This window comes from Aythya fuligula, chromosome 1, assembly GCF_009819795.1.
Source record: "Aythya fuligula isolate bAytFul2 chromosome 1, bAytFul2.pri, whole genome shotgun sequence".
In the NCBI taxonomy this organism is placed as follows: Eukaryota; Metazoa; Chordata; class Aves; order Anseriformes; family Anatidae; genus Aythya; species Aythya fuligula.
This window is the reverse complement of record NC_045559.1, coordinates 37,895,032-37,965,699: the sequence shown is the minus strand read 5'-3', so window position 1 is coordinate 37,965,699 and position 70,668 is coordinate 37,895,032. Positions and strand designations below refer to the sequence as shown.

Here is a 70,668-nt window from a genome sequence, read left to right as displayed (position 1 = left end):
TGTTTACCTGAGCCTGTGAGAGGTCAAGGAAGCTTCTGTTGCTCTCTCCAAGCAATCTGCTTCCAGCATGTACTGGAAAATTACCACATTTCCAGCAGGCTAATCCAGCTCTGCCTCCCTATTGCTAAAGACAATCTGTTCCGAAAGAGACAAAATGTCGCAGCATTGTACAAAAATTGTAGACTGGAAAACAAGATTTATTTTTTTTTTCCTGCACAGTGGAAAACATTCTACTATACACTACACAACTAAGAATTGGCAGGCAGCTCCGTGGGTTTCAGTACAGATTGTGTAGGTCCTTATGCACATTGTGCCACAGAATTTTTGTTGATGCAGTATTGAGCACTTGAGGGTATATTTTGCCACTACGAGCATCCAGTGATTAAGACAGCACTCTGCAATTATCCCCTCCCTAATTCCCTGAGGCATTATATAACAGGCTGCATGGGAGGGCAACATTTAATATGAACGTGAGTGGCAGAATCTGATACTTACAGAGCAGGCATCACTGAAACAACTTGTGCCGATTTTGCATTTTGCTCTCAAACTGAGAACTGCCATAGTGTAACTACTGCTACACATCTCCCTTTTCAATAAATGAACTGCTTAAATTTGTAGATTTTAAATCTGAGAGCAGGACAATGATAATCTAGTCTGACTCATCCACAACACACGGCAGAAAAGCTTACTTACAGCCTCCTTTATCAAGCTGCAATTTCTGACTGAACTGTAATACCTTCTAGGAATCTAAGCAGCCCTGATTTAAAATTCAGCTGACTACAATGGAGAATACACCGCAGAGCTGGCATTCACAACACTGAACTCACTGTTGAAAAGTGGAATTTCATTCAGAGCCTGAACTTGCATACAGTCATTTTCTGTTCACTGGATTTTTAAATGGTTTTGGTTGTTCTTTCTTTTTTTAGTTAGGTGAAAATACCATTTTCTCTCAATAACTACCTATTAGCAGAGGGCATAGAGGCTTGAAAAAAAATATGAGCTTCATCTTCCTTAGTCTCTTCCTGCAAGGTATGGTTTTCAGCTCTGGATCTTCCTCATAACTATTTTCTAAGCTTTTCATTTCATTTTTACCATTCTTTATGGAACTGTAGGCAGGCATTTCACACAGACTCATGACATCATGATGCTGAGTACTGCAGCACGTACACCATAAGGATCAAATGCCTGGCAGTCCTTAACTTTCAAATCCTGTTTGTTGCAAGTTGTGAGAGGAAAGGTGGATGCTCAAGAACGTGAATCTTGAAAAACATGAGTCAACTGGTAGGCAGCAAGCCACCCAAACCAAACAGGAGGTGCTGAAGAGAAACGTGAGGTTTGAACCCAGTGACATGGCTACCTACTGTTGACTGAAGTGCACAGTCCCAGACCCACCACTGGGATGAAGTACCTAACTAATCCTTTCTCAGATGAGAATAGAGAAACATATATATTTGATTGTTGTTAGCACACTGTGGAGATGTGGGAGATGCCCACCGACCAGTTCCTTCTTCTAACCTCTAGCCATTACAGTATTTGACATGGGCACCCTGAACCAGTCTTGCCTCAATCCATCCCATTTTGATGGGAGCCCTGAATACCCTGTGAATCATTTCAGGGAGAGCACTACTGACTTTTTCCAGCCAGACTTGTGTTCTCGTTAATACTTTTTCTATAAGATCACTTTGGCTAATACTCTTCACATTATTGTCTTTTCATTCTTTATTGATTGTATCCCGTGTCAAGCTTTTCACATTTTTACAAGTATTCAGTGCCCTATCATTCCTTAGATCACCCGTTCCAAGATCTTGGCAGAGTATTTGCCAAATATTTTCAATTTTCTGGAACTGCTCCAGTCTTCCAGTTCCAATGTTCTTGTTCAGAGAGTTTGTCAGTTAATTCTTTAAATTCTCTTAAATAAAAATAAGATGAACATATTTAGAAGCTGTTTAAGTTTAATAATAGAGGTTTAATATCCTCTCCTGTAATTCATGGCATATAAGGTGCTTTCTTACCCCTGCAATTACAACAAGCAATTCTGTATTGTGTATTGCTTGTGTTGCTGTAACATTTACCAGAAGGAAATATTTTTCTGTGATAAGTATTCTAGGTATTATTAATGTCCATCAAAGACAATATTTAATTAATATAAACATGAATGCCTTAATATTAGAAATAATGTCAACTTGAATGTTACTTTGAAAAGAACAGTGATGTTTATTTTTTTCTCAACAAAAAGGTACCCAGTTTAAGTGCAGAGCTCCATTGATTCTTGGAGCTTTGCTTTTCTTCATGAACCCCTCAGGCTCTGCCCTTCTCGATAATGACTTCCCAGAACCTCTCCAGGGAATTGCATACTCCAGACTATCATTTGTTTTTATATTCCTTCTGTTTCAGCATGAGAGAAACACCTTTTCCTGCCCTATAATAAGAAATATGTCTAGCCAAAAATCAAAAGCAGCCTTAAAGACTGACTTTCAGGAGTCAGGAGGATTTGTGGCTAGCAGGTCAATAATCAGTTTCCCAATTATTTCTGTGCAACTTATTATGAGAGCTGGTTGCAAACCACACAGGCACCTTTTAAAACTTGTGTATTACTCTGATCTTAAATTCCAGGATTCTGCAAGAATACTATATCTTGCTGCTGACCTGCTTTTCTTCTAGACCAACAGCAATGTGTACCATCCTTGTGCTCCTTCCAAGTACGTGCAGTGTTCACACCTCCTGTGCTGTACTATTGCAACTGTACAGCAGTGGCATTAGTGTCAATAACAGAGTGTTTACAGAGGTCACCTTGGTTAACAAAATTTTGCTCTTAGCTTATTCACATTAAAAAAAAAAAAAAAAAAAAAGTTGTGGAAGTTTGTACATATTTCTTTTTCACACCTTCATGTATCATCACCATAGTTAGTAAGAGAAGATCAACTCTTAGCTACTAGCTAAAGGACTAGAAGAAAATCACTTCCATTCTCAGTTCCCCAAAATTGAATTTACAGCACTCCATCTGTTATTAAACTTGTAGTTAATGGATGAGCCACTTATTTTGGAGCTGCTTTGTTACTATCTTTGTCCTGTTTCAATTCTAATATCAACACAGCAAAAGAAGCCTTATACCCACCTGAGCAAAAACTGAAATCCTCAAACCTAAAGATTGCTCTTATACTAGAAAATTTAAGATTCATTAAAAAGAAAATGTGAGGTTCCCTGTCATTAGATTTCTGAGGTTGTTTTTCTCAAAGCCACAGGTGGAAGGAGGACAGCAGAGCAGAGCTGAACTTTCCTACCCACAAAGCCCAAGGGGGTTGAGGTGTTGCTCAAAAAAGCCAGCTGCCCCCATGCCAGTCCCAGGCAGCACAGATTTTGTCAAACACAGCCCTGGCTGCCCTTGGAGTTTCTCACCATGGAGGGAAGCAGGACTTCACAAGGCCAGGCTATCCCTGCAGGAAACATAATGCCTTCCCAGCGCCAGGGCCAGGCAGGCTGCCAAGCAGAGTGCAGCACGCCTTCAGGCTGCAGCCCCAGAGCATGGCCCAGTGAACCACGAGCAGCAGGATTTCTCTGCATGGCTCCTCTTCCTTCTCCTCACTCACCTGCATAACCCCAAAGATGAAACACAGGCTGGCAGAGAAGCATTTCGCTGGCAGAAGGCGTGCTCTCTGCTGTGCTATGTTTCATGCACATGCCTGCGTCCTCCCTGGCTTGCTCACTTCATTGCAGATTTACCAAAAAATTATCAGGATCAGAAGGTCGCCGGGCTGCCTTGCAATGTATAATGACATCTTGCTAAAAGCCATCACTGCTGAAAAGTGATAGTTTATTGACTGATGTTATCCAGTTCCTTATTTTTCTAAAAGTAGGATATGAAACTAGAGAGCAATCTGTACAATACTTAGTATTATCTGCATCTATAGTATGTCAGCAGTCGCATAGAAAAACAGAGCTATAGCAAATTGCTGCATATATTGATCAAGATGGATTATTTTTCAGATACTTTGTGCAGAAAGAAGTTGCTTTTAAGCAAGAGTTATGCTGGAATATTTTTTTTAAAGGAGACTACTATTTAGAATTATAATTAGTGATTTGCATAGTTCTATGGAAATATCATATGAACATAATCATATTCAAAATACATTACATAAATTGCACTGTCTGCACAGAATAAATCAACTCTTTTTTTGTTGTTGTTGCTGCTGTTGTTTGTATACAGGTTTTATGACAAGATATGAAAGAAAAATATTTGATGACCTCAAGTCTCCCCACCTAAAATACTGGGTTCCCTTTGTCTGGTTTGGAAATTTGGCATCGAAGGCACGGAAAGAGGGTAGAATTCGAGACAGTGTGGATCTGCAGACACTAATGAATGTAAGTAGAAAAAGTAAATCTACAGAAAACTAGTATTAAATTGCTATGCAGTAGCTTTTCACTTACACAACTTGATTTAGTGCACATGACTCTCCAGTCATCTAAATGATCTTACTCAAAGTCTGTACCACTTTTCTCTGTGCACCACTGTACACTCAGGCACACACAGCAGCAGTGCACTGGGATTGTATTTGTATGACTAAGGAGGTATTTATTACCTGAAACAACAATTTGATGAGTAAAGATTTCTTCTAGCCTCACTGTAAATTTATACTTGGTCCATTGCTGGAGGAAAAAAAAATATATAAGAATTATTTGGCATTTTGAAAATGTTAATATCAGTTTCAGGAAAAATAATCTCCCTGAATATTTTATTACGTGGCCAAACATCCTTTATGTGATAGAACACATTCTCGTTCATATATAACTAAATTGTAGATAAATATAAACAAAATACAATTTGTGAAGAAATAGATATCATACTTAAACCATTTAAACTCCATAAATTAAGTGAATATTCAAGCATGGCAATGGGTTGCTGGATATAATAATTTAATCAATTTATACTACACTTTCTTGTCTCCCTGTCCTTTTGCATGTATAAAAATGAACTGTAACAAAATGTTTATCATTCAGAATTGATGCCATTTAAGTTCATTGGGGTTTGTTTCTATTTTTTCCTTTTTTTTTTTTTTTTGTTTGTTTCCCTTCCCATTCAGGAGATGAATAAGTACCGGTCTTGGTGTAGCCTTTTGTTTGGCTATGACTGGGTTGGAATTCCACTGGTCTATACCCAGGTACTGAGATTTTGTCTTTCACAAAATTTGAAACACGGTTTCCATAAAAGGGGAGATTTGTGCCAAATGTCCATAGACTTGACTGGCAGCTCCAGGCTGTTGGGCACTCCCTGAGTCCCACTGGATTATGGACGCTTGGCTAAATATTTAAGTTGTGTTTAATGTAGAGATGTTTTGAAGTCCTTGCATAATTTGGAGAGCGGGGAAGCACCAAAATTTTTGTTTCCTGGGTCTACTTCCTAGCCATAATTACTCATGTGGCCTCTTTATTTGTAACATTTTCTACAGATTTGTAAATAGTATTACAAAAGGCAGTCAGAGGCCTTTGGATATGTGATGCCTTATGCATAAGACTGTATTATGACATGTTTCCAATTAAGTTTTGTTCTTTGCAGGTTGTTACTCTTGCAGTCTATACTTTTTTCTTTGCCTGCCTGATAGGGCGCCAATTTTTGGATACTGACCAAGGGTATCAGGGACATGACTTAGATCTTTACATTCCAATCTTCACACTGTTACAGTTCTTCTTCTACGCAGGATGGCTCAAGGTAAACTAGTTTTCTGGGAAGGTGATGGGGGAACCCTCCCTGGGTGAGCTGGTGAAGGTGTCAGAGCCAAAGTCAAGGTGTCAGATTCACGGCACACTATAAAATCACCAAGGATTAATGGAGTTATACCAAAGCAGGATTCAGCCCAGAGTGTCCTGTGGTCATAAAGAAAAAGTCATCCAATACATTATTAATTCCACTCAACAGATCTTACTGTAAGAAATTGTTGGGAACCTGAAAGAGCCCATTTTATTAATAGAGCAGTGACAGCTCCCCATTAATCCAGCAAAATCCAGTCCCAGGACTTGGACTATAAAATAAAGAAAAAAAAAAAAAGTTTTCTCCCCCTCTGCTGTGCAGTGGGGAAATACTGTTGTTGCAGACCTGGCATGAGCTGAACGGGACTAAATCATACTTGCTTCTTAGGATCAAAGCCTGCCTTTAGTGTCTACTGTTAACTAATCAGATGCAGGCAATTAAAGGTCTCCAGTTTCAGATGGCTATCAAACATGGCAGCTAATATTGGCTACAATCCCACTGCATAAAAACATTCATTAAAAAAGAGTTATGGAAGGACTTGGATGCTACCCATCGTCCCATTGATGCCTCATCAGTTAACATCTCGTCATCGATCTGATAGATGAGTAATTAAGGCACACACCTCACACTGGTTGATACTCCTCTGCAGTGAGTATCAAGGTGGACTAACAAAAAAAAAAAAAAAAAAAAAAAAAAAAAAAGGTTTGAATGAAAAGCAAATTTGTACATTAGGTTTCCTTTTGGGATTAATAATCATAGCTGGAAACTTTGAGCTCACTTTTTTTTTAGGAAATAAATGGAATAACACTGGCCATTTAGAGCCCTCTTCCCATTACAACCTCCATTTTGAGAGCCCTCATCCCACAGCCACCTCACAATGGCAGGGCAAAAGAAGGCAGCATACCAAGCTGGTGTGTTGCAAGGGTTTTGCAAGGATTGCAGACATTTAATAGCAGGGTAGATGCCTACAGACCTTAAATTCCTATCTTTTTAAAGTGTATTCATCACAGACTTTCTTTGAAGTTGCAGATGAGAGGCTTTATCTCTAGGCACTGCCTTTCAGGGGTTTACTAGTGAGTAACAAAACTGGATGCTGTTCTTCCTGCCTCCCCTGCCCAATGCCTTCCCCTCCATCAACACCCAAGGCTGTCAGTAGCATCTTTTCCAGTTAGGCTGGAGGCTCCCAGCCAACTCCAGGCAACAGCCAGTGTGGGATGCCATAATAACTGAGAAATTTTCTGCATAAGACAATGAAAGGGAGGAGAAGCAGCTTTTAAAAAGCAGATTTAAAATCGGCAATGCTCCCTCAGACCTGCAGAGCCACAGAGTCGGGATATTTCTGTTCTGAAGGTTAAAGCCCATTTCCTGCTGAGTGCGTTGGGCTTCAGCTGCCAGATTGTGTAAAGGGCTCAGCACTATTGACTTCCAGTAACTTGGCAGTTCCTCAGAAATGATGGCGAAACTGAGCTCATTGCTTGGCTTCAGGCCTGATCTGTTATACCTGCAATACAGGGACAAAGTTTCCCGTCACGTGAGACATTGCTAAATCCCCATTTTCGTTACTGTAATAGACAGGCCGTCCAAATACAGGCCCCATCTGTCTAGCATTACATTCCTTTCCAGACAACAAAGGCCAGTGGCCAGGGAAAGGCCATTGCTGCTGTTCCCTCTGTCATGCTCACTGTGGTTTTTTAGCTCATGTGATAGGTTTTGCAGTGGGTTTTGGGGCAGTGATTCCTGAGTTCACACCAACTGTCTTCCCTGGAGAGCCACAGCACCATTTGTGCTCTGGCACACTCCGATTCCAGCAGCTACATGGCTGTACCTGAAATCCAGTGCCCCAGGGCACACCAACGGGTGTGAGCAGACGTGTTCCCTGTCTGCTTTTCATTCCTCCTGCCTTCAGTGAGGTTTTCATAATGTTGGTCTTCTCAGCACCTCATTCTTCACCTTCCACTGCTGGCCTAGGAGAGTCAGCAAGTGATTAGCTAATGTTGCAGCTGAGAGGTCTTTAATCATGAGGCACATGTGAATAAATAACCACAGAGTGACTGCCTTGCTATTATAAGTCATTTAGATCACAGCAGCCCATAGCAAGTTGCACAAGGGAGGCTGTTTAACCCTGCAGTCTCTTTGCTCAATGCTGTGTTGAAGCTGGGACCTCACCACTGCTCCCTGGCCATCTTCAGGATCTTGGCTCTGGCTAGCGTGACACACGGCTTTCATTATATTTGAGGATTTTTGTGGACTGCTTTTCCTCAAAACCACTCAGAGGGATGCAGTTAGCATTACCTTAGGAAAATAGGGAGCAGCTAGGGGCTAGCATCCAGGCCTGGGCTCAAAAGGCAGCTGTATGCCTTCCAGAAGTCTTCAGCTGCATTGCTGGGAAATATTAACTGAATGGGCTGGTGAAGTATCGTAGACCATAATGCAATAACAGAGCCTTCAGCAGCTAAATCATTAATTTAAATCAGCCCAAGACAGCAGTGAGGGAAGGTAAGGAATATCTTATATGACAATCACAGTGCCCCGGACATTTCTCCAATCCTGTAGGCCAGTGCCGACAATGATGACTGACAGCACGAACGAGACACCAGGGGCTGCATCCATGGGGAAAGCAAGCTGTTCCTTCTCTCGACTGGCAAAAACATCACACTGGAGCCCGTGTTATGATTGCAAGTGACAGGCAGGGAGGGAGAGAAAAATCAGATCAAATTTTCTCTGAAGCCGCAGTCCTGACATTGCCTGCCAACCTCTATTCACACTGTCTCCTTTCCCTTTCAGGTCGCAGAACAACTTATTAATCCATTTGGAGAAGATGATGATGATTTTGAAACTAATTGGTGCATCGATCGAAACTTGCAGGTTGCTGTTGTTATTTCTACTTCCAGCTTTACCGTATTATAGATCATCATCACATTTAATCCCATTTCTTACATCGAGGTACAAATTAAGGGCAACAAGCGTCATCAAAACAAACTCTTTCCCTGAAGGTGTACCTATAGCTATAATCCCCAGGTTTTATTTTCATAATCTAGTGCACCCCAATTTTGGCATTTGGCATTGCTTGCTGTCTGACTAAACACACGGACAGACTACCTCCAGCTTTAAGCTCACTTTACGCCAGGAAAAGCAAATAATGTCATTTAATCCTGCAAAATACAAAAGCCATTTATTCCCGTCTAGACAAAAACATGTTCTGCTAATCTGAATGTCTAATTATTATAATAATATATATTAATCTTCCTTAAAAATAAATATATATATGTATTTATATATAATATCAGTGCTAGGTACTGCAGAGACTGTATTTAGGGGCAGCAAGGGCAGGAAAAGCAAACCTGAATATGAAGCAAATCAAGCAAGTGGGAAAGGCCTTCACACCTGCCAGAGATGGTCTCTGGCTTAACACTACCTCAGGCTTCGTGTGCAAGGGTGACAGAGAGCCCTTTTCATGAAATATATCACAAGGCCCTAAATCAGGACAGTCACACTCTTGATTGTACAGGTGTTAAAATGTGGACAAGGCCTATCAAAAAGCTCCTCAACTTGTGGAACATTTTAAGGAGCATGGTTAACGCCCTGCACAGACTGCCCATAGCACGTGTAGGACTCCAAACCCATTTAACCACATGGTTTGTAAGGAAAGGACTTCTATCGCAAAGAAATATCTTCACAGCACAGAAGACTCAATTTACAATAAAATGTAGAATTTTGTGGGTGTAGGAGGGTATTTGGGATGTATTTTAATAACACTGAGTCTCTTCACAATGCCCAGGGCACCATAGATGGCTCACTTTAAAGGGTTTTGAAAGAAATATTGAGTCCGTGAGTTCAAAACAGATTATTTTGTATACTGTCATATATTGAACGTGACATAATTTATACAAAAAAAATATCTAAGGTCTCGCTTCTGGCGGTGGATGAGATGCACATGAACTTACCAAGGATGGAGAAAGATATTTACTGGAATGACTCTTCTGCCCGGCCGCCCTACACAAAAGCAGCTGCTGATTACTGCATTCCATCATTCCTTGGATCAACTATTGAAATGGGGTGAGTGGCACTGAAGTCCTTAATGCCGTAAGAAATGTTACCACCAGGGCAGCCCAGTACCTCTGTTGGCTGACGGACACTCTGCGCAGGGCTGCGGGCTGGCACCAGTGGCTTGCACACTTTGGGGACCTTCATCAGTCCCCAAAGGCTGGTCCTCCATGCTGACGCTCATTTGGAGCAGCTGTCTTGGGAGTTCCAGGTTGTAACACCTGATTAAGACCATTTCCTTTGTGGGAATGTGATAAAGAGGCATGGGACTTAAGGATGTGATGATATTGTGAATGAGGAAGACTGCGATGGGAAATTATGTTACTGGGAGGGGGTGGGCAGGCTGGTGTTGACAGGATGATGTCCTCAGCAATCCACATGCTCATACAAATTGTGCATCCATGGCACACGTTGTCTAATTAATGAACAGATTACATTTGAGGGGGCTTGCTGATAGTCTCTGAGTACAGGACAGCACCTGAAGACAGTGAAAAGCTATATTAATAATTTTTTATTTACTACAGCTTAATCATACACCCCAAATAGCTATTCCTTTGCCTGTGCAATTAGCAGATGACGCCTTTTACCTTGCTGGATGAAATTAGTCCAAATTTTTGTGAAGGTAAACAAGAAGTCATCTTAAATGTTATACGGCTTTTCATTGACTAATAATCTAGGCAAATAAGCTGGGATGGTCAGATTTTATGAAGGGATAAAGAAGAGGAGATATTTGCCAAGACCAACAGAATAACCCTTGTTATAAAGAAGTGTTGGGAGTCTATAGGACTGCCGGGTGTTGTCAGGATCTATATTACACAGTAGTGATAGGCCAGTCAGCTTAGAAGGTGTTAAGTTTAAACACTTGTGACATGCTCTAATATAAAACAAGGCAGTAGGTGTAAATACCATCCTGCCTAAGCAAATACCAGGACAAGTAGACATTTTTATCTGAAAATCTTTTTTAAAACTTCGGTCTTTTTTTGTAGCCTAAAAATATATCTCAAAAAGTTTTCAACTTTTTCAAAAATTTCCATCCCTCATCAAAACAAAACAAAACAAAGCAAAAAAGTGGGTTTGTTTTGCTTTAGCTTGTTTTGCTTCATTTGGTCTTGGAAAGGAAATTGATGTTTTCTCATTTTTATTCCTCTTATTTTTCCATTTTTGATTGCCTTGTAATACAAAGAACAAAGCTTTATATCAGTTCATTTTATCACACACAGCCTTTTCAGAGGTTCTTTCATTCTGGAAAAACTATTTTATAGCCAAAAGAGAAGAAGAAAAATCCATAGAATATAATTTATTTTACTGTAATTACCACAAGAAAAATAATGAAGAATATAAGAAACATTATTAAGTCTGAGAACATTTTTTTTTAATAAGAAGCACTCCACAAAAATGAGGGATAGTAGATGAAGAATAGTTTTGTGTTAGCCCCAATGAAATGCAAACAGCTTTTCTTATTAACAGTTTTCCCCTCTGAAATATTTCTGCATTCACCTCTCTAAAGAAGAGCTAGTTAGTTTTTGCAGACTCCAAAACCAAGGTGTGATGGGTCATCTAAGTCGAAAGCAAATATATATAAATCTTGAGCCCAAATCCAAGTTCTTCTCCAGTCCCCTAAACTAGCATCTTCACAAATGCAGAAAGAAACTTCCTCTGTCCTTCTGGGTTAGTGTTTCCTTCCTGAGCTCCTTGCCTCGAGTTTGGCCTGAGTCCTTTTGCAATCCTTGCCCTTAGGACAGATAACCAGGCTAATTTGACTTGTCTTCTGGGATGGACGAGGTCTCTAATGTGTAGTGAATGGCCTGGCAGATGAAACAATAGTTGAACTCATTAACCAGAAGTTATCCTCATTAACCTGAAGTTCTCATTTGCCTGAAGGCCTACAGCACTGTGCAGGGTTTCTTTACTCCCTTACCCTAATCCCAAAAGCAAACCAACCATGTGGAGGTGTTGCAGGGAGCTGCTGCCAAGTATTGAGTGGAGCAGCCTTGCTGGGCTGCCCTGGCTCCTGACCCAAATTTTCCCTTCCATGCCCTTGCTGAGGGACACATGAGGGATTTGGTTCCTAACTCCTCCCTCATTGCTTTCTTCCTGCCAAGACAGTGGGATACATGCAGAAGTGTTGCAGTGTATGCAGACTGCAACACTTCCTCCGTGTAAATAACACCTACCACCTGGTTTATTTGGCAGGCTGGCTGATACCGAATTCCTCTATGGGGAAGAGTGGCCCTGGGAAGAGGAGAAACACCGAAGACAACATTCAGTGCTGAGAAGAGTCAAGAGGTTTCTCAGCGTCCATGAGAGTCCTTCATCCCCTGCTCACCGGCGCTACAATCGGCAGACGAGTGAGAATTCGGTGTTTTTCCCAGCGGATGAAAAGGGGCACATCAGAAGGCTGCAAGAAATGCACACAAGGGGGAGACATTCTACCTCAAGCTTCAAGAAGAAACATGAAGGAGTTGAAAGAAGTAACAGACTTCACAGCAGCAGAGATCTAGGACCTATAACTGAAACCTCGAGGAATGAGACGCAGTACAATGACAGTGATACCTCATCTGAGACGAGCAAGCCGGTTCCCGAGGTCATCATCTCTGAAGTTGAGGAGAAAGCACCTGATGTGTTGGGGAAACCAGCTCTGCTAACAGAGAGCACCACAGGCATGCCAGAAGAGAAGCTCCAAAGGAGCCTAACTGAGGCAGACGTGACTCTTCTGGACCTCCCTTTCTTCCCCCCAGAAATGACTACATACCTCCCAGACTCTGACATGCATCAGTCACTTCCTAGCATGATAGGGGAGTCCAAACATGAGCCCCATAGTAGTAACATAGCCGGTTTTGTAACAGATCATGAGGGAAACCTCCAGCGATGGAGTTTACCGAGCTTCCATAGTCCCAGTACAATGTCAAATGCTGACGGTCCACCTCCTGTGACAGATCCTGGGACAACTTCACAACAAAGGACCTTAAGTGATGGAAAAAATGTTACTTCTGCTGCTGCTGCTCCAGAGACATTTGAAATGCAGCACTTATTGGGTAACCTGGACACTAAAGAAACAGCCATAGTAGAATTTTCTAATGAGAAAAGTGAAAGAAAACTTTGACAGTGCTTCTTCTGGTTCTGGTTGAACTTCTTGTCTTTTCTTGAAAATGGTTCTCACACAGATTTGTTGGAAAGTGCAGAAAGGCAGGCATGCTGCTCAGACAAGTCCTGAGCAAGATCCAACAGAGGATTTGGGCACCTAAACAGGAGGCACTGTGGTGACATGCTTTAAGCCATTTGGTCACTTGCTTCAAATCTGTGACCCTGTGGGGAAAACACTTATGGAGAGAACTGGGAGCCTCAGAAGTGGATGCAAACCAGGCAGCACACACAGCAGTGAGATGTATAGGCTCACCTAGAGGAAACACTAAGGTAAAGAAGAGCAGAGGTGGCTTTGTTCAGGGATCCACCCTGAACACTGCCATCTAATCTGATGGCCATTCTTTCAGATTTAAGCCTGTAACATCCTTGCAAGATCACCAACAGCTTTGGTTTCTAGTCAAGCAGCTAGAAGGGGAGTTGTGGGCTCAATTCCCTCCTCAACTTGGAGGGATTCAGTCTGGTATCTCCCACTGCCTGGAGGGATGCTTGAAAAATCAGGCTCCTTGCTTGTGGCCTGTGGGGGCAAGAGCCTGATCTGCTCCTGCTGAAGCTATGCCACTAGGATTAATCCAAAAGGATTAAAATTTTAATTTAATTAAGAAAAAGAGAAGATGAAGAAGATGTAAATCTTCTGGTGGCTGGGCATTGGAGCTTTGAGCCTTGGTTTCTGCTCCTAGGAGGATGTATGTAGCTTGCCCAGGGGCTGTGGCACTCTCTCAAGATTTAGGGAGCTGCAGAGGCAACTGATCTCATTCCTCCACTCTTGTAGAGATTTTCAGTTGGCATATATAGGAAGGATTTTCAGCAGCTGTGGAGAAAATCTGACTTTTTATATAACTCTGTCCTCACAGACCATGAGCTTGAGGTACTGTGTTTCCCTCTGAAAGATGATTTCAGCCAGAGATTAGAGATGACTCTCCTACAAATCCTCACTGAGGGTCTGGTCCCACCACACCTACTCAATCTCCTTCACACAGCTTCCACCAGGGTTAAAGGTGTGGGAGCAGAGTGCTTATCCTCCCCAACCCAGACATCAGTGGGTTTTATCTCAGCACATCTAGGCCTGCAAAAGCCTTCCCAGCTTCTCATTGTCCAGCTCTGCTCAGCTTCCATCATTTTCCTCTTGGCCTGGCTGCTACCTAGGCCACACACTCATGCTTTCTGCCAGGCCATTAAGCATGACATGAGCAATGATTTTTCTGCTTCTCCCACTCACTCTGCCAGCACTCCCTGGCCCAGCAACAGTGTCCATTCTTCAGTGGAGGCCAAAGGAAGCCATCCAGTAACCACTGAGTGGATAAGCTTCAGTTAAGTCCCACAGAGGTGTCTATTACACGCAGATGTATGTTAAAGTAGGAATGACAGATCTGAAGTCCCACAGTATATTCTGCAATAAGCAAATAACATTTCACACACAGCAGGCCAGCTCCAGGTTAGCCATAATATAAATATAATAATAAAGAACTACTGCTAGGCTGAGTTATCAGAAAAATTTCCTCTCATTTAATCTGCTATCTCACTTTTGCAAACATCTGCAGGTTCTGACTTGTATTAAATTATCTTTTGGAATTACATGCTCTTTTAGGCACTTCTTTTGGTGAACTATTTGCCTTAGCATGGTAAATTGACTATTTCAGCTACCCCAAACAATTTACAATTCACGTTCACTGGCAATGTGAACAATGTAGAATTGTTGCATGAATAAAGTTATTTTGAGAAACGCAGTTGTCTTGACTGTACTGAACTGTCAAGAAACATTTCTGGCAAAGGTTTGACCCACCACGCAAATCAGCTCGATGTCTACTAGGACCAGAGAGGAAAACCTACAGAAGTGGGCAAAGCTGGAAAAGACTGAGGAGATAATAGGGCCAGGAAAGATAAATATGTCAGAACAACAGCTTGTGCCCAGCAAGTGGTGTTAATCTTAAAAGAGATAAGATACATCAGAATAAAGAGAGGGATGGTCCCTGCACACTCGGCCTGACTTTCCACGTATTTCTAGGATGTGTTTGTGCTCTATGCCAGGATTCACAGAGCCAAGCTGTCAGTGTTCACACTGCAGGGACACATCCTACCACCCTGAAAATCCTCAGTCGTAAATAACAGATCTCTAACTCTTCCTGCAGTTTCCTGTTTGAGGAATACATACGTATTTTGGAAATAATGGAAATGTACCAGAACGGTAAGTCAACTGCGTAACAGGAAAACAGAAATACCCAGCTGCTGTTAAATGAGTGATACATGTTCATAGATGTTTGGTATATCACTCACACACACATACATATGAAAAATAAGTTGTTTAGACAAAGGAGTTTGCTTATGGTCACTCTGTTCTTTAAGAATGATCTGGATAAAGAGAGGATAAGACAAGATAATCCTGAAATAAATGATAACTTCATACAGTTTAATCTTTTCTGTAAAAGGAAACACATGGCAGATGAGTTATTGTTGCCGCAGGTTGATAGCTGTGATACCAGATGTCTAACACGATGTAGTTGCAAATACAGAGCTGTGAAAACATGCACCAGAGAGAGAAAGCATTCCACACCTGAAGGCAGGATCAATATTTCAGAGATACCTACACACAAACCGCCTATCCTTATTTATATTTACTGAGTCTTACAACTGAAGCCTTAAATCCTAAGACCCCGTGATGGTAACCCTGCAATGGGCACAGCGGTGGCTCTGTGTTGAGCACATCCACACACATGGCAGCTGAGGCCATCGGTCCCTGCCCCAGGGATGCTGAAGCAGGGCCTGTCCCCAGTGCCCCACAGCCCTGCCCAGTCATGGCATCTACCCAGCTGGCCCCAAAACATGGGACCATGTCCCCAGGGAGGTGTCCGATGCTTGGGGCTAGGGTTGCCCAAGTGCCACCACAGATGCAGCCCAGGGACACTGGCCATGTCTGCCACCACTGCTGCCTCCTGGCAGCCCTCACTTCACATCAGGCCTGGCTGTGAGGGGAGGTGGAAGATAAGGCGCCATTTGGGCCTGACAGAGAGGACTTGACTCTTCGTATCCAGGCCTTCAAGTCATAGCCTCTTCCACCAGCCGAGTAAACGTGCTCAGAGCTTGCCACACACAGATATTTTTCAGCTTTAGGGACAGAAGAGCAGCCCCAACACATCCCATCTCCCCGCTCCAGGGCACGAAGCAAGCTGGAAATGTAATCTCTGTTGACCCTCACGTCCCCCTCAGCACGGGCAGCCCTGGCAGTGCAGAAACCACAGCAAGAAAATGCAAAACAAGGCAGTGTTGAGCAGAAAGATTTTGCTGGGTGAAATTTTATTCACATGAACAGGGGCAGCATCAGTTTTAACAACCAAAACATATATTTCAGTGGGTATCATTCAGGTGGATCTTCTTTGGCTCAATCATCTGTAGAAAGCTCAACAGCTCCCCTTGCAAGGACTGCAATCTGGTTTTTGCAATTCAGATAGATGCTGCTCCCAGCTGCCTGAACAGCCAAAGGGCAGAGGTGTCAGGCAACACTGAACACCGAGACCCCAAAGAGAAGAAGATTCAAGAAAGAACAAACACAGGGGAAGAGCAGGTTTGAGAGGAAGTTGTCTGCAAGGGTAGGGGAAAGCATGGTGATCACACAGGGATAAGTCCAACTCTTCATACAAATTGGTTGGAGCAAGCCTGTGTAAAGAGAATTTATGTGGCATGAAGAAAACAAGGTTGCCAAAACATGGAACATAATGAGGAAAAGAAAGTCAGTGGGAAATAAGATGGAAACAGCACACAAGAAGAAGAAACAGTACCCAGAACAGATCAGACCAGGATTAGTTTCACCCATTCTTAACTGCCATCTCATCAGTCCTGCGCTGTTAAACATTTCTATCCTCTGTGCCCTCTTGCAGATCTGTGAGATGAGGTGTGATGAGCTCTCTTCATTTAGAGAGCTGTGGTGTCCATCAGTTATTCAGGAAGAAAATATGTCTTGGTTGTGACTATATAGCGATTGAACCAAACTATGTAATCTGGGACAAGGATCATCCCAAACCCTGAAATCTTTGGGGAGGGGTGGCTACATTCTGGTTCAGAGTTTCAGTTATAGTCCTTTTTCACAGGTCTGCTGAAGATCATTACAGCAGCATTCAGGTTGAGGCAGAATAAATGCAGTTGTAACTCAGTAATAATCATTCCTATGAGCGGCTTTTGCAAATCCCACTCTGTCATTCCCGCGGTCAAAAATGCAGTAAAAGGCAGACATAAAGACATCTCCTAAAATCCAGAGCGGGCCAGAGCGAGTGGTGATGTCAAGAGACTGAAAGCCGCTCATGCAGAAGGTTTGGTCATCAATGGACTCCTGGAAGGGAAAGCACATTTCCTTGCAGTGTCTCTTCCAGCCCCGGCTCGGGAGCTGGGAGCCAGGAGCTGGGAGGATACGCACCTTCACGACGTATTGCTCTGCTGTCAGCTTGTACTCGTGGTGCCCAATGGTGAAGCTGATGTGGGGCAAGCTGGACAGTCTTCTGCAGTCTACAAGATACTGTGAGGAATGCACTGGTTGACATGCGATTGGTTTGGCTTTTATGAAACACTGTCTTTTGCATTCGAGCTTTTTGCTGCTGCTGATAGTGAATTTACCATAGAGAAAGATCAGTCTGACTTACAGCCCAACACTGCCCTCCAGCTTTGCAGGTCTCACACTGGGTCAAACCAGTCTATCAGCCTAGATCACCTGCCCCAGTACCCTAGGGACTTAGGGAAGATGAAAATCATTGCAAGCTCCAGAGGGGTAAAGGGATACTCTGATGTTCTCCCTTACAATTTGGAAGCAAAACCAAGCTGGTGAGCCCCAGTGAAGAAGAAATAAGCAAGGTCTGCTGAGCAAAACTCCTCCAATGCCCTGGCTGGGACTGGGTCCCATGTACTCTCTCCAGTAACATCATAGTTTTAGGGAAAAAAAAAAAAAGACCTATCCAAAAAGCCTATGAGGAACACAGGACTTTATACTTTACTGTGCCCTGGAGTGAGATTTAAAGAACAGAATAAGAAGAATTAAACTCTGACATGTCCATTAATTTCTATAAATAATACATTCACTTACAGTAACACAGCAGATTGTTTCCTGGCCTCTCTAGCTATTTTATGAAACAACTGGCACTGCAGAATGCTCCAAGCCCCAGAGGGATCTTTGCTGCAAACTGTATAGTTTAAAGTCCTTGTTTTAGGGGCTTCCTATAAGGAAGAGTCTACTTTTATTTTTGTTGTTAAGTCTGCTTAATGAAAACTGAGACCAAAATCTTTTGTATACCTAGCAGGTGTCATACCATTAGAACAAAACCATGGGATACACAGGATAAGGGTAACAGAGCCAATATAATGGTTTGAAGGATATGAAAAGCAAGACATAATTCATTTACATAGCTAGTACATCCAGAGCAAATTAATCCTTGCTGGAAAGAGATAAAAGTTCTGGTAAAATCATTGACAGATGCACCCACTTACACCAGGATACATTTGAGCCAGTATACTTAGCCTGTCTGTCGTTGCCACAAAAACAGTCACATAAAGTATTGCTTTCGGGTTCCTTTTTGCAGAATCTGAGATGCCAGCTGAGTGCTATTACTTCAGCATTGGAGTAGATAACTGTATACAGAAAGGACCTGTTTCTTTTTTATATTATATTAATATAACTACTTTGGAAATACGTGTTTTATCTATATCCATGAGTATGTACCATTATAACTTGTTATCAAAACAAACTGTTCAACATGCATCTGAAAATTTGAATGGAAACAAAATTTAACATTTAATTGAAAAAGGAGTCAGAAGCCTCATAAGTTACACTGAAGTAATTCCAGGTCTTCCTCTTTCAAAGGGAGGCAGATTAAAAGCTTACTTTCTCTCTGATCTTTGCCTGGATCACTGGGCAAAAGTAACACTCTTAATTTTCTCCAAAGTGCAATTTTGAGTCAGCAAAGTTAACAAGAACTGCACATCCTGGAGGACGGTAAGGTAGTATTCGCTGTGGGAGTCAGCAAAAGACCAGCAATAATGCACTGCAAAAATAAGCTGTCCCCTCCCTGGAGATGGGTCAGTTTAGTCATCTCAGGCTCATTATCTCAGTGCTTCAGCTATTGCCAGGGATCGGAAAATTAACACCAAGAGGATACGAAGGGCAGCACAGAGACATCCCTGATGATCAGCCCCACCTCGAGCACCTCACTTCATGCAACACCCCCAGAAAGGGGTGTGGGGAGCCAAGGACTGCAGGTGTGGGTCTTTCCTGACTTTTCTTATCCATTGCTTCAGTTATTTTCCACCCTATAAGCTCTTTGCACCAAATACCAGTTTCTCTTTTCTCTGTCTGTTTTCTGGCTGCATAGTGCTTACCTCTCCAGTATGTGACGGACTTGCCCCAATATACTCCTGGAGTTTCCTGATTTGTGAAGAGGGGCCGGTGATGAGAGAAGTGCCTGAATCAACGATGGCTTCACAACCGTGGGAGCAAAATGCCACCCGGCCCTGGATTTTGATACTGCAAGTGGAAAAAAAAAAAAAGCATCTTTAAACAAATCGTGACTGTCACACTGACTGAAGCAACACATCATTGCCGGCTGAAGTATAGCCTGCAGTTAAAACCAGCTACCGAGCCTTCCCAATCTTAAAAGTCAAAAATGTCTTTAAAGGAAAAGTAAAGAAAGCAAGCAGCATTAGGAAGACTTCTCATTTGTGAGCCCACTTCTCTCTCTCTGGATTCCTGCAGCCCCAACCTGCTCTCTGCTGACAAACTTGTCCCCACCCAAGATGAGGTGTGTATCCTCGTGGTTTTTATGAGGCACAAACAAAGGGGACACCGACTGCTTTGACCAAGGTTAAGAGGAAAAATTAGAACAGGATCTGGAGCTGGATTCAGTTCCCTGGTTCCCCACTTCACTGAATAGTCCACCAAGAGTCAATTTGGCCATTGGTGTATCACATTAAAACATCTAAAAATGCTCTCCCAGAAACCAGCTACCCACGTCACAGCAGATTTGGAAAGCTGGTAATCCTCTGACCCATCCTGGCAAACCCCCTCTTTGAGGGCCTCCAAGGTGAAAGACTGCAGCCAAGTCCTCCTGCATCTGTATTGCTGGGTGGTTTTGCCTCTGTGTGCTTTACCTGGGGAGGTGAATTTCACCACATATTTCACCCATACACACATACTTGTTAAGATGTATTTGCCAGTAGCTTTTCTCGGTGACTGGGACCCAGTGAATCGAGCCTTTGTAGAGGGAGTGGTCTATCCCCCCCAGGATCAGCTCACCGCCGTTCTCAGTGTCATCTCCTCTGGAAGCAGAACACGTTAGCAGAGACATGGCAGTATGTCACCGTATACCGACAAGATTACACTTAGAAAGCAAAGGACAAACCACAGACCTTTCTAAATTCAGATATGGATGCCTGAACCTGATTACTTCTGGATTATGACTGAATAGATCCCAGTCGGAGCCTCCAAGCAATCTCAAAACAGGTACTGCAGGCTGCCAAGGGCTGAAGGCAGGCACTAGGAGCAGGTTGAGCCAGTTACTGCTCTCACCTCAGAATAAACTCCAGATAAATTGGTGGAGTTACAGCTAGGTTCAGATTAGGGAACACTTCTCTTCTGAAATGTGGCCACTTGGGTGTAGCACTGCATTTCTCTTCATCTACACTGGCAATAAGGAAACCTCCAGCAGCTCTGGACTCCTGCAAGTCTGAGCTGGGAACCTTTCTTTTGTCTATGGCCAGCTCCAGCAAGAAGAACTGTCTGTCCAAAAATTGATGATCCCCTCCCAACACAGTTTTCTCTTTCCTTTTTTTTTTTTTTTTTTTTTTCCCCAGAGGAAAATTGGAACATGAATAAATAAATAAAGAGGAAAATAGGGGAAATTACTTCCTGGAATGGAAGATTTACAGCTGCACTGTTGTCTCCATCAACAACCCAAGTACTTTTGCTTCGTGTTGGGCACTGTCACTTGTAAGACTGACCTTTTCAGATAGAAGGAGAAGACCGGCTCCTCCACCAGCTTCTGGTTCATGATGCTGTCAAACACGGGTAGAGCATTGCCCACTGCTAAGGAGGGGTATCCCAAGCCCAGCACACCATCAAAGTGGGCAAGGGCAAAGGTTGTTCCTGGCTCAAACACGGACTCGCCGAAGTCCTGCCCCTTGATGGAGATGTTACTGATCTGTCCAGCATGAAAAAAAGAACAAGTGGAAGTAAGGGCACCATCAGTTCCAAGAAATTAGACACGTTTCAGATCCATTTTGATGAATTCAGTACGTTTATTATAGGCAGTGCAGAGAGCCTGAGCAGCCCGGTGTTGCTGTGCTGGCTGGCACCCCTCCTGGCTGGATGCTCACCTGCAGCGTGTCCTTGGCAGCGATGCCCAGCAGCTCTCCGGTGCCGTACTGCAAGGAGAAGGCTTCCCCGCCGTGCTCATACGAGTCCGACAGAAAGGACTTGAATTTCTGGTGCACCCCTGCACAGAACAGACGATACCTGTGCCCCGAGGGAAGGTCCTGGACCCACTCCCCTGTACAGAACTGGCCGAGATGCAGGTGAGGCAGATTTGGCTTTTTTATAAGGAAGTCATCGACAGAGGCACCTGTCCCCCCCCCCCGCAGACAAACAGAATACCTTGTTTAGGGGGTTATCTTTTTTTATTTTGGCTTTTAAATGGAAGCAGGAAATCCAAACAAAACTTGACTTTCCTGCAGCTCTCTCTTCCTCTCCCCCATTTATTTTCACACCTTTAACGTGTGGTGCAGAGGGAGGCCGGGCAGCAGCAGCACAGGAGCAAGCTGGCGGGGCGAGGGCAGCCTTCGGAGCTGTCCCAGATCCTCCCCTCCCAAACTCCTGACAATTTCAGAGCACAACCGTTTGGATTTTTTCCAAATTTTGCTCACGGGTGGCACAAATAGGAAAACAAGTAAATGGATTGCCAGTTAGGTCTGTGCTTGGCTGTGGCCAATCTACCCAGGACACGAGGAGCGCGAGGGATGGTAAAAGGTTTTCTTACTGCACGCTTCGCTGATGCAATAGGCGGAAGGGACCCAAAAATTGGACGAGCCGGTGTCAAACACCACGGTGAACCTCTGAGGCGGCGTGCCCACGCTCACAACTCCATAATACTGCGCCTGGGGGGGGGACAAAGTGGTCAGCCCCACTCTGTCCCCCCGGCTGCTGCTGCTGAGGAGCAGGCGGGCCCTGGCACACGGTGCAGCACCTCCTCGAGCTCTGCAGTGCAAGTTCAGCTAAACGTGAGTACACACCACCTCTGCCAGGAGGGAAATCATTTCTGGCTCTGGCTTTCACTTTTCAAGTGAAAAATGAACTCTATTCCACAGACTGGATCTGATGTAGTGAGCAAAGTTCATCCAGAGGATAAAGGAACCACTGACCGCCCTTGGACATCAGCTGAAGATAATCTGTGGACACGTGAATGCTGAAGTGACGAGCTTATCAACATCCAGCCTGCAAGTGTCTAAGTGCCCATATCTGGCCATGAAAGAGCACTTCAGCGTTAAGAGACCTATTTTTAGGAAGAAGCATTTCTGGAATTCATAGGGAGATAGAAAAGCACTACCCAGTGCCAAGTCGTTTGTAGCGATACAAATATTTGAATATGTATCTTCAAGTGCATGCTTGTTAATTAATACACTGAATATAGTTTCTGACCCCAGAGTTTACATGAATGAGATAACCATAATGCAAGCATGTGTAACAGAATATCCAGCTATAGAGCAGGATGCTATTCCTCACTATATCAAACATTTATTGATTAATCTGTTAAGTAAAACAGCACTATGTCACTTTGGTCGAAAAAACAACAAAAGACAAACATCCCACACAAAACTGTTACTGATGCTAGCTCGATATGCTGGGGAAGTGGATTTTGTTCTGTTATTTTTTTATTTAATCCCTCTTTGACAAGTCTAAGAACAGGCTGAAATTTGTTAGTCTCCTTCGTTCTTCTTCACTTGTATCTCTAGGTCATCGTGACTTATTTATTAATGAGCCTCAAGTGTCAGAAAGTTCTTTCTAAATATTTTGCCTTCCCGTCACTGTCCACAGGATGGACTAATGGACAAAATGTTAAAGCCAGGAAAGACAGCTTACAAAATGGTTGACCTGTTGACTTGCCTGTGTGAGATCCAAAGAAACTCATGTCTTTCTTTTCTCAGTGTAGAGATCTAGGTCGGTCTCAAATCCTTAACATATATTAAGCTGAGAAGATAAAGCAGAACAATAAAATCTCTACTTGGGTCTTTGTTATCACTGATTTATGGCTCCATGTGATCAAATAAATGAGATTTGGTGGATATTTTATAAAATGAAAAGATCCAAGTTTCTGATAAATAGAATGCAGCTAAATCAGATTCTCCTACTAAAAACCCAATCCTGAACTAAGACTGTTAGAAGGAAACCTTCCACACTTGTTTGGAGACCCGCTGGAGACCAATAGAGATCTATCCAAAGATTAAACTCAGCAGAGGACTACCACTGCTAGATTACATCAGCTTTCTGCTCAGGTCCCATGCTAACCTAGATCTACCTATTTTGTATTTTGCAAAGTAGTACGCTATTTTTTGATGGTCTAGGATTTAAAATGAGCCTCCCATCTCAAGTTTTATAATTTCTTTGAGAGCCTTGATTTCAAATGTGCTGGGGGAAAAAAAATCTGCCTTAACAGAACAGAGTTCGTATGATTGCATTACCATAACCGTACTTACATTCATGTAATCATACAGCCTTTCTGAAGCGGTTCCTACCGATAGAGTAATATCTGCAGGGAAGCAATGCAGGTACCTCCGAGCAAAAATATCGGGGTGGTGATCCCGCCAGAATTCTTCTAATTCTCCCTTTTCTTTAAGTTGTTTCTTGATAGATTTGAATCGAATGAGCGGGACTCTATGCAAATAAAAGAAATACACAAAGTCTAACTGGATCTCCTTCCTAGAATTCTCATACACTATTTTTCTTCAGTATCTTTTCAGAGACCTTGGGTCACCCCGGGCAGCCACCTGAGACACGAGGCGCAAGCTCTTACCGTTCCACGGCCACGGCAAAGGGGATGTAAACCACCGCCAGCAGTATCACCCTCATGTCTTCAGCTGGCTCCGAGTCCAATGACACTCATTTACTTGGAATTCTCTTTTTTATACCTCATCGCTAGCAGAGGGCTGTTCGCCAGGTCAATCAATTACAGGAGGTCATAGCTTTGGCAGCAAGTTGATGAATTTGTTCTCAGAGCGACTGCTGGATTGTGTAAATATTGGTGCTCAGCGAAGCTGGGCACTGATAACCAGGGCACAGTCTAGACCAAAAATACATTTCGCTAACAATCATTAGTTTCTTTCACATAAATATAATAAACAGGGGAAGTTTGGCCCCTGCTAGCATGGGAAATAGTGTAAGCTGCTTTTCAAGCTTGCTTTAGTGATGCTTTAGTATCCCAGGAGTGTCCAAGGCAGAGAAAGAGGACAAAATATATATGTGTCTTTCACTTTTACATGGAGACATTTCAACAGGACTGAGCACACGGACATTTGGTCCGGTTGTAACAAGCCAACCCCTAACAACTGAAGATTAATTCTCCGTTTATGTGTGAGTTCTAGTCTGAACTAAGTGTGATTACCACCCAAAAAAATAACAAAAAACTTCTTCTAAGTAAAAAAGATGACAGCCTGCAACACACAATAATAAACAGCCAGTGTTTTTCTCCCATCACACAGCTGCTAAAGTTGTTTCTAGCTGAGGCTCTGCTGTGCACGTTTCAGCAGGATGTTTGGAAGCACCCGCTCGGGTCGATTTACCCAAGAGTTTCCCGAGGTTCACCGTTCCCACCCCTGCCTGGCATCTGGGTTCATGTCAGGCTGTCAGAAAAGTAATGGTGTCAAAAAGAGACTCTGAGCTGACAGGTGGCAAAGCAAAGCCCATTAGCCTATCAAGTAATTCTCAGCAGATAATAAAGACATTTTTAAAACATTGTTCCTTCAAGCCGCTTGACTTACTATGTCAAATTGACAAAAGAGAGGCATGAGAGCCTTAAAATTAATAAATGTAGATCTCACTTTGTTAGTTCCTATGGATTTTAAAATACATGTTTTGCTTTTTCAAACTTACCTCCAAAATTGTAAGGGCTACAAAAGACATTCTCAGCAAAGGCTTAGCTGGGCATAGCCCCACAGCTGTGTGCAGGGCTTTGGCTCTGAGAAAGCAGAAAGATTTTTATTCTAATATTTGGTATAAAATAAAAAGAAAAAAAAATCTCAAAAATGCAGTAGTAACACACAACTTTTATATTGATTTATATTTAATGTTTCCAAAGTGTCTAGCTTTGATCAGGGTCCTCTGTTGTTTCTGGACTCAGCCATTTTACAAAATTTTTCAACAAAGAGCTGTGCTTTCTGTCCAGCAGCCATCCCAGCCACTGGGCTACAGGACCTTAGTCTTTCAAATGAGAAAAGCGAGTGAAGATCTGCACAGAGCAAGAGATGTGGCCATCAGTGAGCCTTCAGAAAGCAGCAGCATTTCTGAAGAAACCCACAGAAACCCCTCTGTGAAGCAGAGCTGATGTCGTGCCCTCTGGTACGGCACTGTCACTTTGACAAGAGCAAGGCAACGTCTGTGCTGAGCGCCTTTATCGCTTGAACTTTTCCTCAAATGCCACAAATGCTTCTGGGAAGTCATTAATACTCGTGTTGTAGGGCATTAAGAGTGACTCTGAAGACATGAAGTGACTTTCAAAATACTGCTCTGGGTCTGCAGAGGGGACTGTCTCTGCCTCATGTCCTCCACAAAGTCACTAATTCTCAGAAGGATCAAGAGTGTTCATTTTATTGCAAATGTAGGCCTTTATTATCCCACAACATGAAGGTTATTTTTCCCCAAGTACACTGATCTCACAGCGTGTTCCAAACAGGCTTTCATTTAGCCAACAGAGGTACAAAATGCAGCAACAAAAGGTCATCGTGACTTTTTTTTGATAAACTGGAATAATGATTAAACAACAATGCAGAGGATACCTAAGAAATAACTTCCCAGAGCTTAAAAGGTTCATTCAGTAGAAATAATTCAAGTAGGAAAACAAAACAAAATATATATACGTGTGTTTATAGACATAAGGTATATTGCAAAGTTGTTTCTCTATATAGGGGTTATTAAGAAAAATATATCTAAACTACATTATTAACATCCTTTTACCTAGAGTTTTATGCTGTTGTGATCAGCAGAATATCTGAAGGCATTTGTATTTGTTGGGGGTGTAAATTTTATCATTCAGCCCTTTTTATTTCTGCCACGTGCATTTGCTCCTCCACACCTGCAGCAGAGCAGGCAGCCTTCTTCAGCAGGCACCGTGGCCTCTTCGGAATGGCAGAAAAGCCAAAATCCAGCTGAGGGCCATAAGACTGTTCTCTGAAGTGAGAGCACATCCCGGGGTAACTGCCTGGGGAAGGAGGCCCTGCGAAAAGCTGACGTGGGACGTGCCCCATGGCAGGCCTCTGCAGGGAGCGCAGTGCTGGAGCAGTGAGGCCTGCTGGCTGCAGATGGGCACTCAGAGCTGGGCAGCGCCTCCCACCCCCATAGTGAGAGGATTTTCAACACCACCCTTCCACAGCAAGGCAACTTGCTGCAATGTGTCCTTATTCTCCAGGCTTGACGCGCTGCCCAGCTTCTCTGTGCTGTTTTACAGGCCTCAGGTTGCAGTGCTCGCTGTTCTCCACCCCACTGCTACGCTGGTCCCCACCTGCCCTCTCTGTCGCTCTCCTCCCCCTGTAAATCATCCATACGCTTCACGCCATCACATCTGCATGGCACACATACTAGAAAACATCCTATAGCTTGTACCCAATTCATATTTAAGAGCTGTTTTACATTTAAAAGTGAGTGATTGGCGAGCTCTGCATCATCAGATTTGACCAGAGATCATGAGGCCACCTTAACTGTTTGATATTGTCTTTTTCTCAATCTTCTGTTTGTTCTGCATTTTGTTGTTCCAAGAATACCATGTATTTTGACTGTGCAGCACCCCTGGAAAGTGACTGCAGATTGCTTGAAGAAAATATCCTCCCTAAGTAAGTGTGGAAAAATGGCAGCAATAAGCTGCAGATATCAAAGATAACAGCCAGCTGCCAGAAAGGCTGCTTCAACATTAAGCACTGCCAGCTTTCAAATCCAAAGACCATGACATAGCCATGGCTGACACACTTGTGGGACAACCCACAAGAAAGCTTAAATCAACAGCAGCACAAGAGGTCGCAATACAAGAGGTGAGAAGGTTGCTCTGAAGAAACAAAAACGTTCCTTACCTGAATGGCACATGTCTTGCCAAGAGTAAGGAGAACAGCTCACACAGCATAGTCACATCTAAATAGTTACCACTTGCAACATCATATTTCACAGAATCATAGAACCACAGAATGGTTTGGGTTGGAAGGGACCTTAAAGCCCACCCAGCTCCAACCCCCTGCCATGGGCAGGGACACCTCCCCCCAGACCAGGTTGCCCAAAGCCCCATCCAGCCTGGCCTTGAGCACCTCCAGGGATGGGGCATCCACAGCTGCTCTGGGCAGCCTGTGCCAGGGCCTCGCCACCCTCTAACTAAAGAATTTCTTCCTAAAATCTAATCTAATCTCCCCTCTTAGTTTAAAACTGTTCTCCCTTGTCTTACCACTATCTGTGCACGTAAAAAGTCACTCCATCTTTTTTATATCTTTTTTGAAGTATAAAAAGGCTGCAATGAAGTGTCCCTGGGGCCTTTTCTTCTCTAGGATGAACATCCTCAGCTACCTCAGCCTGTCTATGTAGGAGAGGTGCTCCAGCCCTCTGAGCATTTTCATGGCCCTCCTAAGGGCTCACTCTAACAGGTCCACATCCACCTTGTGCTGGGGGTCCCACACCTGGACACAACACTCCATGTGCAGAGAGGGACAATCCCCTCCCTCACCCTGCTGGTCACCCCTCTGTAGATGCAGTCCAGGATGGAGCTGGCCTTGTGGGCTGCAAGCAGACACTACTGGCTCATATTGAGCTTTTCATCACCCACAACCCCCAAGTCCTTTTCTGCAGGGCTGTTCTCAATGAGTTCCTCTCCCAGCCTTTATTCATGTCTGGGATTGCCCCAACCCAGGTGCCGCACCTTGCACTTGGCCTTGTTGAACCTCATTAGGTTCACATGGGCCCACTTCTCCAGCCTGCCCAGGCTCCTTTGGATGGCATCCCTTCCTTCTGGTGTATTGACTGCACCACTCAGCTTGGTGTCATCTGCAAACCTGCTGAGGGTTCACTCAATCCCACTGTCTATGTCATTGATAACGACATAAACATAAACAGCACTGGTCCCAAGACAGACTCCTGAGGGACACTGTTCATCACCGGCCTCCCCCCAGACATAGAGCCTTGACCCCTTCTCTCTGGGTGCAGCCATCCAGCCAATTCCTTATCCACTCAATGGTCTACCCTTCATATCCATATCTCTCCAATTTAGGTACAAGAATGTTGTGTGGGACCATGTCAAAGGCCTTACAGATGTCCAGGTAGATGACACCAGTCAGTCTGCCCTTATTGACTGATACAGTCTCTTCATCACAGAAGGCCACCAGCTAGGTCAGGCAGGATTTGCCCTTGGTGAAGCCATGCTGGCTGTCTCGGATCACCTCCATGGCTTGCATGTGCCTTGACACTGCTTCCAGGAGGATCTGTTCCATGACCTTCCCAGGCACAGAGGTGGGGCTCACGGGTCTGTAGTTCCCTGGATCCTCCTTTCTACTCTTTATAAAACTGGGAGTGATGGTTCCCTTTGTCCAGTCACTGGGGACAATTCTGGCTGTAATTAAATCCATGGCAGTTTCTCATCAGGTTTTAGTCTGGGGATTGCAGTAGCACAGTTGGAAGGTGTCAGAAGAGCAGCCTTGGCCAGCTGTGACAGTGAGTGTATTAAACTGGGATTCAGACAAGAAGCAAAACACAATCTAATGAAGAAGGCCCTACGCAGTTAAGGGTGCCGGAGGCTATAGTAAACACGGTTAAATTAGGAACATAAATACTGGAGCAGCTAAAGATAGCAGATTGCCAAGTATTTCTGTTAAAGGTTTGAGATAAGTACTGGGTGGCAAGTAACACTGTTAAATTATGTATTTGGCACCTTGCAAAGCAAAGCCATAAAAGTGTCACTCGTCTGGAAAGTCGGTCAAGTCTTGACAGGTATTTTAAACAACAATTAGATTACTGCTGACATCTCCCCTGAAAGTTTAATTAAAGTTAATCTTTTTAGTTTAAAAATTTGGTCTTCTGGGGTGTTTGCTTTCTCCAGCCAATCCTCACCACCAGCACTGGCTGCACAGACAGCAACCACAGCAAACCAAGAGGAGCAGGGTTTCCATCAAAGCAAGAGTTTGAGGCAAAATTGACATGCAGGAAGAGGGGAGATGGGATGCTTTCTGGGAGAGCCAAGTGGGCCTGAGCGTGTGTGTGAGGCAGGGAGAGAGACCTGCGCTCGCAGCCATCATGTCCGTAATCCCCATCACTGAACACTCATTCAGTTATCAGAAACATTTCAGAGCCCTTGAGATTAATGCCTGGTGCCATGTAAACAGCCTTATATTGGGAAGACAGAGTTACCAGCAGGCCAGTGCACAGCAGCAGGAAACCAAGGCTGGCCTCGTCCCTCACAGCCCCGTCAGTCTCTGCACAAAGAAGGTCCCAGGATGGGCAACAGCCTGAAAGCCATAGTTGCTTTTGTGCCCTCCGACAAGTGCCAGAAGTACCTCCTGGAAGACCTGGAGGAGATGCCAGTGGACAAGATGGTGGATCTGAGCGGCAGACAGCTGAGGAGGCTGCCTCTGCACATCTGCTCCTTCAGGGAGCTGGTCAAGCTATACCTGAGCGACAACAACCTGAACCACCTCCCTCCTGAGCTGGAGCAGTTGCAGAACCTCCAGATCCTGGCGCTGGACTTCAACAACTTCAAGGCGCTGCCGCTGGTGGTGTGCACGCTGAAGCAGCTGTGCATCCTCTACCTGGGCAACAACAAGCTCTGCAGCCTGCCCCTCGAGCTCCGGCTCCTGCAAAACCTCAAGACCCTCTGGATCGAGTCCAACTGCCTGCAGCACCTGCCCGAGGTGGTGTGCGAGCTCAGCCTGCTCAAGACCCTGCACGCCGGCTCCAACGCGCTGCGCACGCTCCCCACCCAGCTGCGGGGCCTGCAGGAGCTGCGCACCATCTGGCTCTCGGGCAACCTGCTGTCCGAGTTCCCCCCCGTGCTCCTGCACATGCCTTTCCTGGAGGTGATCGACGTGGATCGCAACGCCATCCGCTTCTTCCCCAGCCTGGCCCACCTCCCCGGCCTGAAGCTGGTGATCTACGACCACAACCCCTGCAGGAACGCGCCCAAAGTGGCCAAAGGGGTGCGCAGGGTGGGGAGGTGGTCGGAGGAGAGCCCCGAGCCCCGCAAGCGGTCTGGGGCGGTGATAGAAATCACGCTTGATGAGAGACCATCGCCACCTCTCACTGACAAGCCTGAGCCTGAAGCCGAGTCGTGATGCTGCTCAGCTGCCTCCACCAGCAGAGGTGGCAGCACTCCCACAGCACTGCCCAGGCTCTCCGCTTTGAGAGGGCATCGTGCTGCCTGGTAAAGCTCGGGGTAGGTGCACCAGTTCAGAGCAAAACGCTCTTCTACAGCCACCCTCTTCTGCACACTCCAGAGTGAAGACTTCTCCCTCTCCCCCTCTGCAAGGACTGCTCAGAGCTGGCAGCAGGGTTTATGTTTCCCACGGCGAGTTGATCTCCACCCACAGGAACCCTCTGGGCTCTCCTTCCCTCCTTCCCCCTTGCTGAGGTGTCCGAGCCCAGCTGGAAGCCACCATGCACGGTGACAATCACTGCTGGGAGCTGCAGCTTTAAAGTGACCCACAGCACTTGTCTCGGTGACTTGTTTGAAAGGCAGCAGCAGAAGTAACAGCTCGAGGGTTTCCCTGCCCACCGCGTGGTACTGGATGCGCTATCAAGGAAGCAACACATACTGGAGAACTCTCCTCCTACAGCCGCTGTCTTCTTCCTGGAAAATTTGTGACCGCTCTGGTTTTGTTATTGCTAATTACCATTTCAAATGACAGTGAGGAAAGATACGTGCTTTTTTTATTATTACTTTTTTTCTGCTAGGTCTTATGTAGCCGACCACACTGCCGGTAAGGGCAGCTGTACATGCTGAGTTTTGATGCGGTAGCAGAAAACCCTGACTGAAATGGGAGAGCCACAGTCATTGCAGAGCTAACGTGCACGAAGGAAACCTAAGGCTGGGAGCCTGCGTCTTCAGACTTACACAGAAACTGAAGTTGAGGCAAACATTACCCAATGAACTCCAGCAGGGTGCTGCTGTAGCTTGCAAACCTCAGATCTGTTCGGATTTCCTTGGAAAGGCACTGAACGTTTAAGAACGCTTTAATGGTGTAGCACAGAATAGAAACCTGGCTCAAAGTGACTTTACATTTTCAGCTTTTGATTCCGTAGCGCTGAGCGCAGGGTTTGGTGGAAGGCAGCTTTTTAGAAAAGGGTGGGGAGCCCTCGGTGGCACAGCGCAGCCACTTCCCCCTCTCTCCTGCTTGTCAAGTGGGACTGTCTTTCCAGCAGGCATGCAGAAGTGACAGTTCCCATAAAAGGTTTGAGTCAATGCCAGTTTGTGACTGCTCAGTGTCATTTACATTCTTGGAAAATTCTCTGGAAATATATAGGCTCTGTGAGCGCTGGCTGCCTTGTTAAATGAAATGCGCGCTTGGATCTGGCTGGTACCCGCTACATTCATTAAATTAAATAAAGTGTTCTGGATTCTCACTGAGCTAAATTGTCTTTCTTTGGAACTAACTTGCCAAGCTCTTTATCTAAGCTTTTTCCAACGATTTCTTTCCACAAAGGAAATCATTCAACAGGATGGGAATTTGGGGCTTTCTTAACATCAGCATTCAGTGTTTCATTTCCCGTAGAACTAACTTGGTATTCTATTTATCTGAGAGGAGGGAGGAAGATAAACCTTTAAAAAGCAGGTAAAAGTGTGTTTTTAACACTACTCTTAAAGCAGTATTTTCTCTCTGGGTAATTAGAAGAGTCTATTTTGACTATTCTAGCTTTCTGTAAGCAGAATCATTTCATTGCAGGAAGAAAAACGTTTGCACAGATACTTTATTTCATATTAACCATCCTGCTTTGGCAGCCTGCCCCTGCTGTTCACCAAGGTGCTGCGGTGGGGTCACAGCACCCAGCAAGCAGCTCTCTACAGCCTAGCGCTCAGACAGGGGCATCTCCACTCCTCTCTGCTCAGCATCATCAGAAATCTACCTGAAGACTGCTGCAGGAATCGGACTTCATCACAGTCCGAGTACCTGGTAAGGGAAATGGCGCGATAAAGAAACCACATCAGCACTGCAGGAGCTACTGGAATAGGAAGGAATATGAAGAGATAGGTCACAACAGGCATGTGGGGAAGGGAAAGGAGAAGAGAAAACTGAATGCGATGCAGCATGGCACATCTCTCACCAGCTGCCCTCCTGTTGTAACAACCCCTATTTGTGAAGGCAGCCAGCCCCAGTCTGGTACCTGACAGACATACGTGGACTATTTGGCCCCAGCACGTTGCTCTCTCCCCTCTAACGTAACTGCACTTCTTGGTTCTACACAAAGACAAGCACAACTTTGATGAATATGATTTTATTTATTTCAGTGTATCTTAGGTGGAAGCTGGAAAGGAACCGGGGTTGTACAATTAAATCTTCCCCCCCAACACGTGTAAACTGAAATAAGTTAAAATCAACTGAAGGCATTTACTTCGTGCCGTTGACGGAGCTGCTCATCTCAAGCTTCTGTTCCATAACCTCACAAAAAATCACTTAAAAAAAACGCTCGGTGAGATCTGGTCCACACATCTTTGGGTACTGGAGAAAATTTAACATGGGCGATGGTCTGGGACACGTTTCCTGTTGAGAAAAAGAAAAATCAGAAAACAGTGAGGTTGATCAGCTTCCCCCCATCTGCCTTTAATTTTTAGTTGATATTTTGCTTTCAATGCTAGTTTTACCTGACAGCTTTGAGATGGCGCTGCATATTGTGATAATACACCAGCTTTGCATGGTAAGAAAGTGATTCACAAAGCAGCACAAACTACCTCCTAGTGGGCACACACAGGATAATCTGCTGACAAGTGGGGTTTCTTCCCATACTTGCAGGTAGCCTTACCTTGGTGCTGCTTTAATAATGTCATCTACACGAAGAATCATTTCTGCTGCTTCAGCTGCACTCAGCAGAACTTGTCTCTTGACTTGGAAGCTTTCCGTCACTCCCAAGACTGCCATGTCTCCAATGGTACCCTCTTTCATATCTTTAAAAAGAGATACATTAAGAAGTCTTTTTTCTCCTCATTTATTTTAAAGGAAATTACACGAAGCTGACAATAAGGTAGCTTACCTCCTCAAATGAACCATACTGATAGCAGAGGAAATATTTTTAAAATTATTTCACTTCAAGGCCTAGCATCGTGCAATTACAGACAAGAATGATGAAAACTCCACTGGGAAAAGGAGATGAGACCCAGTGGGACTCTCAGCACCATTTCCTTATGTACGTCAACTTCAGAATTCTTCCCTGCAATTATTTTTTTTAAATACATGCCTTTCTTTTTGAGTTTCATATAACTAGGCCCACTGCAATTAAGGTACGTGGTTTTATGGGTTGAAACCATCCCCTTCACAAACAAATTCACCCTACCATGAAAAGCCTGACCTAAATGATAAAGGAATGTAACACTGTATGGCTATGTTTCTGTTTGCTTTGCACAGAACAAGTCATCATATCCATCACCCTGTTCTGTAACACAAGCAAGTAGAAGTGTAAGTACCTCCTAACTAACTTCAATGCACAAGGGCTTCTGTCACCAAGAAAACAGAATTCATCAAAAAAGATTCAGAGAGCCACAGGAGTGCACCTACGTAATACAGACTTTAAAAGAACACAGATGCACGCACTGTGGCATCAGCACACTTGGTTCTTTCAGCTGAATGTATTAGTGAGAAACAGATGTGACCAAGCTTAGTCAATCTAACCCCCCACACAAACAGCAACCCAGTAAGAGCAGCATTATCAAACTCCTTACCAAGTCCATAAGTGCTCTTCCCTTCGCTGTGCGCAGCCCTGAGCTGAGCAACCAAATCGGCGCTGTCATAGCCAGCGTTGTCAGCTATGATTGTTGGGATCTAAGGGGCAAACACAGGTTGGTGGTCATTAATGCAGAGACTGACCCGTTACGCATCACACACACGCTGCGATATTGCATTGTACTATTCAGTTCCAAGAAGACTAATAACATGTTGTTGATATTATGATCTGCTACACTGAACAGAAATTAGAAAAAACAACTACCCTTCTAAGGCTGTTATTCCCTTCTGTTTAAGGCCCTCTAAGACAGTAGCGGAGAGCATGTTAGCAGATTTGTCACCTTGTTTTACATGGACAGAAAGAAATGGTCTCTTTGTTAATCATTTCAGACTACAACTGCAGGATTTACTTTCAGACCATAGCTTGCTGGTTGGCATTAACCACCAGATTGTTCTGTTAACAAAAACTGCACATGCTGCCTGAAGATGCAATGCCAAGTCTTACTACACCCTTTAATTTTCTTAAGAGAAATGTTTCCTTCCAGTCTTTAATTTCCTAAGCAAGGTTTTCCCTGATTTAAAATAGAGAAGCTGGAAGGCAATTTTCCTCAACCTGACAGTCTGTTGTTAGCACAGTAATATTCTATAAGCTTCTGTTCTTGTGGTATTCTATTTTCTGCTAAGATACAAACTCCAATACTGTTCTAGAAAATTCTAGATAGTACTAGAGAGTGAATACAATTAAACAGAATCAAGGACTTTTATAGAAGAACTATTATTAAAATACCAATACTTTATTCCTCAGATAGAAAACAGTAACTTTTTTTCCATTGTTCACCCAAGATACATCGCTAAATTTCACTTCTTTAGTTTTAGAAAACCTAAGGTTGGAGAGAGAGAAGCAACCACCTGATGTCAGAAGTTAACAAACCAACTGGCTCTTGAAATTTTACATGCATTAGTCCAGCACTCTGACTAAATAAACTTACCATTCGCAAAGCCTTAGCAAAGGACTCCATTGCAACAGATTCTTTGCCAGGTGTTCTGATGGCAAGTTCTGTAACAGCGTTAGCCATCAGCATCTCTGAACAACCTATTCATTAAAGACAAACAAGTGTTTTATGAGTTGAATATTAACACAATGTCTACTATGGCCATAGCGTAAAGAAACTAACACTCACCTCCACCATAAACAGTTCGAGTGTCCTTCACGGTCTGGGCAAGAACGCAGAGAGCATCATGCAAAGATCTCTCTGCTTCATCCAGAATCTGCTGCGTTGCTCCACGCAGAACTATGGTGCAAGCTTCACCTAAAAAAAATTCAAATGCAAGAAGATTTATAACAAACAAACAATCCAACCAAAACAAGAGCCAGACCAAGAATGTTAACATGACACAACAAGAGGCGATCACAAAGCCTCTGTAACAGCTTTGTTATCACTGCAGTCAAGTTTTACATAAAGAGATCAATTTGTGGAGGAGGAAGCAGGAAGCATGACAACATTTCAGAGACAGAATGAAACAATGTACACTACATTATTGCTTTTATCAGTGAACTGCTGTAAAATACCATATTTAATTAAGTAGAAAATGATTTTTTTCCAAGGTGTAGTTTTGAAACATTTACATTATCTGCATTTATTAGAACAAGCTATCAACTTCTCAAAGTATAACAGGTTGCTACTCTTCTCATTAATCACACAAAGCAGAAATTTTTGGTCCCATCCTTGCAAGTGTTTATGCAAATGTTGAACATTATGTAAATGAACAATTTCAACAATGAACATGTATCTCTGAAGGATTGGTATTTCACTGAAGAGTAAGGCTTTCAGAAAAATGGCTACCTGAATCATCACAAATTACCTATGCCATCCTGGTAACTGAACGGCGTTAGCAAAGCATTAACACAAATATTACAATGTGCCACTCCTGGTAAAACACTCACCCATTGCCACACCAGAGAAATGAATGAGTTTATCTTCTCCAATCATGACTTCTTCAATAAGCTTGCAACTTCCTAATTTTACCAGCTCAGGGTGATCAAAGGTTGATGCAATTTCACCACCTACAAATGTGAGATTATTTAAGTGTCAAAATGAAAACATCTTCTGAAGCAAAGGCTAATTAAGGAAAAAAAAATCATCGTAATTGCAGAAAAATAAACTCAAGGTAACAATAGTGATAAACCAAATTTAAACCAAATTCAAACCAATGTCAGAATACGACACCAGGAACTTCCTACTGATTTTGAGAAGTTCTTAATCCACCAATGTTTTGTATTATGTCACAAGAACTACAGTAGCTGTAATGCTTTTGAGTTCTGCCCAGATAAGAGAACACACGTTGTTGTGATGGAATTAAAATGTAGATCTGTTTAAAGTTTTAAAATTCTTTACTCATTAAATGTTTAAAGAACTACTAAATCAAAATCTGCTGTTTTGAAACTTGTGCTAGCATTAATTCTACCTTCCTGATTATGCAGCTGGAAACAGCTGACCACCACTCTCCCGAATTATGACTATTGCAGCACGTCACAGCAGCCATGCTGCGGACCATTCATAACTCCCGTATCATCAACAAAATAAGCATTACAAAGAGCAGAATGTCCCTGAATGAAACACTGTTCCAGTACTTTGCTATTCCCATTAGAAAACCATTTACGTGTATTCATTCCCCATGGATGTTCTATTAACCCACATTAGCTTAATAGCCTTGCTTTAGCTGTAGCTCTAAAAGGAAGGATCAGATTTGCAGTCGCGTTTGTCCTTACTACGAGCTTGTCACATTTTTTCAGCTACTCTGTTTGATGCAGTGTGGTCCAAAACAGTCCACTCGCTCTACCTATAAAATCTGTTTTGAATTTGTTCCAGAACATAAGCGATGTTTCTCTCACTGAAGTGTTTGCTGGTGTCAATGTACCTACAGGCAGCTGCACACAACTGCAACTTCAGTTTTGCTAGCTAGTCAGTATCTTTGCCTTTCTCCCTGCAAAGCAAACTCCATTCTACTGATCATTACAATAACTAGTTCTTTTTAGTATGTTCCAGCTAACTACCTCTAACTGGAATTCAGGCAGTGAGGATCATCTGTAGCATTCCAGAAGCTGTTTCACTTTGATTAGTTCCTGAAGTCATTTACACTGACCACTACTAAAAACGTCCAAGTTGCTTATGTTATCTGAGGTCTGCCTCAAGTTGATGACTCAGGCCCACAATTCTAACAGAGGATAACTCTTTAGTTTTCTCTGGTTCTACAGTCAAACAACAGCCCTTTATAACAAGATAATGTAAATTAATTTGTTGGTTCATCTTCCTACACTTCATATGTCTAACTTTTATCTTTTCCCTAGAAAACAAACATTTCAAAAGTTTATCAAGCAGAGACTTAATCATAAAGTATTGTTAAAACATAAAAGAAAAACAGTAACTGGCCGGATTTTATTTTCTGGTTAGTAAGATGTTACTTTTTTCACAGTTTCTAGATAAAACTTGTTTAAATCATTGTGCAGGGAGGATTCAGAATCGAAACAGACTTTTAACAAGTGTAATACACTGAAGACAGAAACCAAGTTATGGTTAATTTCAGAGAATCTTTCATATGTTTGTATTTAAGTTCTGTAAAATAAAGCTTATGCTAAGTACTTTTCACACTCACAGATCAGCTTAATAGTAAAAAGGAAGTAAAACCTAGGTGCCAAATAAATAACGTGACCCTCCAAGCTGCACCCAGTGAGGTACTCCACAAACCTGTAACAAGAGCCAGGCGCTCCACACCAGCAAAGTCCGCATGCTCAATTGCCATGATGCCAGCGGCCCCAAAGAGCTGCTCAGGGTAGTTGTAGATCAACTGCCTGCAATTAAAACAAAGTCACATCTTCACACTGCAGAAAGAACAAACCTTTAAAAAGATTTTAGAACCTTTGTTACCAGAGAAACAAAGGACACCTGATTCTCGGCAGTATGGACAGAGTTTTCTACAAGCTGCCAGAACAGTCCGTTTGTGAGACACCAACCAGATGAAGAAAGTTACACCCACACAGAAGTAAACAACCAGTAGTGACAGGAAAGCACAAGCTACAAAAAAATTCAACGTACTGTAGCTTTGAAATACACTGCTCCTGAAGACACGTTATCAATGCTTTCAATTCTGAGTTCTTATGCTTTGAATTCTGAGTTCTTCAATCCTGAGTGCCCACTGGGCACTTAGCTGGCTATCCTACCAGGGCACAGTACAACATGTGAAGTAATTTCTTTAATTCCTTACCAACATAAAATCCAAACAGGATACAACTTTGTGGGAACAATAAATGGCCATAGAGAGCAGGCCACAGACAAGAGCACTTGCTTCTTTGTTTGTATGTATTCCCTTCTCCCCAAAGCAGGGTCACTGACCAAACTATTTTTCCCCTCCAAATTAGAGACTGGGTGTTGTAGAAATTTAGCAGAAGCTTGGACACACCACGTCTGTCAAAAAAAGATGCTCCTCATCTACCTTCAAAAGGGACTGTTGGCATTGCTGATTATGTACAGAGAAGATTCTTCCTACTTTATATCCATAGAGCATCCTGTCAAGCATCTCTTTGCTCACTGCGCCTACACTACAACATCACGTACATGAATGAAACGCAACACAGATGAAGAGACAGATTTAAAAACCCATCACTAGTTCTTACAATTAACACAGCTGTTGGAGTTTTAAGATGTGCAGTACCCTGTAACTGTAAATCTTTGCTACTGCTATAAGAAGTACAACTCTTGTATTCCCATCCTTTCATGCGGTGCTAGTTAACCAGCTTCCTAGCAGACCACAGAACCACTCAAATGAGAATTACTGAAAGGCAGAAGCACTTCTTGCATTAAATATGTGAATGCTTTGCACTGTGATAGTTCAAAAGAGAAGTGCATTGCTATCAAAAACATGGAATTTAGATTGTGACGTTCACTGGACTTAAACATGGGTCCCTGATTAAATAACAGCACTTCTGCCTTAAAAAAATAAAAATAAAAATAAAGCAGCAGCAGTGAGGAGGGATGACACTGCACCACACCTGAGGGAATCTGAAGAAAACTCTGGCCCCACTGAAGTGACTCAATTGATTAAGTATTGGGTAAGATCACCTAATTTTAGGGATGATGTGCATGAATAACCTTTTTCACACACATACAGTATTAAAATCTTGCTACTCTGTAACTGCATTATAAATTGTAGCCAAGAAAACATACCTGTTAATAAAGCAGTTTATTCCATGCTTAAGAATACGCTCTACTTTCTCCTTCATTTTTTCTTTTTCTGCCTGTTCTATTTCTGCTACCTTTGCTGTCGAGTCCACTCTGACGCGAGAGCCAAAAATCTAAACCAAAGAAAACAAGTTCAGTTAAAAAATAATTCTATATATGAAAATATTGTTTCATAACAGTAGTTCGGTCACATACCTTAATCTTATCTGTATCCATGCCAGTATTTGCAATAAGAATTTTTGCATTTTCAATTCTTTTTGGCTGGTTTACACCGATCTTTTTGTCAAGCAAAAACCCTGTATAGTAAGAAAAAGATTTTTAAGACTTCATATTAAAAAAGAAGAACATTTCATTTAAATTATCGCAAAATAATAGTAGTATCATTATTCAATTTAGTAATAACAATGTTTTCTAGAAAAAAAATTATAGAGATGTATAACTTTTAACAATTTCATTTCATGAAATTTCATTTCATGTGCTTATTTTCATAAGCACACTTACAGCCGATATACAAAGACTTACCTTCATCTAAGTAAGAATCAGCCAGACTTCCACCAAGTTTCTTAATGACGTGGATAGCCTCCAGATTACCAGAACCTTTCAACCTAAGAACAGCTTCGACGGCCAGCTTGACAAAGTGATCTTTATGATGAGTGAGTAACTTTGATGAGAGAGTCGTTCCCGCGATGTTCATCAAGTCTTCACGGAACTTGGCTTCATCATCACTGCAACAAAGCCAGCACAGTTATGTGGCAGGTCTGTGTCTGAAAGCCTTCCTTATCACTCACCTAACACTGTGAGTCTCTCCCTGCTCTTCCTAACCTACACATATCTGTACTAGATCACTACTATGTTCCATTTTGAGGAATGACAGAATTCCCCCAGTGTCCCAAGAAACAGCTTTCTATTGAAACCCCAGTTAGATCAGGAGTTCCTTGTAAGAAGAGGTTTATTTCCTGGGTGTGAGACATCATTCATATTTATGTGCTTAAGGGATGACATTCTGACACATGCATTTTTCCTAAATGACACAAAGGCACACAAATATGCCTATCTCGAAACACTAAGCAGAAGTAAGATCCGTACTCATACTGAAGTTGAAGAAGCCATAGAAAGTATTTTTCGACACTCATTTTACTTAGATTTTAACCTCATTTTTGTTGCAACAGTATTCTGTGAAATTAAGGACAATGAACAGTGAACAAAATCAATTCAGTCTTACAACGACATTCTGCTTTTTGCCATTTTGGCCAAATACCACGGTAGCAAGCATTCTATCACCAACTTGGTATCTCTAAGATTTTTGGCTATGAAACATAGCAAAAAATTAATTTACAATTCTCCCTGGCAGAATGAGAAATTGCACAACTCAGTCAGATACCAGGGAACTGCTTCTGCAGATTTTGAGACTAGTTTATGTAACTAGATATTGATGCTTCTTCTCTGCCATACTAAGGCTTTAAAAAGAATATATTGTTTCATAGTACCTTCTACCATTTGCACTACACTACTGAACTAGCACTCTGATGTGTAACTTTACTACAAAGTAGTTTAGATCAACTGTTTTAACAAAAACTTTCCACTCAGCTTTGAAAAAGCCTCAGTCACGCACAGAAAACAGACGTGTTTAAAACCAGAGTATGAAATCTGAAATAACAGCTCAGATTTTTGTCCTAAGAAGAAAATTACTGCTTATTTTCTGATTCTGCACGTTGTAAGCAATTTTAAATAATTTCATATAGCTTCTGTAGTTCATCTAACTGAAAAGTAGCCTTCTTTTCAGTAATTGTTAAATTCATATATTCAGCTTAAAAGACCGCAAAGGATTTTCCGATGCTACGTAATTCTCTCCAGCGAGTTTTAGTCTCAAATGGTTTAGAAAGAGTTATTGCCAATGTACGCTACTAACCCATGATCCACGGCTGCTTTCAAAAGTGCCTCTCTTGAAGCTTTTGTGGCTGCTCTCCAGCCTGCAATGATGGTCTGAGGATGAATCTTCCTAGAAATCAGCAATTCTGCCTCCTATTTAAATAAAATTAATAATTAGCTTTTTTCCACAGCACATTCATGCTAACTAGGAAAGGCACTTACAAGCAATCAGACAATTCTGAATGCCACCAAAAGCACAAGCGCTGTAACACAATCAAATTAAAGTGAAGGCCTAAGAAAGGGAGAATATTCTAGCCACCATACTGGCACTTTTTTTTTCCCCTCTGCCTTTGGAATACCTTCTAGAAATGTTGATTAATAAAAAAAATCTTATCTCCAACACGAACTGTAACAAGACACATAAAGCGAACTCTCACTTCATGTTTGAGATCAGTTTCCTGTTCATTTATAACTGCAAGTTAAGGTGTAGTTGTGGGGAAACAAACAAAAAATCTCCAAACTTTTTTTTTCTTCAAAACTTTTGTGAGGAACTTGGTAAGCTGATGGGATAATTTCTCAGATTTCTTGATCTCAGATCCAGGAACTGTGATCATTAGGTTCACTGGCACAGCTTTGCGAAGTAGAGTTCCTCACTTCTGACATCTCTCTCACATAGTAATTTCCAATTTAGAGTTTGGCAGTCTTCAGTATGTGGTGCTTAAAGCAACATTATGAATTCAAGTCTTGTGCACATAACAGCAGAATTTAACATGCCTTTTTTTTTTTTTCCCCTTAACGTTGTGGAAAAGGATTTCAGAGGACTGAACCTCACAATTAAGCAGTGCTGTATCCTGCTTAGTGCAAAATCCAGAAAATGACCTGTGACAGAACAACACTTCCATGTTTCAGGATAGCGTAGTCACAGGACTACACTGCCAAATATAAAAACATTTGAAAAAAATTTAATACATCACCCTCAGTAATTCAGCTGCCAACACTGTGACAGACGTAGTTCCATCACCAACTTCGTCATCTTGAACCTTTGACATATCTAAAAGAGGAAGTCGTTGTATTAATGTTTTGATTCAAAATTCCATGCTCTAACTGCTATAAAGTGTTTTTTGTTCCTTAAACTAATGTGAGATAAAAAAGACCCTTACTCCTTGATAAAGAGGTTGTCAAACTGTAAGTCACAGAAAAACCTGAGATGAAGTCAAATTCAGCATCCATGAAATTGCAACAGACACCAGTACCAGCCTGTCAATGGACAAGAGCTATCCCCCTCTCTCCCAATGCCTCAGGACTGGAAAAGGGAAGGCTCTGGGGAGACCTTACTGCGGCCTTCCAGTACCTAAAAAGGGCAACCTGGTCTGGTGGGAGGTGTCCCTGCCCATGGCAGGGGGTTGGAGCTGGGTGGGCTTTAGGGTCCCTTCCAACCCAAACCATTCTGTGGTTCTGAAGACAGACAGCCACAGCTCCAGGGATGAGCAAGGGTTGAGGGAAAATAAGGAAACATCAGAATAGTTTTGTGAGAGCAGCATATGCCTCAAATTTATTTTTCAGAGTTCCACAACTCTTGCAACACCTTGGTCACCTTATTTCAGGACTTCTTCCCCCCCTCCCCTCATTCTTGCACACTACCTGAAGAATACTTTTCTACAAACAAGTAAGAACGACACAATAAAGTTTCAAATGAAGAAACTCCAAGTACAACAATGACAAGCTGGTAAAAACTCACCAACCAAGACCTTGGCAGCTGGGTTGTCAACTCCAATAGCTTTCAGGATGGTTGCACCATCATTGGTCACTGTCACCGTGCTGTCTCTCCCAGTACTTAGCAGGATCTTGTCCTACATGATGCAAGACACAGAACGCTGTTTGAAAACGTACTATAATTATTAAAATTAAATTATCAAGTATGAGCACTGAGAACTTGCAGCTATCTTACCATGCCTTTAGGCCCCAGAGTGCTCTTGACTAGGTCACCGATGGCAATTGCACCAACAAAGGATGACTGAAATGAAAGCAAATAGAAATTAATCATTTTCTAAGGTCTACTTTAACATCAGTAGTAAATTCTAGGCAATATCTTAGAAAGGGGAATCCCAGAGTGGCTGAGGCTGGCAGAGCCCTCTGGAGCCCACCAGGCCCAAGCCCTGCCCAAGCAGGGCCACCCAGAGCAGGCTGCCCAGGGCCACATCCAGGTCTTTTTGAAGGTCTCCAAGGAGGAGACCCCACAGCCTCTCTGGGCAGCCTGTTCTGGTGCTCAGTCACCCACAGATTAAATGTGAGATCTTAATCCAGCCCTTCCACAGCCACACTCCAGGAGTCTGATTCCAAGTTTCTGGAGTGCTGTATTTTGGTAATCAGCTCAAATACACTTAATTTTCACAGTAACCATAAAACCATATCTCATGGATAAAAAAAAAAAAAAAAAACAACAACCTTTGAACAACTTTTGAACAACTATCAACCTTCTGAGCTACGATATAGCTACTTTGTCTGTACATACAAAACTGTTCTCTTACCTTGTCTTCAGAGACATGCAACAAGAAATAACGCTAAGAGACAAAGGAAGCTCTACATCAATAAGAACTGGAAGTACATTTAACAGAAAAATATTTAACAAAAGAACACACGTTATTTTTACACACATTAATTACCCAGGGCATCATCAATTTCTTAAGAGAGTGAACTCACCAGCCGAGCTGTTTCTGCCTTTTCTTCATCGGCACCTGCCTTGAAAATGTTCACGGGTGCAAGGGAAATGGATGCCTGGAACAGCGTAAGAATACTTCTTTAAGAGATCACTTCATTTTAAGAGCAAAAAATCTGGCACTAACAACCTAAACAACACCTGTATTACTGAAATGATTTTTAGTGAAGTGATTTGTTTTCATATTCCATTTGGTTTTGATAGAGTGTATTCAAGGTGAATAGTGCTGGAAAACCTATCTGAGGTGAACAGAGCTTTATTTTTTCTTAAAAATCTGTTTGTGTAACGGAGGGATTGTACGGTAGGCTGTAATTTACCGCATGACTGCACACCGTGCTGCGTGGTAATCACACCCCCAGGCCTGCCAGGCCGCTGCCTGTGCTGATGGCCAGGGGAGCCCGATCAATCTGCACAGCGAGGATTTAGGATTTCAGTGCTTGAACATTTGCGTCAGGCCCTTGCTTTTTGAGGCGTTTCGTTACAAATTACATTATAGCAGCACCAAACACGTGGTTTCAGGGTTAAGAGGGGCACTCCCAAAGAACTCAAGGCCCTGACAGAGCCGGGACCAACCCCCCCGCGGTTCCTCACAGAGCCACGGGATGGCGGCGGCCGGCAGGGCAGGGCAGGGCCGGGCCCCCTGCAGCCCCCTCACAGCCCCCGGGCCGCGTCCCGCCACCCCCAACGGCCGCGCTCTGGAACCTTCCATGCCTGAGGCGGCGGCGGCGCCGCCTCCCCCGCTCCCCCCACGGCGCGGGCAGGGCACGGGGCTGCCCCCGCCCGCCCGCCCGCCCTTCCCGGCCCCTCCCGGCCGCCCCCGGGCCCCGTCCCCGCGGCCGCCTCTCACCATGGCGCCGCCGCTCCCCGCCGGTCCCCGCCGCAGAGCGATGGCTGCACGCCGCGCCCCGGCCGCCCGCAGGAAATGGCGTCCCGGGCAGGGGCCGTGGGGCAGGCTGGGAGATGTAGTCCGCGCCTCAGGGGCGCTCATGAGGCGCTCGTAATTAGCGCCGCGGCTCTCCCGCTGCCGCTTCCGTTCGCCTTCCCGTTGTGTTTCTATAAAAAGCGTTTTTGCTAGGCGAACTTGGCCCTGCCCCAAAGCATTTTGTGGTTGCCCCAGTTTAAAAAAAAAAATATAGAATTTCTGAAGGTTGGCTCTTGAACAAGGCAAAAACTTTAAATTCAAATTAAATTAAGTACCAAAAAAGTTAAATTCCGCTTCTGGCGTCCTGTGAGCTTCACAGCCCCTCCCGGACTTGTGCCATGGCATCACCCACATGACAATCACAGAATCATCTAGGTTGGAAGAGACCTCGAGATCACCAAGTCCAACCTCTGACCTAACACTAACCAGTCCTCCACTAAACCATATCCCTAAGCTCTACATCTAAACGTCTTTTGAAGACTTCCAGGGATGGTGACTCCACCACTTCCCTGGGCAGCCCATTCCAATGCCTCACAACCCTCTCAGTAAAGAAGTTCTTCCTAATATCCAACATAAACCTCCCCTGGTGCAACTTTAGCCCATTCCCCCTCGTCCTGTCACCAGGCACATGGGATGAACCCCCACCTCGCTACAGCCTCCTTTAAGGTACCCGTAGAGAGCAATAAGGTCGCCCCTGAGCCTCCTTTTCTCCAGGCTGAACAAGCCCAGCTCCCTCATCTGCTCCTTGTAAGCCTTGCTCTCCAGACCCCTCACCAGCTTCATCGCCTTTCTCTGGACTCACTTGAGCACCTCCATGTCCTTCTTGTAGCAAGGGGCCCAAAACTGAAACTGAAATCCTCAAAAGGGAGCAGAGTTAGACCTGGGAGACGGCCCTGCACTATTCCACTCAATAAAATCTTGTTTTAACATCAAAAGACATAAAAAATCCACTGCCAATGCTCTGGGTACAATGTACATGTCTGGTACAGCAGATGTGCATGATCACATCCAAGCCTGGTCCTCTTGGTTTCTCCACTCACAAATAATCTGTTACCTGGTCATACTACTACTACTACTAATAATAATAATAAATGGTTTGTATGACAAGTTCCTCAGGAATTAATTCCCACTGGTATTCCTCTGCTGGCTCCGATACTTTAAAATATCCTGAGCAAGTCTTTGTGCTGGTGACTGGAGTTGTAGTATCTGTAATTGCTTCTTGGGTTAAGAGAACAAAGCCTTTTACAAAGGCATGGCTGGAGAAACATTTCTTAAGAGATTCTGTAAACAAAACATCTCCTAAAATTTCCGGGGGTTTATTAATTTGTTGGCTAGAAATATCCCTATTGAAATTATGCCTTAAAACAGTGATTTAGGAAAGAGAGAAGTACTGAATTTTGATAAATCACCATATGCTATAGTCTCCAGAGGAAAGTGAAAATGCTATCTGGATAAGACTTCAACCTTGTATTTTTCTTACAAATTCCTATGAATTACTAATTCTTAGGAATTCCTCCTGAATTCATCAGTATTATGCTGACAAACTACAGTTAGGCTTCGTGAAATCTTAGTCATTTAATAGCTGAGGAAGGAGTACATTCAACTTCCCAGCATGTGATTCACTAGGTAGTAGTTAATAGCAACACTACTACTATTACTACAATATCAAATCCAGTCCTACGGACATGAGAATGATGCAATATTACTCGAGAAGAAATGAAACAAAAGCTTGAAGAAAAAAAAATTACAAACTCCAGATTATGTTCTTTTTTTTTTTTTTTTCTTTCCACTACTAAATGGGGAAAAACTTAGGTAACTACCTGAAGCAATGACAAAGCAAAGCAAAAAAAGGTTTTACTAATGCAATGCAATACAGGAACACTAACGCTGGTAAGCATTAAAGTAATCCACACATATTGTCAATGTAAAATCAATAGTTTATTGCCATGCTACAATTTGTTTTTCTTTCCAAATGAAGTTGGCACTGGTAAAGGGGGAAACGTTGTCATAATACATAACACATCTTTTAAAAATGCACATTTGATAAGCTCTCTCAATCATGACAGCTTAAAACAAGTTATTTTTTAAGATTAACGTGGAATGGCATAAAAATACACTCTTTCTGCATAGTATAATATAACTTTTTCATAAAAGAAATACGGAATGTCTGTAAAAACAAATCCATTGAACAGGGCAAATTAATTGAAATTTTATAAACAATTTGGCAATGATACTCCCACTGTTTAGACTTTTTTATATAAAAGAAATAAAAATCTAGAAAGCTACCTTTATACAAAGTTGCTATATTTATGCCTTTAAAGTAGGAAAAAACATTTTATAATGCAAATTAGGACATACAATAATCTTACAATATCATACAATGTAATGACAAGAAAGGAACATACAACATAAGATTTTGGCCTTTGTAGAAATGTGTATTTCTGCATTTAAAAAAATGCAATTGTGGCACACTGGTGACTATTGTATTCTTACTCCTACCAGCCAGCTTTCCTGCTAGAAGTGTAGTCAGCTGTACTGTAAGGGCAGGTCTGCAGTTTCGTTAAAACACAGACAATTTTTCAGGAGACGTAAAGTGATGCTGCAGTGGAATGAGATGTAACTCGCGAAAAAGGCAACGCGCCTGCTGGTTGAAAGACATCTGCATGGGTGAGGGATACCGTACGTACAACACTACTTTCGTTCATACCAGAGCATTTCGTATACATTCAGTTATTAAGTACCAAAGTCTTACAAGTGAGAACATTTGTGTTCGGGATTTGGCAAATTTCAGGGAAAATACAAAGTTAGTACCAAATATATAATATATTATATATAAAATGTGGGTGTATGATATACACACGTATTCTAATGCAAAAAAACTGCATTAATATGGAGTTAAATTTGCTGACATCCATTCCTAAATAACACAAACATTAAAAATACAGGTGTAATCCTGATCTTTCACACACTTTAGAATCACTTCCTCTTTCATACATAATAGTTAAAGCAATATATATGCAAGTATGACTAAGAAATCAAAATTCACATAGTAATCTGAACTCTGACCACAACAAATAGGATTTTTTTTTTTTTTCAGTACACGTAATTAAATATATTTATATTTTTACAGTATTTTTAGACCATTCCTGAAGAACTTGACCAACCAGGTCCTCAGGTGTAACAGAGCTGTTATGTCAGCAGAACTTGATCTTGTAGGAACACATCCAGGGGCCCTCGAAGCCAATACGAACCACTCGTGTGGCTTCAAAGGCTGCTGCATGAGGCCCAAACACTCGCAAGGAAGATTCCCTGGTGACATCAAAGCTCCTACCTCAGACTTCCTTTCCTACTGCCAAAGGGAAGGACGGGAGCACAGGACACACCGACTCTGGGGTCTGGGTTGTTGGCAGGTGGTTGGGAATAACCACGTATGGCACAGCCCCAGCGTCAGCGAGCGGCAAGGTGAGCTTCATGGCACCTTCGTGCTAAGGCTTCTTGTGGAGAGCAGAAGAGCTGCTCCTCCACGCTCATCTCTTGACAGTTCAGTCACCACGGGTCTCAGGCACGAGCTGTGGCTGGGACCCCAAGGCATTAAGTAAGGACTTTGCAGACACAGAGGAAGACGGTCCCTGTTCCAAAGGGCTCGAGCCTATTTCTGAATCATATTTTTACATAATCTCCTTTGTATATACAGATATTTGCTACATAAAATAGAATTACACCAAAGTTATGGATATATCAGAAAACATTGTCACAATATATGTATATTACCACACTAAATAATTACTAAGACTGCAAGAAATTTTTCAAAATGCCCTTTGTGATATATAAAAATAGAGAAATGTCCAACACTTGTTTCATCAACTTTAAAGGTAACTTTGTATCTCATATTCTATCTGTACACCTACACAGTTCCAAACAAAATACTGCGTTAATCTGGAGTAAACACCACATTAGGATAATAACCTCATAAGACACCTGACAGCTTTAGTCACATACCTTACAGCACAATATTACAAGATATAATGTACACATGGTCAGAGTTACAGCTGCTAAGATTTTTTTCTTATTCACTTATCTTGTCCAAAAGAGGAAGCAATTTCTAAAGATTGTGAAAGGACATTAGCTCATGACTTCCCATCTTTTCAATATATGCTATGCAAGAAGGACATCAGCAACCCTGACTCCATCTTAACGCAGTCTTTTGTGGTGGAATTTCTTCTGGATTTTGTTGGTGGTGGTTTTGTTACTTGTTGTGTTTTGATTTTTTTTTCTTTTCTGGAGTGTTTATGAATTTAAAATAAAGATATTGTAAATGAACTTAGATTTATATTGAGTAAATACTGTCAAATATAAATGCCTGAATTGCTACCTCACAGAAAAGATGGGAAAAGATCTTATGATTAAATTCTAAAAACACCTAATTCTATCTGTCAAACTGTGGGACCAAATTTCTTTTGGCTTCTTGGGGGTTACAGGAAAATTTCAGATCTGAGTCCAGTATTAGATCCTACTAAACCAGCTTTATCTTATTTGTAGCCACTAAATAAATTAGTACAGTGCAAAAATTGGATTTTCACCATTGATCCCACCTTACACAAAGAGAATACTGCTTAGAAATAGAGGTCCAAATCAGATACAGCTCATATTATATGCTCAAAGTAGTAACTGAAGTTAATCAGAAATTGCATTTTAAAGTCCCCAACAGTGGAGACAGTCTGCAATATTGTGATTCTGCCTCAGCATGAAGTGGCTATACATAAAACAGATTCTGAGCCAATACACTGTCAAAAATCCAGCAAAAACAACTGCTGGCCTGTCACCTGCAAAAGAGCAGCCCTGTTTTGACATCGTTTTGGACTTTCTATAGCTTAGACCTTTCTGTGGCTCTTTTTAGAATAAATATGCAGAAAAAATATTTCTACAAAAATTTTGTAGACTTTAATAGGAGTAGTGCTTCAAAGCACACCATTACACTTACCACTTACCATATGCAAAACTTACTTATCAGGGGAAAAATGTTACAATTAGAGCTAAAGGTTTCGGAATGATCATTTTTATATTGTTTTCTGGAGTCACTGACAAAGACCACAAAATTAAAATCAGACTGCCCCTTCATATCAATTTGAGAAAAAATATTCTTGTGATGGATTACACCAATGGATTACATTCTCACCAAATGTATTTCCAGCACAGTATTTATTGCCTACTTTTGGTCACTGCTACGTTTTTTTTTTTGTTGTTTGTTTGTTTGTTTTTTGTTTTTTTTTTTTATCAATTTCCTTCTTAAAAAGATAAGAGTCCAATGTATGTCTTTCACAAATCATTGCACTGAAGGAATATCTATAACAAGGCTTTTCTTTGTCCAATATGCTCGTAGCAGCCAGTTGCATGCTATGGATGAACGGCAGACCTGAAGGCGATGTTGCCATTTTTGCAGGAGCTAGTGTATGGAAACTTAACACATCTCAGTTACTAAAGAAATTTGTTACGTATTTGTTTCTCGGTCTGTACACCTCTGGGTCCAAAATACAAACATGATCAAATACTGTAGTGAGATTTCAGCTGAAAACTGAACTGTAGATTACAGAAGCTAAATCTAAAATCACAACCTTTAAAGAGACTGAACTGAAAAAATATTTACCAAGTCTCAAAGGGTAAAGTGCATTGCAACTACATCTACTTCAAGGGGCATAACATAAAGAAATAAAAAAGAATGCTAAAGATGAGCAGTGCAGGTAACAGGGACTAACCAGTGTGTTTGCAACAAGAAAGCATTATCCCGTCTGTAGAGTAACAGAGGGTTTAAAAAAAAAAAAAAGTCCTAGAAAATATGGTACCAGATTGGTTAATACAATTAAGGCTACAGAAGGTTTTTGCTTAATTCTGCTTGGTGCATATTTCATTTAGAATATTAATAAAAATGCCAAGACTATGCATTCAGAAATCATGGAAGATGAAACCTCGAGATGTTCTGAATTCTGGGGGCCACAGCTAAGAAAAGGGCCGAAATGATGTATCATGAAACTTGCAACATAAAAAAAGAAAAAATTTACTCAGACCATCTGAGTATCTGAGACTATTCAGGATACATGTATGGGACAGTGCACCAGAACTAAAGGGGGATATGTTTCCTTTAATTCTGGTGAGCCACTTAAGATCTATCCTCTGTTTCCCTATTTATCAATTAAGACTATTATCTCCCTGCCTCACAGGAATGTTTTAAGGGTTTAGTTAACCAGTATTCATGAGACACCTGTACGATACAGATGAGGACCAAATATTTCTAGGCAGCTAGCTAGATCAAACACGTTTACCTCAAAACACATGTTGAAGCATTAGGCTGGCTCGCATGTTTAAGTGAACTTGAATTCATGTTCTTAAACTAAGAACAAGAATCACACCAGTATCATCAGCTGGTAAATATTTTGCAACACCTGGTAATTTCTCTTCAGTACAAAACTTCCTTGGCATAAGGCGAAGCAATGGCAAAGATGTGAAGGAGCATTAACACTGCAGACCTGTAAAGATCTCTACCTACACGGTAGCCTTTACCTCCTTGAGTACCAAGTTCTCCCCACAAGTCAACAAGTCTATCACATGAGTATGCATAGGTTGACAGTGAGATCATTAATGAGTTATTATTATTTGTCTCATTTAAGTTCCTCGTAATGGTCTCAACAACTCCCATCTCTTACTTCTGTACATTCTGTTCTTTGTGCATCTGGTATTTCAGTACCATACAGTCTGTAAAGTTTTTCAGAGTTAAAAGGCTGCCTGATTTCCCTTAATCATGTGGCAAGAAACACGGACTTCAGGTGCTACCACTGCTGCCGCTACTAAATTGAGAGAAGCACAGAGAAAACGTTAACAAAGGAACAGGGATACACTCCAATTTAAAAACCTGAAAATATATATATATATTTAATAAAACTTAAATTTAAATATTGCATGAAGACCCTTATTTCTTTTCCAGATCTTCAGATGGCTTTTCTTGCATGTTTTTCCTCACACAGTTCAAGGGTTATTTTACATCGCACCAGTTCACAAGTGTCAGTTCCTTTGCAATCACAGGCTCAAGAGTAATCTCTTCTGCTGCCAGTACCAAGGTGCACCTGCAATACTGCCAGAATTCTAAAATTATTCAGAGTATAAAAAAAAAAAAGAAAAAAGTTCTGCTAAGGGTGCATCTGGCGTACTCAAACGACATTCTACCTGGATGTACCTGTAACACTGAGCAGCTATTATTGTAACCAAGTTCACCAACTGCAAAAGAAGTATGTTCATAGATAATACTACCTTCAGATAATTTACTACATCTCTTTCTAAATTAAAGTATACTATCAACTATGGATGCACATTGCTAGAATGTGCAATTTTCTATGAAGAACTATCAAGTCCAGTACCCTGCCTCCCGTGTAACCTGTGTCTGATGCTTTAGAGGAAGACAATGACTGCATAATAAACCTTTCCAGTTGTGCAATAATGCATGCTGCTGGAGAGCTGGGATATTTCCGTCAGGCATAAAAAAAGTAGAACACTGGACAAAGACAAACATTTGACCTTCAAGAGTCTTTCTTTGTCAAATGCGGAGAGTAAGACAAACACATACACAACCCTGAACAATAATTAAAGCTATGTACAAAATTTTGACTCTTAAGACGTTACGGAACAGATAAAAAGAAGCACAAATGCAAAGAAAGGAAGGCACACTGAACTAAGAAATGACAAAAGAGCCTTAATTCGTATAGCCAACCTGTGAATTCCTTCACAAAAAAAAAAAACCCTAATGAGATTAAAATTCTGTCTGATTTCACAGGGAACTTGATATGCCACTTGGAATTCTCTTCTAGCTGAAGTAGCTTAAGGCTGGGATTAGATGTGTTCATAATGTTGATCAACAAACTTCGATGTGACCTCTTAAACATCACACAACTTAAAACTATCGGGAATTAGATGCCTTCTTACCCACGTGGTCTTTGAAAAAAAAAGAAAAACGACAGAAAAGTGTGGTGCTTATATCCCTTGAGATGAACCAATATATCTGGTGTACATCAAACTGAGTGAATTAATGAATTACATACATTTCAGGAGCCACATCAATGAGGAATGAATGCAGATATGTATCTTGAAAGATTAGGTTTACCTGCTAACAAACACACATATCAAGAGGCTTTAAAAACTGTTATAAATGCCATTAATGACTATAGGCACCAGACCAGAATATTTATAAATTCAAAACTGGCATGTCACTCAGACTCTAATCAATTTAAAGAGGCACTGTGAAAGGTGGTGATGCTGCTATGCAGTAATTACTACTACTGTAGAATGAAATAGTGTTACCTAAATGAATACTTGCTCTACATTAATTCCCTTTAGTTAGACAAGTACATGAAATATGCAGAAAAAGTTCTATTAGTCTATAAAAGGCGTTAGTGTTAAGAAATGCAAAGTACTTGCATCTTCAATTTTATAAACTTCACAAAAGGTGCAAATGATTTAATGCTTCCCAGGCTCACATAGGCAGGTCAGTACTGTTATGTCTAGTTTTCCTAGAAGTACCATCATCTCGGGGCAGTGCTTTTTGCAAGCTTGACATAGCAGCAGTTCGTTCAATGTCTATCACAGCATACAGCTCTGTGCGCCTGGTTGGAGTTTGCGGAAGTGGAGTGGTGGGGGTTTTTGGAGTCTGAGGGTTGTCGGAGTCACTACCACCTTCCAAGTCAACCTGTATATAGTTGAGCTGCCTGTGTTCTAAACTTGGACGCCTAATGTCAAAGTTAAAGACTGTGGGGGTACAGTCCCGACGTCGCGTAAATTCTATTTTATGAGCACTTGCTGGTACTGTTACATTCTCCGTATTGACATAATTATGCATTGGATCTAGGTTATTGTGGTAGCCATTCAAAGATGGGGTCTTTGGTCCTAAACTGTCATCTTCATCTCTACTCAGCTTGCGGGCTTCCCAAACAGGAGGCAAGGATGGCAAGTTCTCATAGTTCAACAGCGCAGTTCTCCTCTGAGCAGAGTTGTTAATGTTCTGGGTATCTGAGGTACTGGTTGATGTCAAACGACCTCTTCTGACCCCTGAGGCACTAGGGATTGATAGCCTATTTATATTTTCGTACACCAATTTGTTACCAGATGGCGTTTCTCTACGTTCATCACTGTCGTATCCAGTGTCCCATTCAGTGTTGTTTGTGCTGCTGCCGCTAACTTGGTCTCTCCCAAGTTGCTCCAGTTTCTCTCTTTCCATTAACTGCCTTTGAACAGGTGTTGGTCCTAAAACAAACTTGACTCCTTCAGGCTCCAGGAGAACCTGAGCATCTCTGTCATCAGTACAAATCTGATCTTCTTTCACTTTCGTTGTTTCAGTGTTTGAAAGCTTCGATTCCAGTGGCGCATGCACACTTGATCTATTTTTTCTCTCCTCTTGTACCCCAGTAGTGTTGACGTAAGTGTGCACCTGAAAGGAAGAAAAATTCAAATTCTAGTTGCACATTTTCATTTCTTAATTTCATTCCTTCCCAACTCCCCCCTTTTCTGATCAAAATACCTGAGAACCAAATATCACGATGGCAACTGTTTTGGAGCAAAGCTCCTCTTTCTCACATTTCACTGAGCTGTGCTCAACTTTCTTTTTTGGTTTTGTTGTTGGTTTTGTCAATGTTACTTTAAATAAAATTAGAGGTATTCGAGACAGACAAAATAGTAACATTTACATTTCAAATTAATGATTGTTTTGATTTGATCTTTCATCTCAGTTGTGCTCTAGTTGCTGCTTTCCAGGTTCTATTCAAACTCCGCTCTGGTTTCTTAAACTCAGTTCATTAGCTCACTTGGAGAAATCAGTGAGGCAGAGTTCTGCTTTGATCTCCCTTACCGTGAAAACAACCAACAGTTCCAGATTTGCTTTGGCTTAATTTGCAGCATGGAAGTTACAAAGACAAAGGAAATTTATTGCCCGTTTAAAATCAGGACCACGCCTTCTGTGTACCACTCAACCACTGAGAAGAGAGGTTGGCTCTGCTGGAAGAACAATTCATTCTGTCTTCAGGAACCAACAGCCTTCTAACACCAGAAGCTAAACAAAAACATACACTTCCACGTGACCTGTGGCACTCGGGATTAAAAATAAGCCGTTAACACCAGATGCCACCAAGGCAGGGAGGGATACACCACTGGTTTATCCCTCCAAGTTCCCACAGTGGATCAACATGAGGCTGAAAGGGAAAGGCTGCAGGAAAGAATGGCATCTCCACATTTACACTCTGTCTGCACGCCCAAATAGCAGAGTATTTGACAGCAGAACTCATCCAGTCTTCACAACTTCAAGCTCTACAAACTGCAGTGCTATTTACAGCTTACTTGACTCCTCGCTGGTTCTTTAAACTGATTTAGTCTGCAGTAACTCCAGCAACAACATCTGGACTCTTCTGTGCTGGCTTCTACCAAATGCCTTCCCAAAAGATTCTACACTGATCTCTGTTTTTGTTACCTTCTCTGGTTTTCAACGCTGTTTCTCATCACACATAACAATCTTCTGAAGCCAGATTACATTTTACTAAATTTGACTAACGTTTTCATCAGCAACAGGAAGGATGAGATAGAACACACCTTCAGAAAGTTTTCAGGTTTTCCCAGATTGGTAGGGATTCCCGCTGAGGAGGATCTCAGCAGCCTGGAGAACTGACCTCACATAAGCCTCATGGAGCTCAGCAAGGCAACCTTAAAGCCCAGAGCCAGGCACGGAATAACACTGACAGTACAGGCTGGGCACCAACTGACTTGAAAACAGCCTTGCAGAAGAGCACCAGGGATCCAGGTTGAAGGTGAGCCAGCAGTGGGCCTTTGCAGCAAGGAATACCAAATGCCAATTGGTTTGTGTCAGTAAAAGCACAGCCAGTAGGTTAAGGAAAGTGGTAATTATCCTCAATTCAGTACTGCTGATACTGAATCTGGAGTAATGGGCTCCGAGTACAGGAAAAACATCATCGTACGGGAGCGAGTCCAGAGGGGCTGGAACAAGTGATATACAAGGAGAAGCTGAGAGAGACAACTCTCTTCAGTCGTAAGAGAAGATTAAGAAGCAATTTAATAGTCACTTTCAAATACTTTTAGACATTTAAAAGGAATATAGAGCCAGACCCTTTCTGGAGATGTTCACCAGAAGGATAAGGGGCAATAGACACCAGCTGTAACAGGAAAAAAAGTGATTACATATTAGGGAAAAATGCTTTCAGAATAAAGGTGGTCAAATGCAGGAACACGGCTCAGAGACACTGCAGGATCGCCTTGCATGTACTATTCAAAGCACAACAAACAAGGCTCTGTGCAGTCTCTCCTCTAACTTCACAAGCAGACCTAGAGAACTGTAGAGGTTGCTTTTAACCTCATTTTAGTATGATTTTCCAAATAGAAGACTTGCACGTAAATAAGTTTTTGACCAAGATCTCTCATTGTAAAGTCCAACTTAGGTGTTTAAAATTAGCTTCTGAAACTTTTGAAAAGAGCATAGGGAAATATATTTACATACAAATAAAGACATAGTAAGTACAAAAATTTTAAGTAGTTACACTTCCTCAGTGATCTGTCCTACCAAGCATCATAAAGAGGCAAAACAAGTACTTTTTCTAAGTAGTAGCTCAGGTGTGGTAGAAATACATTATACCTAACTCTGAAAAACTCAAAAATGAAAACACAAGGCTATGGAATTCACAGTGAAAAACCCTGAACTGAAGTTGAGCCTGAATTGGGGGGTGCGTGGGGGAGAATATACCCACTTGTTCCTCTGCTACAAGTAGAGGATGTGTTGATTCTTCACCGACAGAGGGGAGGCGTGCACTTCCGACGGAAGGATGCCTGCTGGAAGGATGTGATGAAGCATCTCCAAAAGATGGGTATCTGGGATAGCCGTTAGGTAAACTTTGTGCATTGAACCCAGGAGCTGATTCGAGTAGAAAATAAGCAAAACCATATTAAAATTGAACATTTTACTGTATATGAGTAGTATGTTTTATGTATTTATCTTCAATTTTCACAAGAAGTCAAAATATGTAAAACAGTTTAAATATTCACAAGACAATTTTGCTGGGGGAGGTATGGGGGTTAGGGAAAGCAAATTGCCAAGTAGAGCATCCCAGTATTTACTGGGGAACACGTCTGAAGTAACCACTGAAGTCTAGGTGTATAACCACAGCTTTCTCAATAAACTCCCTGTCCAGCTCCTTTTGCTACCATTTACAACAAATACCCCTTTAAAAAGGGGTGCGGGGGGGGAAATGGACAGATGATGACTTCTTTATTTAAGCTTTTGTTTCTCTGAACTCATCAGCAATATGTAATTTCTAGTGTCAGATGTCTTGGTATCTGCCTGGGATTACCTAAAATCTCCCAGCAGTTTTGATAAGACTTCACTCTATCCATCCATACCCACGGCAAAAGATTTCAAGTCCCCTGTAGATGTGATGTTACCATTACCTTTTTCCTAACAAAAAGGTTGGAGCACTGCCTAAAATTAAAATTTCTCAGAAATGCTAAAAGTAAAATATGGTGATGTATAATAAAACAACTGAATTAAGTATATGGTTAAACAGTGCTCTTGTGCAAAAACTAAGTTCCCAAAGCTTACTCCTTAAAGCTGAAGAACTTGTCTACAAACATTTTGCTCCCAGGACTTGAGATTCTGGAAAGCGAATCCTCAGCAAGCACCTCAAAAGAATTCATTGCTGGTAATTAACCTCCTAGCTGAAAATAGCATTTAATTTGCATTAAATCTTTAAGTAATTAAAAAAAAAAAAAAAGTCTATTTTAAAGCTAAGCACCACATTAAATTCAGGTTTGTCATTTGACAGTATAACCATACTTACTGGTAGGCGTTCGAGGGGTTCTTGGAGCTTCCAACTCAGTTTGATGGTTATTCCTTTCTACTACTGGTTCTTCTACCACATTTATGCTATTATTCTGCATTATCTCTTGCAACATATTAAATAGCTCTTCTGCACGGGCACATTTAAAGGCAAAGATTCCTATAAATACACAAGAAAAAAAATCAAAATCCTTTTTAAGAAACATGCCTTAGAATACATATAGCTTTCAGGTAATAAAACTGGAATCCACATAACGAATACCTGTTGAAGAAGCAAAAAAGTTAAGAAATCTTTATTGTACAGAACACATACAAATACAGCGAGACCCTTTCAAGTGTTTATCTGATAGAATAATTTTCCCATGCACCAGAAGTTAAATTGGAACAGAAAACTGGTTCAGTTAAAACCAAAAGTAAGTTCTGAGTGCTAAATGAGGAATAAAAAAAAAAACAACACACAAATAGCAAGTTGCGTTTTTGTCTAAGTGGATAAAAAGGGTACCTGTTAAATTAAAAATAATACACTAAATGAAATTACTGTGGTGCTACAAGGTTACATTTCTTAAGCCAGATTTCTGTTAAAGTGCCATAAGAATAAGATACCAGCACAACAGGAAAGAAGGATTCAAACATTGCACAGAAGTTTTTTGGTTTTTTTTTAAGAAGATTAAAATAAAAAGCTAGTAAGACAAACTGTGTGAAACAGACAGTAACAAACCAATTGTCTTAGGCTAAAGGATAGACACAGAGCACAAAGTTAGCAGCAATACCGTGTATTTGGAGTGTGTATTGTGCCACTTTGCTTTTAAACAGCAGGGAGCGCCCCAACTTACCCTCACAAGCAAAGTCCCAGCTTTGGATTATTCTTCCATTGAAAGCATGAAGTTAAAGTTGACATGCTTGTTAAACGTGGGTGCAGGTGCTCGTTTTTTAAAATGAGTATCACAGTCTTAAAATTACACTCTTTACTAAAAACTACCTACCTACAATGCTATTTCTGTAAGTGCAATTATGTCAATATGCTGGCAATTACTATCATCACTTTATTTACGGACACGGAACTGAGAAAGATCAGAATTATCAGAAACACTCCGCATGGCAGAAGCTCACAAAACCTAGCTGGGAACAACAAACGAGGAATGATGCTGAGAGGAATGATGATCAACAACTGATATTCGGCTGGTGCAAGCTTCATGCTTGCAACACAGCAGCTGTAGAGCTGCTTCTACTACTTTTACCTAACCAATAATCCAGCTCAAGTACAATAGCCTATATTTAATTTTTCCTGTATTTCCAGAAACTCACACTGGATCCTTAAACCTTTAAACTTTTATTAAAAAAAAAAAAAAAAAAAAAAAAAAAACAACTCCTAGCTGCCTGTGTCCCCTCTCTTTAAAAAAAGTGCTTCCAAATTGCTAATTCTTTAAAATACGAGGCAAGCTGAATTGGCACTAAAAGTGCAAGCAAAAGTAACTTTGTGGAACCTTGATTTTTTATTAAATACAATTGTAATAAGTACAATATAATCTGTGCTGTATATAGCACGGAAACAGTAATTCCTCTAATTTTTCTATCCTGAATTATCTATTAGCTGTGCTCCCAAAACATATCTTCAAGGATTTCAATATGTCACACAAACTCTGTGTTTTACCACCAGTGCATTCTGACAATATATCAATATATAACATCTGAGATTAAGTGGAAAACTACAAACAAGAATACTGATTAATTCAATCAGTTGTAGGGCATTATTCAGGATATTCTCAAATGAAAAACTTCTTGGTCGTCTCACCAGCTGAAGATGAAGTTTTGCAACTGTGCCCACAAATACTACTGTAAGTCTCAGGAACAATGCTCCATTGCAAAATGGCAGCAGAGAGAACATTTTTTGCCAATTTCTTTTTTCTCAATATTCACAGTATTTAATATTACGTAAGGAAGGCAAGAAACAAAAGAGGGAAGAAAGGGTTGCTGCTCACACAGTCTGCTTAATCTTCCTTATTTAAAAAAAAAAAAAAGGAAATTAGGAGGGAGGTGGGAAGTCAATTAGAGTCAGTGGGAAATCTTGGCTGTGGAAAAGAACCTTCAAAATTGTCTTTTCAATTTAATTTTATTATTATTTATTTTACACGTTTAAAAGAAACAGCAAATTAAACCTGCAAAAATCAAAGTGTGTTTTTTGCAAAACAAAAGATCATGATTTTCTCCGTAGAAGTCAGAAAATTCAGTTTAATATGCAGTAGACTGTAACATTTGAAAACATCTCTATTTCTTATTAGCAGCTGAATCAAGAATGCTTTCTTAATTCTTCTTGTAAAATAACTACCTGCCCTTACCTCTGCTTGGACAATGAAGATTGACCAAATTTGTTTATGATCAAGTTCTTTCATGTTCCTGATTTTTTACAGTGAAGTTAAAAAATATTTTGTAATTGCAAATATTGTTATTTATTAAAAAAAAAAGAAAAGTAAATGCTAAAAGTAAATGCTAAAAATCTGTAAGAAAATAAAAATGCAACTGAATTTCACAACATACCAATACATAAGAATTTCAAGTACATAGAGCTGCATCATGACAGGAAGATGGAAAATGAGGCGCAGAGCTCAACCAGCACAAGTTGTTGCACCACTGGGGACTGCTGTGGTGAACAGAGATTGAAAAGCCTCTTAGCCAAAGCCAGGGATGACCTGGCAACTGGAAAGGTAGCTGTCCTTCTGATTAAAGCCACACAGAAAGTAACTAAGCATAGCTGGAGTCTGCATTCTGAATATAAAAATTTCTAAAAATTTGAGAATGATGTCCTTGAAATAAATCGGCAGTGTTTGTTTCAGGAAGAGAATGAAACAAGTGTGTTAGTGAAGACCACAAGTGGGTACGGACGTAAAAATAGTGAAAACTCTGAATTCTGAGAAGATTCCCCCATAGTTCCAGGTTTCACCACCCTTCCTTGAAAGTCAAGTCAACCTCTGAGATGGAAGAATTTCCCTGTCAAAACCACTCTCTGAGTTGACCAGAACTATCAACGCATACAGCCACAGAATACTCCAGATCAAAATCTATAAGCAACTCAAACCCTCTTTTTGCCATACGAACATCCAACTTACTTTTTTCCAGAACCTGCATTCATATATAAAACTACATCTTTTATAACCCTTGCCAAAGGTCAAGGAAGTACACATTAAATAAATTAATAAACAAATCTCCCAACATCAAATTACTTTCTAAACATCTTTGTGTACAAAAATTCCACATACCTTGTCCAGTTTGACACCTTCGACCACTTTCAAAAGAGAAAAGATTTGAGTCATAGCCATAGCGACGGAGACAGAGGTAGTGCCATTTTACAGAGTCCCTTTTGCGGGTGTACAAAATTAGTTCTGTATCTGTAAGTTCCATTATGCCAGAACCCAGCTCATTACCATCATCATCCACGTTAATAACCTGCAAAAAGGAAGTTCAACAGCATCAGGTAAGCATTCTTTTGAGCACCAGTACTACTACTGTGATCTTAATGTTTCACTAATGCACTCCCATCTGCTCCATCATAGGTGTTATGATCCTTGAGGTAAAAGTTTAAAAAAACCTCACCAAACCAGTTCCTTTGCTCCTCCAGCCCAGAATTAAAATAATACATATTTAACAGCAGTGAGTGAGACTAAATAACATCATTGCAAAATCCGTGGTGATATTTAAAATAAGAGATTTGTAAGTTTAATGATTTTTTAAAACTGACTGTATGTACATATTCTAGTATTTCCACATAGATAAGGCATACCTCAGATAATGAAATCGTTCAGAGCACTGTTTCAAAAAAAGATTATTTGCTTTGTCATATAACCCCACTTACAGTTGGGAAAAGGAATGAAAAAGGAGACGGGGCTCTAAGATAAAGCTACCTTCACATACCTGTAGGGCCTTGCACTGTGCTGAATCGCCAGACTGGTCTGGATTTTTTTTCCTGCCTTTTTAATGTCAACAAATAATTCAAATACCCTGTGGTTATCTTGTGTGAAAACATGATGCATATAAAGCTTATACTCTTATTCCTTCTGCCTTTACACCAGTTGGAGGTCTTCTGCATCCCTTAAGGAATCCTGACATGTATTTTCCCCCAGATGCGTTTTATCTCACAACGCTGCTTTCAGTGGGATTCCTTCTTACTCAATAAAAAGGCTACAAAAAGAGCTTCCCTATGGTATCAATTAATGTTACTCCTTAAAGAGCCGTTTTCAACTTGAAAACTAGTCATTTAAAAAGAATTAAGAATAGTTTCATCTGCCACTGAAGCCTATGCCAAATGTCTTCATTTTGCAAACTACATTCTTTCATCTTCTCCCCCCTGCTGCTCAATCAGAGACCCACACGAACAATAGAGAGATGCTACGAGGAGAAAAGGAGGAACTAGCTGCAAAAAGCTAAGTCAAACGCATCAAAAGCAAGAACACAAAAATATTTTATCCTTCAGCTCTTTGTACTGATAATATTAAATATTTCCAGAATTTCCCATGGTTTTCAAGCTCATTTCAGGGTTGCCCTCAGGCAGTGCATGAATCATTTTTCACTATGGAAGCGTTGCATTCCTTTGCCAGCTCACGGAGACAGTTTGGAGCACAGAAGCAGAGCCGAGCTGTGTGACTACGCAAAGGTATGTTTACTTAAAGGCACTGACTTCAGCAGCTTCACGTTAAGCACAGGAACAAGTGTTCACAAGCTTATAAATTCCAGGGGTATAAGGGACAGAAGCACGTATAGAAATGAAGTTTATTCAAGTGAAGGAAAAAAAGTTCTCCAAAATGATATAATCAACAGTGATCTTCAACTAAAATCAGCGGTCCTAACGCCTTCCATTGCTGACCCCACCTCCAGGTTCATAGCCACAGCTCTCCAGCAGCTCTTCCATTATGCCTGTGACCCCCTCATACGGTCCCAAACCTCCCAGAGGTAACAGCATTTAATTGGGCCCCCAGCTGAAACTGGGACAGACCAAAATCATGGGGCTGCTTCTCCCACCTGAAGATCGAAACTGTCATGACAAAACCCAGCCTAAAGAATTCCTGTCACTGCCAGTAAGAAAGGAGTCTCAAAGGGAAAAAAAAAAAGAGAAACCTGCAGCCAGACACCTGCAGGTCTGTAATGGTTTAACCGTTGGGTAATTCTCTCCCTATTTTCGTTTAAGTATTTTCCATCACAGACTTACCCCGCAAGAAAACAACAAAATAATTCACGGCATACCACACCAGGTGCTTACCTTAAACTTGTTTCGATGGTTATCTGGGACAGTTTCTTTATCTGGACAGCTACAACAGCTACCCATGACTTCTTTAGAAGACCATGTGATCTCTAAATTAAAAAGAAAAAAGCAAACCACAACCAAACACGGTGATCACTTAGTTGAAGTAAAAATAGAGCATCATCAACACAACAACACAATTCAAATTTCTGCCTGGATTACAAATTTTCATGATTATTTTTGCAGTCAGAAATAATAAAAAATAATATCTAAGAGCTGTGTTAAATTTGGCATTGAGAAGTGACTGCACAAAGCCCTGGAAGACCTACCAACAATTCCACTCGATGTCACTACCAAACAGACCCACTGAACTTGATTGAGCCTCTCACCTTAGTTCCTGTAGTAGCATTTGAGGGAAATAAAAAAAGAAAGGAAAAGAACAAATGCATTGGTTGCAATTCTCTCTCCTAAACCAAGGTCTTTATGGAAGGCACTACCTGGATCCCAGCTCCACCTAAACGAGCACTCTCCAGCCTGCTGCTGAGCACAGCCCTGGCTGACTCCGTCCCAGCCCAGGGCTGCAGGTTACCAGGCAGAGGCAACACAAAGAGCCCGCAGGGCAATCCTGAAAAGCTGCCCTGCTTTGGGCAGCTCCAGCGCCCACGTTCAATAGGGGGTGGAGGCACGCGGGGCCTGGAGGCAGCCCTCTGCTCAGCTTCTGTGCTCACAGTTTGAAGCACTTCCCATGTAGCAAAGGACATACAACTAACGAAAGGCAAGGGAAACAAAGCTCCATGATCAACACAAATATTTTGAAACTAACTTTTAAAATTCGTATTATGTTACCTTTGGATTAAATTATGTTATGCAGCTTACTTACTTGTTAAAAACAACATAATAACTCAACTAACTCCATGGCTAAATTAAGAAAAGAAATATTTTATATTCTTGGTATTTTAACTGAAAAAAATAATGTATGTATGGTAAAGCTTTCACAGAGCAATAGGATAAAAGTGTTACAGAACCAAGCCTCACAACTTTCTTCTCCTATCACCTCACTACAGATCAATCTTAAACTCTTAAGAAGGTCAGATAAAAGGAAACTTACCCATTTACACAAGCTGTATATTGGATAAGAACTCAAATTTCCACTACACAAATGAAAAGTGGGTCAAAATCTTAGAAGAGAGCTAGTGAGCAACAACAGGTATGGCATTTGGAGCCAAGAAGAAGCAGGGCAGAACTTCTTCTGACAGAATGGGAAAATCTGACTGCATCTTCGGAAAACTGGGCCTCACTTTCTAGCCAGGCATTTGTGTTAGTGTGCAACAGTACTATCCACTTAGCACTTCAGCCTGCTGAAAAATAAGGTGCAAGGCATACCGTGAAGTTCAGCTAACTATGCTGGACCAGACAGGCCACGCAAAAGCGATATTGCTACCCTAGAGACTGCAGACGTCTGTCAGTGGCCACCAAAGCCCTGCAGAGACGAAATGAAGAACTTAACAGAAAGGCTGACAACGTGGCTTAGATTAATCCAGTAACAAAGAGGCAGACAGCCCGACGTTGTCAAAACTCAATGGATTCTCTGATGTCATTCCTGGCCATAGTGTAAAAACGCGCATTCATTTGCCAGAGCTTTTTTCCCAACCCAACAGCGAACTAGGTTATTGTTTGCTTCTACTACAACAGAAAGAAGCTGTGCTACACACAACTGGTTGGTTGTTCTTGCACAGTGAAGAGAAGCCTTCAATTTTCTTAATCAGTCCAATCAACCTCTCAATTACAGACTGCTTCCAACAGTCTCCATACAGGTATCTTGTTATTAGACTAACTACTCACTTCTTTGCTTAAGCCTTCTGCCCGTTCTGTTCAGAAAGGAAGATACAGAACATCTTCTGGAACTAGTTTCCTACCCTGGCACCCCACTTTGCCTCACTACGTAGATGTTCAGATGTTGGTCTTGTCACTCAATTGACAACGCCCAATTTATTCTGAGATTACACTGCTAAAAGGAGCAACGTGTGAAACAGCTGCAGTGCAGATTAACAACGAATGCAATATAAATTTGCAGCAAAGGTTTTCAAGTTCTGGTCTCTACAGCACTAAATTGCCAAACAGAAGCATTTACTAGCCTTCAAGCACAGATGCTCCCACTTAATAAAGCCCAGTCTTCAATTTCCTCAAAACCTTATGAGAAAGTGGAAATAGAACTAAATAGCAGCACACTGTGACAGTAATGTGACATCCTTTGCACTCACCATAAAGGTAAATCAATAGTAAACTGAATAGACAATAAAAAAATTAACTGCAAAGTAGTTTGGGAGAAGTATATAGAGTGGCAAATAAAAAGATGTAGTACGTGAAGAAGCTACTATGTCTCAAGAAAGACAAAGAAAAGGGATGTAATCAACATTAATCGTAGACACTTGTTATTTCATATCCAATATTTTAATATTAATATTTTGGAATACCGAGAACCATCATGCTTCTTCAAAGCTGAGATGGGAACTAAGGCAATGAGGAAGAAACGAAACAAGCAGGGAGCCGACAACGTTCACATCACTCACCTAGATTTGGCCATTAATATTCCCAGCCTCTGTTGCGGCATCAGGGGTTCTGTCATACTTCAAAGTGTCATGCTGTCTTGTCACAGAACTAAGCATTTGACGTAGAACTAGAAAAGTACATAAAAAAATATTTGTTTGTTTGTATGTTTTCTTGTTTTCAAGACACCAGCTAGTAAACCATCAGAAATACACGTGGCCCTTTTATTTTGGCGTCATTACTTCAAGTGAGGTCTCCACGGTTAGGCTGCCTCTTACAGGGAACCTCAGACCCAGCCTCATCTCTTCGAGCTCCCCGAGCATTTCCATGGCCTACCTGGCAATGTTATCTCCCGTTACCCTCAGCACGTGCCGAAACAAACAAACAGAGGCAAACTCACAATTTCATCCGCTTAAGTCCCTCTTGCTCATCCTACTGACCACACACATATGCCACCTATAACACATCGCCCTTTCTTTGCATCCCTCATGGCTCTTGCTCCACGGCATTCACCATAAATTGCTTGCTTTCACTTTTACTTTTTGCCTGGGTTACCCTCGTACCGGCTGCTGCCCTCTCGCATTTACCCCTGAAAGCTCCACGGCTGCTGCCACCAGGCTGGCGGCTGGCAGCCTCCATCCTCTGTTTGGAAAACTGCTGAAAAACTCTTCACGTTTTCTTTGACACTGCTTCTTCAGCCAACGAGAAGGGCTAAATTCTCACAAAAACACGTTATTTAGCCACTTTCTTACCAGCCTTTCAGGGTGTCTGTGCAAACCACTGCAACCTCTGCCTTACAGTTCAATTAAAAGCATTTTCAGAAGCTAAAGCACCTTTCTTTTTTTGCAAAGCATCAACTGTAATGTAGTCCCAAGCTCACCCCTGGTCCTGGCATCACAGTAACACGGTAACTTATGGGAATGAGTTCCAAAATTGTACAGGTTCAGAAAGTAATTGGACAGACGCAAGGAAGAAAAATCAATAAATATCTCTGTAACGAGCTTTTAAACTCAAGGATGTCCCATTGGGCTCAGAGAGTCTCTGAGCTGCAGATTCGTGGAAGGGCATTAAGGAACGACCATAAAACACTGGTTATTGTTATTCCCTTCCCTATCTATTTCCTACTGACTACTGTAAGAAGCAGGATACTAGACTGATTACTTCAGCCTGACACAAAAAAGCTCTTCTCAGCTGGCGGAAAAGGATGACAAGGACTGAGCATAAATTTTTAAGTACATCGGTCACACAACATTAAAAAAGAAATAGTCTACAACTTGTATTTAAATTGAAACTAAGGCGTAGATTCCACAAAGGCGCGGAAGGACCTTTCTGGGGTGCTCTACGGACACAGAGATTTGCATATACACCACACGGGTTCTCTCCTGTGCCCAAATGGTATTTAGGATCAGGAACTTGCAGCCAGTCACGTACCCTTCATATAATTTATTTGCCCTTTAGCCACAAGCCTTCTTGGTCTTAGCCAAAACTGTATGCAATTGTGTATTCAAGATCAATCCCCGTGCAACACACACAGGCTCTGTGTCTGTGATGGCCCTACCCAATCTGTTCGAGTACACACAGATTTGTAGGTGAGGTCAGATTTTTGTTGACTTTAGCACATCAAACCAGCTCAGCAGAGGGATCAGCAGGTATCTGAGCCAGCTGGGGACAGGATGACAACGGGATGACCTCTGCCAGTGCTCAGAAAACCCAGCCATTTCACTAATACTTCACTTAGTTTAACAAATTAACCCGCTCGAACTTTCAGGAAGGGAGAGAAAACAAAGAAAGCAAACAAAAAAAATTACCCACTATCTCTGGTGGACTGTGTTATCTGTCAAATCTTGTAGGTAGTCGTAAGAATTATATAGAAAACAAACAAAAAATCACATGCAAATCACACTAATGCAGGTGTCTGCGGTGATATTTACCCTGGTATTTTACTAGCAGAGTTTTAAAGGCTTCCCATGGTTTGACTACGTACAGTAGCCTACCCTGCTTTGGTTACACAGGAATTCTTGAATGGCCCAAATGCAGCTTTTAATGGGTAAATGAAAGCACACAGACTTAGAGCACCTACCTTCTTTTAAATGTAAAGCAATACCAGAACTCTCCAGCAAGTTGTTTTCAATTACGAGCTGGGTTTTGCTTAAGAGTTATTTACTCAATTTGGGATTTTCTTAAATCTTCCCAGATTGCAAAATATTTACGCGAACTTCCACACGCGAGGAGAAGTAGGCATTTTCGGTCACAACCATAAAAGTTAATCTTCTCAGTTATGTCTACAATGTCAGGCTTGGGAGCTGTAATTTCCCCTTCACGAAGCATCAGCAGCCACGGGGTGCAGTCATGCAAGGACGGAGAAGGGGCAGGAGAGGATTTTGGGCTTCTTCCCAGCACATCCATCAGCGCATCATGAGGCAAAAATGCCAGGGAAGACAAAGCAAGACCTGCGCTTATTTACATTTACGAACAGGAGGGAAAATTAGGAACTGCCACAAATCCGGTATGACTTATTAATTGGATTAGTACGGTAAGGCACATCTTTTCCTTCATAGAATAAGCAGTCAGTCAGAAACCCTGAAAATTTGAATAACGTTGGCGTTTCAGCAGCCTGTCCTGGGCCGGGAAGGGTCTGAGCAACATGTGCGTTCCCCTTGTGACCTGAAAGCCCCGTGGATGAGCAGCAACCTCCCTCCTCGTGCTCAGGCGGACTGGGAGCCCCACTAAAGTCAGCCGAGTAAAAACCCCGAAGCACAGTGCACTTCAGAAGAGGCAGGGAGAAGCGAAGGCTGGAAACCCATCTCTTGGGTGTGTTTTCTTCCAAGCGGCCTCCCAAAGCCCCGAGCTGCCACGCTGCCAGGCCCTCTGCGTCTCGCTCTCAGCCCCATCGCGTTCCCCATCACCCAACTGGGAAGCCAGTGCCTACTTCTTATATCTTAAAGCATCAGTATCCATTGTTTTCAAAGACTGTTTCTCATTTGGACTGTACAATTTTATTTATTGATTGTTTTATTTTGAATCCCAGCAACTACAACACAGAACACCCCTGTGCTTCTACGTGTATTTCTTACTCGGATTTCAAATGCTTGCTTAAAAAGGCAGAGTAAAAACAAAATATATATTATCAAACTCTCTACATTTAACATCAGTGTTGGTGTTATGACAAAAGCAAACAGAAGTACTGCAAGTTTAGCAGGCATATGGGAACTGCAAACTCATTCAGAGATGAATGGATCGCCATCAGGGGCACTTCACCTTTTTTGTTAATTTCTGTCACAAATTCTCTTTAGCGTGCTAAGTAGAATAATATTTTTCAAATCCTTAATTATTTGTAAAACATGAAACAGCACATGAATTGATGATGCTGCCATGCCTGGCTTCACATGTGTTTTTTCCTCAATAACAATGCAGGATAGCATTATAGCCCAAACTCTGCTGATTCCTAAAACATTTCCCCAAATGTGTCCCGCAACCACTGTCAAGTGTTAGCCATGGTTTAACTCCACTTGAAACAAGCTGGCCAGCACCACCGCTAAAATCATGACAATTCAGACAGCTCAGAAATTAAGTCTAAGATTTTTTCCAGCTGCACCAGCATCATGACACTTGAACGTTTCAGAGCTGCGGAACCCCAGGCTTCTCACAGCTGTTTGCTGTCAAGAACAAACAGAAAGGCTACATTCAATCTGAAGTTTCATTACCACGCTCTTAAAAATACAATTTATATGAATGGTTTTCAACACCTGCTTCTTTCTTAACTCTGTAATTAATGCTCGGATCAATCGAGTAAACAAAAAGAAAAAAAAATGGGATATTAGTTGTACTTGACAGCCTCAGCATAAACCCTGAAGTTTTTTGAGAGGCTCAACAGTGGGAGGGGAGCAGAGGGAACAAGAAACGTACGGGCTGTCTTCTGCACCAAGCCGAGGAAGGTTTCAATTTCATAGCTGACTTCTGGGAAATAAATTCAAGCTATTTTTTGGGGGACAGTTGAATGACAAACATTTATTATAAAAAATGTCAGATATTTTCAAATTCAGTTTTCTTTTTCTTTTTCTTTTAGCTGCAGCATTTTGTTCACAAGCTTTTCTCTATTTAAATTTACCTGCCAAATAATCGTAACAGTGACCAAACAGGAGATGAACCTCCTGCCATTTGGGGCTCTTTTTGGTTTTTAAAAGGTGAAGTTATTTAGTATTATCGGACACATCTCAAGAAAAGAACACGGTAACTTAGAAGTAAGTATTTTGCTGAAACCAGAGTTTATGGGAGCAAAAAAGTTTAGAAATGTGGCTACTGTTTTCCCTTGAAGTTCTTAAGAATCCCGAAAGAACAGACCCCACAAGCTCAAATTCTCCCATGCTTTGACTTACATTTGCCACGTAGAAGATAAGAAAGGGATTTTTTAACTTACGCCTGACTTTCTGTCCTATGGTGATCAGTGCCAGGCATTTTTCATCACAAAGCGCTCTCGTTGCAAGAACGACTGGCACCAGACCACACACCAGAAATACAGAAGTTCGCCTGAAGACTTCCCAAAACCGTGCCCTTCACGGAAACTGTGACCTTGCCGAGAAAATAACCTGTGTGAAGCAGAACAAGCGGTAGGGAAGAGCCGAAGGTCCTCCTCTCACCCCTCTTCGCTTTCCCCCAGGTAGGAGGAAGCAGCCTGAAACTAAAGCAGCAAGTGGGATGCAACTGAATGCTTTTCTTTCTGAAACCCCATCAAGTCTCCACGAAGACAGAAACGAAGCCTGGTGAATTTGCAGCTTACAGGTAGAATTTGCTCTCTGCAGAGAGCTGGCCCAAGCCCAGAGGGGCTCTTTCTGCTGCTGCCTTCAAGTTCAGGAATTGACAGAACTGATGGCAACAAATTATTCGTACCTATGCAAAAATACGTGCAAATTGCTCAGGATTAAGGAAAACTCCCCCTTCTCCCTTCCTCCAAGCATGTTAATATTGTCCCCTCTCATAAAAATCCTTAAAAATTGACCATTGTACTTCTCCAGCTATTAAGATACCTAACACTTACAACCACACCGTGCAGAACAGACCCATTACATTTCTAGCATTTCCCTGTTCTAGACTTTTTAATTTTTAATTTTAAAAGTATCTAGTTCAAGTGGGAGAAAAAAGTAAAAAAGGAAATTCTGTACTGCAGATAGTGCAAAGAAAAGCCTAGGGAGGATGGAGAAAATACTTTTATTACTTCTTTTTAAACA

The 70,668-nt window shown here is 41.9% G+C and overlaps 5 protein-coding genes across 5 annotated transcripts in view; 2 read left to right on the top strand and 3 right to left on the bottom strand.

The window, feature by feature from the left end:
• BEST3 (bestrophin 3) overlaps positions 1-12,890 on the top strand; it is a 16,576-nt gene extending 3,686 nt beyond the window's left edge. Inside the window, exons 4-9 of the mRNA XM_032207464.1 lie at positions 4,205-4,359; positions 5,079-5,156; positions 5,552-5,704; positions 8,528-8,608; positions 9,648-9,799; positions 11,981-12,890. Coding sequence (XP_032063355.1) covers positions 4,205-4,359; positions 5,079-5,156; positions 5,552-5,704; positions 8,528-8,608; positions 9,648-9,799; positions 11,981-12,890 — 1,529 coding nt within the window. The remainder of the gene's footprint in view (positions 1-4,204; positions 4,360-5,078; positions 5,157-5,551; positions 5,705-8,527; positions 8,609-9,647; positions 9,800-11,980) is intronic.
• Positions 12,891-17,069: 4,179 nt separating this feature from the next.
• LOC116501842 (cathepsin E-like) lies at positions 17,070-24,020 on the bottom strand. Its single transcript, XM_032207453.1, has 9 exons — positions 23,965-24,020; positions 23,648-23,825; positions 21,934-22,051; positions 21,275-21,393; positions 20,900-21,099; positions 20,096-20,218; positions 19,283-19,427; positions 17,334-17,432; positions 17,070-17,249 (listed from the first exon to the last, which is right to left on the bottom strand). The coding sequence occupies exons 1-9, from the start codon at positions 24,018-24,020 to the stop codon at positions 17,070-17,072; spliced, it is 1,218 nt and encodes a 405-aa protein (XP_032063344.1).
• A 5,603-nt stretch (positions 24,021-29,623) lies between these two features.
• Positions 29,624-30,457, top strand: LRRC10 (leucine rich repeat containing 10). The gene has a single exon (XM_032206562.1). It carries the CDS (start codon positions 29,624-29,626, stop codon positions 30,455-30,457), a length of 834 nt encoding a protein of 277 aa, XP_032062453.1.
• A 2,142-nt stretch (positions 30,458-32,599) lies between these two features.
• Positions 32,600-44,796, bottom strand: CCT2 (chaperonin containing TCP1 subunit 2). Its single transcript, XM_032204155.1, has 16 exons — positions 44,724-44,796; positions 43,861-43,935; positions 43,109-43,174; positions 42,899-43,010; positions 42,135-42,211; positions 41,201-41,313; positions 39,814-40,016; positions 39,487-39,587; positions 39,277-39,404; positions 37,801-37,904; positions 36,000-36,119; positions 35,236-35,364; positions 35,044-35,147; positions 34,054-34,153; positions 33,141-33,282; positions 32,600-32,881 (listed from the first exon to the last, which is right to left on the bottom strand). Exons 1-16 carry the CDS (start codon positions 44,724-44,726, stop codon positions 32,851-32,853), a joined length of 1,608 nt encoding a protein of 535 aa, XP_032060046.1. The 5' UTR covers positions 44,727-44,796; the 3' UTR covers positions 32,600-32,850.
• A 5,095-nt stretch (positions 44,797-49,891) lies between these two features.
• FRS2 (fibroblast growth factor receptor substrate 2) lies at positions 49,892-65,565 on the bottom strand. The gene is made up of 6 exons (XM_032199235.1): positions 65,467-65,565; positions 62,915-63,006; positions 60,921-61,107; positions 57,668-57,826; positions 56,582-56,745; positions 49,892-54,264 (listed from the first exon to the last, which is right to left on the bottom strand). The coding sequence occupies exons 2-6, from the start codon at positions 62,978-62,980 to the stop codon at positions 53,314-53,316; spliced, it is 1,527 nt and encodes a 508-aa protein (XP_032055126.1). The 5' UTR covers positions 62,981-63,006; positions 65,467-65,565; the 3' UTR covers positions 49,892-53,313.
• Positions 65,566-70,668: the final 5,103 nt, after the last annotated feature.

What these genes read in the sequence shown, in the direction of transcription:
- LRRC10 (XM_032206562.1), top strand. Translation starts at nt 29,624, where the DNA reads ATGGGCAACAGCCTGAAAGCCATAGTTGCTTTTGTGCCCTCCGACAAG.
- FRS2 (XM_032199235.1), bottom strand. Translation starts at nt 62,980, where the DNA reads ATGGGTAGCTGTTGTAGCTGTCCAGATAAAGAAACTGTCCCAGATAAC. An exon ending in AACCCCTCGAACGCCTACCA is followed by an intron (nt 56,746 to 57,667) that starts GTAAGTATGGTT and finishes TACTCGAATCAG; the next exon opens with CTCCTGGGTTCAATGCACAA. An exon ending in TACTTGTAGCAGAGGAACAA is followed by an intron (nt 54,265 to 56,581) that starts GTGGGTATATTC and finishes TCTTCCTTTCAG; the next exon opens with GTGCACACTTACGTCAACAC.
- CCT2 (XM_032204155.1), bottom strand. An exon ending in TGGCAGCTGAATTACTGAGG is followed by an intron (nt 41,314 to 42,134) that starts GTGATGTATTAA and finishes TTATTTAAATAG; the next exon opens with GAGGCAGAATTGCTGATTTC. An exon ending in AAAGCAGCCGTGGATCATGG is followed by an intron (nt 40,017 to 41,200) that starts GTTAGTAGCGTA and finishes GCTTTGTTGCAG; the next exon opens with TGATGATGAAGCCAAGTTCC.
- LOC116501842 (XM_032207453.1), bottom strand. Translation starts at nt 24,020, where the DNA reads ATGAGGGTGATACTGCTGGCGGTGGTTTACATCCCCTTTGCCGTGGCC. An exon ending in TGGCAAATACATCTTAACAA is followed by an intron (nt 19,428 to 20,095) that starts GTATGTGTGTAT and finishes TTCCACTTGCAG; the next exon opens with TATCAAAATCCAGGGCCGGG. An exon ending in CAGAGCAATACGTCGTGAAG is followed by an intron (nt 17,250 to 17,333) that starts GTGCGTATCCTC and finishes TTTCCCTTCCAG; the next exon opens with GAGTCCATTGATGACCAAAC.